Source organism: Salmo salar, chromosome ssa05 (genome assembly GCF_905237065.1).
Source record: "Salmo salar chromosome ssa05, Ssal_v3.1, whole genome shotgun sequence".
Lineage (NCBI taxonomy): Eukaryota > Metazoa > Chordata > Actinopteri > Salmoniformes > Salmonidae > Salmo > Salmo salar.
In genome coordinates, this window is record NC_059446.1 from 35,041,828 (window position 1) to 35,110,531 (window position 68,704).

Sequence of the window (68,704 nt, forward strand, 5' to 3'; positions counted from 1 at the left end):
AGAGGGACTTTGCAATTAATTGCAATTCATCTGATCACTCTTCATAACATTCTGGAGTATATGCAAATTGCCATCATACAAACTGAGGCAGCAGACTTTGTGAAAATTAATATTTGTGTCATTCTCAAAACTTTTGGCCACGACTGTACATTATAGGCTGCTTAATAAGTCCATGTCTGTTGCTTTTTTTGCAACTGTATCAGGGACTAAGAATTTTAAGAGCCTTTTGCAATTTGCATTTTTCAGCATCTCTTCGGCTCTAAATGACAGATGGCATTTGATATAGCCTCAGTCTATTCACATTTGATTCACTCCCCAACCCCAGTGCCAAGGTCTACTCCTGACATGAGAAACAAGTTAACAGTTTCACTTGGACTGTTTGCAGCTGGAGGACACAATGATCTTGACTTGAGGGCTTCAGAATGTTTCGTATGTGCTCTGCCAGTACCCATCTTCTCTCACCATCCTAAAAGCAGATTTGTCCAGTTGAGACATGTTACGTTTTTTTTGTGTAGTGCAGGGGCGCTAGGACCGTGAGGGAGATCGCCTCTAAATGTATTTTCAGTAACATTTTCAGACAGTTATTTGTAAGCGCGTTTGAGCCGGACAGCCGTTGAAGCGACTCACTCGGACGGACAGTCACTTTGATTAGGAATGAATATAAGCCAATAGTTGACTCTCATCAATAAACTTTGATTTGACCGAATTAATTAGGACACGTTATCAAAGTGGCGACTCGCTCTCTGCGGGACTGTGAAGAGAGAGATAGATAGATACCTGTCACACTGAAGCGATGGGAGAAATCTGGAGAATTGATATGCCCGATAGTTTTGAAGGGGGCGAAAACGTGAATTGGATTTAAACACAGACTAACTTTTTAACAAAAAGGTACAGTATGACATTTATTGTCATTCTAAGTAGCCTAATAATTTGTTAATCATTATTTTGAATATAGTTATAGCTGGTTTGTTACCAGGAGGCTACATTGTAACATAACTTTTTTTGCCTGGGAAATGTGTTGCAAAGTAACTAATATTGTTGCTCCACTACTGTAAGTGAACGTTTCATAGCTAATCATGAACTTTTGCCAAAGTCAACCCCCCGCATTTTTCAGTGAGTTGAGTATACTGCCTCCCAGCACTATTCCCCTGTATTGGTGCAACTCAATAGTGACTGGGCAAGGTAAACATCATCTGTTGTCTTTGGGGTCTAACAACAACCCAATGAGTGGACATGGCACAGTACTACATTCACTCATGATGAATGAGGTTGGTGAATGACAAAAGACCCAGTGAGGGGGTTTTCAGGACAAAGCTCTGGCCCTGGGAAGCAGGTTGTTCTCAGAATTCCAGAGCCTTCACTCAAGGGTCAGAGATGAGATGAAGAATGCCAACAACAGCTTTCAGGTGTACATATATCCATTATTCAAATGTTTATGTGCTTAGTAGCTTATATAGGTGCATTGCTGCGTGTTATCCTCTCAGGATCCCTCAGAGGGCTATTTGTATTTGTATTTGTATTTATTATGGACCCCCATTAGCTGCTGTCAAGGCAGAGCTACTCTTCCTGCGGCCCAGCAAAACTTTGTGACATCGGCTGATGTAAAATGGGCTTAATAAATACATTTGATTGACTGATTAAGGAAGTTATAAAAAAATGTAAACATTACAATACATTCACAACAGATTTCACAACACATGAAGTGTATGCCCTCAGACCACTACACTACCACCACCTATCTAAAACAGAAAATCCATGTGTACGTGTGTATAGTGTGTAAGTTATCGTGTGTGTAGGCATGTGTCTGTGCCTGTGTTTGTGTCTCTTCACTGTCCCTGCTGTTCCATAAGGTGTATTTTAATCTTGTTTTTTAAATCTAATTTTACTGCTTGTATGAGTTACTTGATGTGGAATAGAGTTCCGTGTAGTCATGGATTTATGTAGCACTAGTATAGTACCCTCTCAGAGGGCTATAATCATCAGCTTTGCTTGTCAGAAAAGGGATCTATGTGGAAATGGGGAAGGTCGTTCCATTCAAATTGCCAAATGAAATTGACTGGAATTGGAATGTATATGAAATGACTCTGATGTAAGGTGCTGACAGAGTTAGTGGAGGTCCAGTGCCTTAGAGAGGATTCAAAAAGGCTGTTAGGCTGTTTGGCTCTACAATCTGTTAGAGCTGGAAGATCTTTCTAATGTGGGGATCAGTTTACTGTTGTGTACTTTGGGACTTGGAGTTTCACCCAAACCAAACTCACTCTCCGCAGATTATTGGAAAATGGAATAAAGACTCACCGCGATATTTCTTGACATATATTATCCATTATTTTGGGTCCCTCATCAAATGCTTGCTGATTATAGGTTAGTGTGGTTAGATGTGTGATTCTACTTGATATTCTATCCATTTTCCCCAATCAAAGCTAATCTGTCTCAGACCATGGAAACTACAGTCTATACAGACTTTAATAGCCTTAGAAGTAGACACTCGTGTTAAGTCCTCTCTGGCATATGTTTGTAAAAATGTCCCCACAAATTGAAAGGAACCCAATAGAAGATGGCTAAATGTAGATGTTTGATGTGTAGGGGATAAGAGACCAGGGGTGTGGAGTGACTGCTGTTTTTGACGGCATAGCAGTGTAGGTCAGTAACCCCTAACATGGAGTCCCTAGGCTGCATCTATTCAAGACATGAAGCACCTTTGAGTAACTGTATCTTCTCTGTCGACACTATGATGATACAGTTGTGTGGTGGGAATTGCCTGTTTTCGCCTCCACCCTTCCCCTGCCTCTCTTTGTATGCCAATGCCTATTGTTCCACTTTGAAGCTGCACTAATACCTGGCACGAACATGGGAAGGGATCAGAGACCAGGGTGTGGTGACTGCTGTTTTTGACTGCATAGCCGTATAGGTCAGAGTGATGTTGTCCGTTTACACTTATAAGATCTGATGAAAATCAGTTCACAATGCGTCTTTAATCGTTTATGTGGGCACAATACAAATGTGGACATTATCTGGACACAGGATGCGTGTTAGCACCAGGTATAAACGGGCCTTGAGACACCTGCTCTCTTCTACGCCACTAGAGCCTGAGGATCCATAGTTTCCCCACCTATCGAGTTCTCCCTGGACCCTCTGAGCCTGCCTTCGACACTCATACAGAGAAAGGTAGTTCATGTTTGACGGCAGACACCACCTTGCCCCAGAGCCTTAACATAAATATAATTTGAGACGGCCTTCTCTTTCCGCAGAGCAAGCTGGAATACACGTCCCCTCCCCTTCAGTCCACCTATCCTCCCACTCATACACAACACGGAAGCCAAGATTCAAAATCTTATGATACGAGTTCATTTGCAGACAAATAATCTGTGCAACCATAAGCAGTGTCCTAACACAGCGACCGATATCCAACGTGTGCCCCAACAGCCACTTTCCTGATGTACTCTTATCTTGTGTACATAACCAGATGGCTTGTATAACAAACCTCTCTTTGAGCACTAAGACCACCAGCAGAACTGACATTTTAATGCTTGTCATACCCTTGTAGCGTGGTTTAAAATGACATTTTCTGAATAGCCCACAGTATAGACAGGAACAAGAGCTGCATTGTAACCTATTCAAAGAAGTGAACATTCAGACCTGCATTGCAACATGAGCCTGCATTAGCTGATCCCGCGTGTATGGGCTCTGAGCGAGGGCACTTGGAAGCCATGTGTCAGACTGAGAGTGGACTGGTTTTATGGGGGATTATGGGTTGAGAGTGTTTGTGAATGATGCACTTAAACTGGGGAGACAAGCCAGTAAAGCCAGTGTTCTCCACACCGTTGTGTTTCATTAGTGATGATCTGTTTTGAAGCATCTTTAATCAAACAAGGTTTCTGCAAAGTCCATGACATTCCTAGTTCATCTATACCCTACCGTTCCTCACGGATAAGTAGATTCCTTTTTTTTGTGTCTTTTGTGTATTGTTGTGGGGTGTACATTAAATGTTTTACATGTTTTTCATTTCAGTGTTTTGCTCAATGACCATGTATCCACATCCAAACTCTGGCCTGGCTCATCTCTCCCTCTTAGTCGTGCTCCTCTCACTCCTCCTCCCCCTCTCTCTGCCATCTCGAGCCCCCCCTCACCAACACCCCGTCCACCTCCACCTCCCTTCACTGGTGCCCCATGCACCCCTGCCCCTCTCCCGCTCTCGCTTCAGTTCCCAGACTCAACTCGACTTCACCACTCACTGCAATGCCAGCTGCTACCACAAAGGAGAGCAAGAGAGCAGGCGAGAGCACCTGACTGAGCAGCTGGCCTTCGAGACGCTCTATGCAGACGGTTCTCGTACCCTCACCACTGTGGATGTGGCGGATGAGGATGATTATGAGGGCACCATCAGTCCTGCCATTCAACCTCCACCAACAAGAGGACGTAGAGTTACCAGTAGGCACAGGCGTCAGAAAAGACAGATCTACGGGGCTGATGGGCGCTTCAACATACGCGGTGACCACTTCCTGTTGGACTACCCATTCTCCACAGCTGTGAGGATCTCCACCGGCTGCACTGGAGTCCTAGTGTCTCGACGCCATGTCCTGACCGCTGCCCACTGCGTGCATGATGGGAAGGACTACGTCAAGGGAGCCCGTAAACTGAGGGTAGGCTTCCTGACTCCTCCGTACATCAATGGCACCAAGCCCAGCCAGACCCCCACCAAGAAGCCCCTGGTGCGCTGGGTCCGGGTCAAACGCACCCGTGTCCCCAAGGGCTGGATCCAAGGCCCCCAGGAGGTCAGCATGGACTTTGACTACGCCCTCTTGGAGCTGCGCTGGCCCCACCGCCGGCCCTTCATGCGTCTGTCTGTGGCTCCCTCCTCTGATGACCTGGCAGGGAAACGCATCCACTTCTCTGGGTTTGACAGTGACAGGCCTGGGGAGCTGGTCTACCGCTTCTGTCCTGTGGAGGACGAGTCTAACGACCTGATCTACCAGCACTGTGATGCCCGGCCGGGGGCCAGCGGCTCGGGGGTGTACGGCCGCGTGTGGGACACGGCTCTGGAACGCTGGGAGAGAAAAGTCATCGGCATCTTCTCTGGACACCAGTGGCTGGAGATTGATGGGGAGAACCGCGACTACAACGTGGCTGTGAGATTCACCCCGCTGAAGTTTGCCCAGATATGTTACTGGGTGCATGGGAACCGAGTGGACTGTAGTCAGGACTGAGAGAGAAGGGGAGGGGGGGATGGCCTAGAAAAAAAAGAGGCTATGAAGTCCATGACAGATAACTATTTAAAGTAAGCACAAAATCCCTTAAAGGAGATGTGGAGAGGAAATAACTCCCCAACTCAGTCTATAAAAGGGTAAGAGTGAAACGGGATTTAATCCTAATAAAAATTAAACATCTACAATACTATCGAAGAAAACAGGACTGCTAAACCTTCATGCGCCGTAACAGGTTTCCCTTGGAGGTGTTAACCACTGTGACTAGGAGCCTTGCTGTTTTATAACTATGGTAGCAGCCATTAACTTTATACTTTGGAATAGTATTGAACAGCTTTAGCCAATGGAGCAACTACTGGACTTATTTTCTTTAGACACACTCCCATTGTTGTGTGTAATACTGTGGCTGCATGTTTTTCAACATTTAGGATCAAATGTGCGGGTGTGGAGTTGATTTTACAAAGGGATGTGGGGAGGGGGACGTCTTATTTGTTTAGGTAACGTCGCTTAAGGATGTGAATGATTTTGGAAAGTACAGGGACTTCTCATTCTGGGTTAGAAAGACACCTGTAAAATGTATACTCCGCCCCAATGGCCCGGAGGCATACCTAGCCACACTGACAAGATACGGCGCCTCAATACACCAAACATGTCAAAAAGGGTTGAAGGTATCAATGGTGAAATCAATGAACGTCAGATTCTGAAAACCTAAGGGAGCTTCTTACTCAGTGCTGGCAGCATAAACTGCTTGCTTTCAAGCGGGTTAGGGGGTGAAAATCAATGGTGATAATATTTTTTGTAAATGCCTATTTCAATAAACTAAGAGATTTATCATTAATGCTTGTGTCAGTTATGGAAACCAACAGGTATACAAAGAATGAGTTGCTACTGTAAAATGGAATCCACTTTTCAGAGGAGTTAGAGTGCCCTCATGTGGTCAGTATGTAAACATTTAGGATACATGATGCCATTGGTCTTTAAAACCACTAATTAATTGTTTCAATTTCTGACAAAGAACTAAATTCAATCAAGCGGCTGTTTAAAGGTACACATTGCAAAGAATACCAAGTTCACCAATTACAAATAAAAGCATCACTAACTGCCCAGTGTAAGCAGGTTCCTGGACCAACCAATCATTTAATAGTTCAACTAAGTGACATTTTATTCAGATATTACCCAGACACTTGACAGTCATTTACACAGGCAGCCCATTCCGATTTTTTGATCAAGTATTGGCAAAATATTTGCTCTCATTGGCCAAAAGATCAGAATTGGGCTGCCTGTGTAACAGCAGCCAATAGGACATCAATATTTTTGCCTAAAACACTCAGACATCCACATCTTCCATTCGGACAGGCTAAATGATCAACCTTATTAGCTTGGTCATTCCTCAAATCACACAAGCTAGACAAAAAAAAAGGCAGAGTACAAAGTTAGTTTAGTGCCTTTTTATTAGAGATAAGGAGACGATACAAAACATCCATTCAATACCAGTCTAAATTCTGAACACAGGCAGTTCAAATACATCGCCCCCGTCTTACCGTCACACTTCTAAACCCACCAGATCCTGTTGTATAAGGAATGTGTTCAATTTTTACATCAACGCCATGTTTTTTTTTTTAAACTCAGAACTGGAAATAAAAAATAACTGGACTCACTTAAAAGTTGTGTAATTTGTATGTTCAACCCCCCCCCCCCAAAATGAACCGTGCTTCCCAGGAGACCGTTGATGCGTCATGTGCAATCAATCAAGTGTTAATGGTCTTGTACTACACCTAGTCTCAACTACACACACTTAGAAAACTTAACTAGAAGTTTGGCAAAAAAAGGTAGTTGTATAATTAAGAACAGTATCTTGCTGGAGCCAAGTTGGAATTGTAACAGTTGTTGCCCTGTCCCTTTTCTATGCGATCGTCATTTTAGTGGAATCCAGACAGAACAAAACCCTGTCCTCAAACATTTACATATTTAGTCTTCATAATCATCATCCTTCATCAATTTTGTATTTTTTTTAAATTCATTTATCTTTTTATTGCTTTTTCTTAGTGTGTGTTTTGTTCGTGTTCATTATGTCGTGTGAACTGGAATGACAGGCTGCATTTGTGGAATTTGAAAACTGTCACTTTCACACACCCCCCCTCCCACAATACCCCTCCCAACAGTCCCACAAATGATCCTGCTTTGCCCCTCCTCCCAACCATATTGGAATGAACAGCCAACCCCTTCAGATGTCTGGCTTCAGTTGAAGCCTGGGGCTAAATTTATAGAGGGCTTCCTTCCAGGGTGATTACTGATGAGCCTCCAAGCTTGTCGGCAAGGGTGCGCCGGTCCTTGATGTCTTCCAAACCGTTCACTTGCCACTCGTGCTTGATACCTGAAATGGAGGCAAAAATGTAGCTTCACATAGGACACAAAGCTTATTAACCCCCCCCCCCCAAAAAAAAAAAATATGTATAATTCAATTACACAGAGCTATAGGGTTGAGCAAGGAGATTCCATTTAATTTGAAGAGAACCCAGAGCCCAAAAGGTCTATTACATCCACAACGGTCAGTGCTTCTCACCTGTGAACTTCTTCTTGATAGCATCCTTTGAGCTGGCGTAGATCATCTTGCTCTTCAGGGGAGCGCCATCTGGGGCCCTATGAGGGAGGGGTAATGGTTTAACCATTGTCCCGAGTGTAGAAGCCAAGCGATTGAACAGTCAAGTGACACCACAGCAGAAAATGTACGATGCCCCCCTCAGCCTACACCCAAGTCTAGCCGAGCCCCCCTCTCTCATTCCTCACCAGAAGATGAAGACCAGGTCCTCTTTCTTGGTCTCCTTGGTCTCGTAGGTGGCATCGTAGAGGGCGTAACGGCAGTCGTCTGGGGGCAGCATCTTAACGAAGTGCAGGTAGGGGTCCTGGACCGTGACACCCACATCTCCTGTCAGGATCTCTTGGCCCTCCTCCAGGATGATGTGCTTCTTGTCCTCGCTCAGACAGAACAGCACCGCCTTCTTCCTCTTCTTCTTCTCATCCTCGTTCGCCTGCGCCTTACGCACCTTCATCTCGTTGAAGACTGTGATAACGTCATCTGTCACTGTCACCCCGGAAGCCTGCGCAGAGAGGGACAGAGAGAGTAGTCATATGATTCTGCCTTGGACTTCTCACACTGCAGGAACACACCCTTCAAGGACTGCTGATAAAGGGAATCAATAGGGAGGTAGATGCACAATGACTAGCAGTTATGAACAAACGGCTATTAGTCCTATGGTTGGGGGGCACCATAAGCCAGAATGCAATCCTATGGTTTATGACCTGTACCCACATGATCAGTCAAGATAAATGGGGACTATATGAGTCCCCATCCATGGCATTGACCAGAAAAGCATGATGTACAGCAGGGCATGCATGATTCAGCAGGCGTGGCATTCAGAGAAAGGCACAGGGTTGAACCCTTTTTCCAAACTTGGACACAATCTGGAGAACCCACACCAACATCTCTGATGAGTAAGGGATACCTGTAGCTGTGAGGGGGACAGATGAATATTGGTCTGTCTGGTGTACCTTCGTAAATAAAGTAACATGCCAAAGGTGCATTGATAGATTGCCACTGCCTGATAAGGGCCAGTAACAGGTGTCTCTGAAAAGGGCAGATAAAACCAGGTTACACAATGAGGGTTTTCCCTCCTACTATAAACGTGTACAGTATGTGAGATAGCCAGCCATGCCACGTAAGTAACTGCTTTAAAAATAGCCATGGGAGTGAAGGTGGGGACAGAAATTAAGCCTTAGAATGTGTGGGTCGGTCACAGACAATGGATCCTCTGTGTGGGGAAAAAAATAAAAATAAATAGGCCACATCCGAGTAACAGCCCTATAAAACCTTGCTCGGGTATTCTGATTTCCATTAAGGCATTTTACCCAACAGGCATCACATCAACCCATGCAGGAATCAGCCAGAGGATGTTACCAAGTGTCAAAACATCCCTCCGTCTGGCAGGTTTTGGCCAATCCTTTCATCAGCCTTCTGCTAAATCATGTAGACTAGACACTCTTTTCACCAAGTAAAGCCACATCCATACAACAGAAGCAGCCTTCATTAAAAATGCACTTCTCGCCTGAGAGTGGCTTCATGCCTTCCAGAGCCCTGCCACTGTAGTGACCCACTTTGAAGTAATTTGTGTGTGAAGGGTGTGGGCCTGTTTGCTCTGGGCGTGAGGATGGCCAGGGCCTGTGAGAGACCACACTGGGCTCAGGACCTTATCACCTAGTGTTGAGTTTGAAGAGTTTAGATACAAACATCTGGATTAGCGACATCTTGAACAGGAGTGAAAAGACTTTGCAAGAGTATTTAAAGTGCTGCCGGGGAAGACTTCCATTTCCAGGGCAATCGTTTTTTCTAGGAAGAGCAAGGCACCCCTACCAAGGGCGAAGAGGCCAGAGTGTTTGAACAGCAGCCAACTGCCATGCAGCTCCACTTAATCCCGCCGATGTTCCAAAACAATGAGCACTCCTGTTACTATTCTGAGAGCTCTTCAGACAATGCATGTTTCTTCACACTGCAGCAAGCCACAGACTAAAGTGCTGACTGGGGATACCGGTATGAAAAGACAAATACCCAGAAGCCAGTGGAGATGATACCCTTTAGTCCCTCCATGCAGAAAGCATGTTCTTTTCAGAGCAATAGAGATCCCTTGCTTCCTGCCATAAAATACCACAGAATGTTGCCAAAAGTTAAGGTTCAAGTAACAGCACATAAGAAAGACAATGTCAGGTTCGTGACTACAAAGGTAGTTCTCCAGACTGAGTCAGTTAAGGTGGTGAAAAAGGACAATACATTTTATTCCAATTCACTTGAAATCAAGTGTGACAAATCTAAAAATAATCCTTCACCAAGTAGCTGTAATCAACAAGAAATTATTTAACCCAATCATTTTACTTCGCTTGTCCTGCGTCTGTCCAACTGCACCCATAATAGGGCACTAAATACTGTGGGCTCCTCCGGAATAGCTGGGACGGACCCAGCCAGCTCACTACTCGGCAGGAACACGGGCCAATCGTGTCCAACAGTGACCATTCATTCATCATATACACAATTGAACCAAAGCATTGATGTCACGTTGCAATACATTATTCACATGAACAACGGTACATAACGGCCTCACAAATGAACAGCAGGTGGGAAAATATGATCTGTAATTAGTCGACTAAATTGAAAGTAATCAAGATCCCCGTCCACAGTCAGGCAGATTCACCAAAATAAGATCATTTAATATCACGCGGAACGCATGACAATAGAAACTAGAATTTGCGCTTTTGAACAAACATGTTGATAATTCGACAAGTTTATTCAGGGTTAAGCCACGTACGTTGAGTGAGACCCAGGTGCGTGCCACAAACATTTATGACGAATTGTTTATTGCGTATGCTACAGTAGATTTGGTCGTTCACAAGCATCCCAATACTTCGTTCCGACGCACCACTTGCCAAAAGTTGATGCGTAAAAACCTGGAAGAACGTCGTGGGAAACGCTTGCTAACGACAAAAGGACCGCTTGCAAAACATTTAACGTTAGCTCGTGGAATAACGGTGACACCCCAGACAAGTTCTCACCTTCGCCTGACTGTTATAGCGTTGCCCATCACTAAATAAAGTTACTCCGGATAGACATTTAATATTTAACGTTAGTTGCCTACTGTTTACAATAGAGAAAAGGTTCAAAAATGTTCTTTGCACCAAAAACCAGGGTGGGGCCATGAATGCAGTGATGGCACATGTGCACTATATAAGGCAAAACGATGTCGAGAAAATACCAGACCGCTAACGCGATTATTTTCACACGTTGCAAACAGAAGCTCCATCTATAATTAAAGCTAACGTTAAATCAATTGTCATGGCACCTACGCAAGTTAGTTTGCTAGTTAATAAAAACAAAGGGGCTCGTGCGACTGGCGGAGACAAAGGAGGTGGAAATCAAATTAGCTAGTTAGCTACATGTTAGCTTGCTAAATGGCTAGTTAGCTATGTGTAGGCACAGAAAATGCACTCCGTTAGCCATGCTAAACGAGCCTTTAGTACCGGCAAATACAAGGCCAGATAGTGCTAGATAGCTGGCAAATTCGAGGGGGGTGAGTAGTACTGGGCTGTAGCTAGGTAGTTAAACTAGATAGTCATTTATCACCGAATATGCTGCTACTTGCAACTTAGTGCTAGACTGGGCATTAGGCCTTTAGTGAAGGGAGATTGGGTGATGGAGGAAATGGCGCCAGGCAGTTTTTGGGTCGTTTTCTTTCCATACAAACACGTCCTATGCTAGGCGATTATAACGTCAAGAGACGAGCAAGCATCTGCATAAAACATGCTTTTGTGAGTTAGGGACATTCACCTGAATGATTCAAAAACCCTTTGAAACAAATTTACTACCATCCAAGATTCAATATTCAACTAGGAAACGTTCCAGAAGACAGCACGGCAGTCACAGCTGACCCGACAATCTGATGATGCTGTCGGCTTCATCTCAAAATGAACTCGCTGTTCACTAGCTAAAATACATTACATCAACAAAGAAAGCGAAAACACAATAATGATACTTGTGTGTGTATATATATATATTTGTTTCCAATGATATACCACATAGCTAGTTGATAAATGTAAACGTACCATAGCTGTCTGAATTGGTCGGCGTCTGGTGAGAAATTGAATGAGCTGTGATGCAGTGTCGATCTCGCACACACTTGATACAGCACGTGGACGCGCTTAGCGGCGCGTGCTTGATGGCGGGTGAGAAGCGCGAGCATCTCCAGGAAAGAGTGCTCGTTAGCTTTAACATGGAGTATGGTGGGATTAGAAATTCTAAATTTTTGACAAACGTTTAATGTTTGTCCAAATAAAAAATAACATGTGAACAAATAAACAACATTTATATAAAATAGAAGTCTATTTTCATTTTTTATGAAATTAGAATTGCACGGATGCGAGGATGAGTATCCCTTAATTCTCAAAAGATGCTGCATGCTGTTGCTTTTATGCCTGAGGCCGGACACTGACATTCACTTGAAAACATATTTGGGGGAAACATTCGCCCTGCATCACATTGATTCTGAGTACAATATAAGACTACGGACACGTATGCTATTCAGATACGAGAATAATTATTTATCATAGTGTAGGATCCATAATAACTCAGTATTCGGTCTCATTTGCTCTTTCTCGCCTCACCACACCCCCTCTACAAGGATTGTTGAACTCACTTCCAAATATGGAAGCGAATGGTGGCGGCGGCAGTGCACGCGCCTCGGTTCAACAAGGCAGCCCGCGACGCCGATCACCATATAAGGAAACAAGGACATGATTTTCGCTATAGCAAATTTCACTGCGCAGTACGAACTGGTGGGAGCAGCATTGTGGAACATAGAAAGGAGTGACAGCAAGAGTGGGGGGAGAAGGAGGGACAAAGACAAAATAAAAAAGAGCAAACGGCTCCGCCACTGGAGTATGAATGGATAATAACCTCTTTTCATTCGGTTACAACGAAGCAGTGTACAACACAAAAACCTGTCCGTTGGCACGCCCACCCTATGAATTAATTCAATAACCCTGCTTGATGCCAACTAACAGTAAGGGGTGATTGATTCATCATCATTAAAAGACTGCAATAAGATTGCTATCTTCATAATATCAATAATGTCAACAATCTTCTGTAGGCCTATATCCATTCCATACTGACCCTCTCAGTAAAAGGAACACCAGAATCGTTTAATGAAAAACGTTTTTGGCTTGACATAGGTGTATATATATATCCAATTTATAGTGAAATAGGTATATGAACTAGTCAAGAACTCAACCAAACTTACAGGTCTTTTGCATTTTATTTGGCTTAAGCAATACTTATTCTAAAAATGTAAATAAAAACATAGTTACCAAGGCCACAAAACAATATTGCAAAAGATAATGAAAAAAAGCAATGAATTTCATGCATCTACTGTAATGTATATTTTTATTTGTTGAATGAGTTTAAAAAAAGTAACAGTACAGAGAGGAGGGAGAGTGCAATAGTAAATGCGGAAAACGCCTCCAATTGTTTGCCTCAACAATGGAATGGAACATAGACATGGAATGTGCAAAAAGAATGTCAGAGACAATACAACTTTTAGAACTATGTATAATTATCTGGATTCTGAGGACAAGCAAGGTCTCTTGCCTTTCATCGTACCCCTATGCTTATGGGTAATTCTTTGGCTGACAGGTGACCAAGGGCCTCATATTACCCATCACTTGTTTACACACAAACCAGTTAACCTAATCCAGATTTTTTTTGTTAAATTCTCAAAAGATCACAATCTAATTTCAAGTGATCCTCTGTATAGTGAAATATTACATATAACATCTTTGGAGCATTCATTCCTCAAGTAAGTGCCACTTAACTAACGTTTCTCAACCAACCATTCAATTTCAGAAGTAACGCAATACATATTTGGTCAACTTACAAGGGAGAACAGTGGTGCATCTAAAGTGGGCTTATAAAAACATAAAATGAGAGATATTACAGTAGGATTCCAAGCCTGGAATAAAACACAAAAGCAAAAACAGTACAACAACAAGGAATCCCTGACATGGATAAGGGGAAGCAAATAAGGAGCATGCTGCAAAACTGGGAATGGGATGGAATGTGCACAAGGCCACAGAGCGGTACAAAGAGACCAGCATAAAGTCAAGAAGATCTGGCTACATGTATACCCCATTACAGCAGAGCATAGTTAAATTCCATCAGGAGGATAAACTGCTCAAGTCTAATTTGACTTAAAAGCCTCCATGCAAGCCTCTTAGTAATAAGCATTGGTCACAAAGGATACATAGATTATGATGCATTGAAATCCATGGCATGTCCAATAACAATGCATTACTTGGGTCTAGGGTGTCTAAGTAAACATCACTGGGTTGTCTTTACAGACAAGGAGGAGTGTGCGAATGGCAGTGTCAGTCAGTGTTAAAAACAGGTCCAGAGGATTAAACAGCCCCATGGGTATGAGATAATGCACCTTTGCCCCAGATACTCCGTAAGACTATGGTCTCATCTTGATGTAGATGAGTGATGTAGTGTAAAATTGTGCGATTGAAAAGATGCTGGTGTATGTGCATTATGTTGACCTCCCACTGCCATTGTAATCATGTGTTGGTGTTGTAACTGCACCTTGCCAGTGCTATATGTCGGTTCCATGTGATAGCATGGTAAGGCTTTAGTGCTGGGATGTGTGCATGTTGTATTGCAATGAGATAAAGAGGCCATCTAGCTGGATTTCTTCATCTTAGCCACCGCTGGCCTCGACTTATTCAACACCACAGTGGCCTGAAAGAAAAGAAGGACATAATTAAATTGCATTGAATGAAACATTTAAATAAGGGTACTTGAATTACTTCTAAAGGACATTTTGATTCTTACCAAAAGTTTACAAACAACAACGCTTAGCTTTTCTTTTTTAACAGTCCAACTGCATACTCTGTGCACCAACTGTAGTGGGCCTTGTCTCATGTCCCACCCAAACCTACAATTCAAAAGATGTTCTCACCTGCTGCAGTATGACACCTGCCGTCTGGTCGATGGCTCCCCCCAGCCCCCGGTATTTTCCCGAATAGCGTATGAAGGCCCAGGTGAGCATGGCGACCATGGCTAGGCCCAAGACACAGTCACATGCAAAAGCAATGGTAGCCAGGCCGATGAAGAGCAATAGCCCTGACAGCACGTACAGGAAGCACACAAGGACAAACAGCACTGCAGGTGTCCGGAATGCAGTGAAGACATTCTTTGACTTTCAAAGAGAAATAAAATAAAATATTAATCAAAAGGTTTATCTGTAAACTTAACTTCAATAATTCTACCTTTTATGTATCCACAGTAAATTTAAAATGGAAAATAAAATGTTTACTGACAAAAATGGATCTGGTGCCAAGTGATACCCCTGGGTTGTGAATCAGTCTCTCTTACCTCATTGTGCTTTCTGAAAGACTGCCACAGCTCTACCAACTCGGCCTCAAGCTGGTCTTGGTAGCGGTCACAGAACTCCTGTCCTCCCATCTTCTTGGTGGAGGAGAAGACATGGAGGGACTCCTGGAGGAAGAAGTGGTGCTTCTCCTCCAGAGAGGCAGGAGCCACATAAGGAAGGTCTCCCCCACAGACCTTTAGGACGATAGAGAGATTAATACAGAATGCAAGGCCTTAAGTGTTGAGGAATTTTTCTTTCAGATAAAAAAAATGCACATAGCTTTCTTTGCCAAGAACACAAACCCACCTTCTCCATGTTCTTGTAATACTGGTCTTTGGCTGCCGCCACAGCAGCCAGGTTGTTGGCCTCTGCTGTGGCCTTGTGTGAGAGAGATGCAATGTACATTTACTGGTAGTGGACTAGTAACATTCAACAAAAACTCAATAACCTCAAATATGAACATGTCTGTTGGAAGAGCAATACAGCATTTACATTACATCTCTCAAAGATGTGTAATCCTGAAATCTAAGTGATAAATGGGTGTGTACCAGCAGCATGGACTTTGGGTGTGGTAGGTCTTCACCCTGGTAGATCTTGATGTACGCCTGAAATCAAACATTACACCGTCAAACACAACATAATGATACAAACCTGGCAGTCAGGAACCTCAGAGGGCTAAAAACACAGTCTCACCTTGAAGAACTCCAGCAGGCCCCTGCAGGTGACCTTGTTGCCGTTGATCTCTTTCTCAGCCAGGTTGTCTGGCTGCAGCAGTGTGGGGATGAGGTTGCGTAGCTCCTCTTTAAACTCTGGAGCCACATCTGATACACAGGTTTGAAACCGATTAAGTTCCTTCCTCAGACACTCAGGTGGTTATCATTAGATGGATTAACAAGATGGACAAGGAGCAACCATACCACTAAGCTGGCCCTTGAAAGCAGGGCTGGTGGCCACCTTCAACCCAGGATGTGGTAGCAGGAAACAGTTGATGGAGGTGAAGCAGGAATGAATGTGTTCCCTCACTGTCTGTAGTTCCTCATGCTGGGTCTCTTTCACCTGCACAACATCACAAATACTGGTTACTATCACCAATGCACACTTAAACCTGGCAAAATGTACCCTCTCATCTTACACAGTGCAGCACCAACAACATCAAATTGTACCCTAAAAAGGGTCTAGTACCTGTAGACGTTTATCAAGGAACTCACTGCCTCCCTTCAGACCATATTTATATTCATAGGGAAAGCTCCAATCCCTGATTAGGAACATCAGAGACTGAGAAAATGGGAGAATGGAGCGACCAATATATATTAAAAACAAGGCACATATAATAATGCACTTTTAGTTAGCAAATATTATACCTTAAGCAGAGTCAAAAGGAACTTAAAGATGATTGGTCTAGATTCTAAATAACCAATTGCTTTGTGTTTATAAGACTTTTGCTTCTCATACCTGAAATGGCTTCAGGAAGATTTCATCCATAGCGAGGCGTCCATACTCTGTGAACAGCTGGAAGAAGACAGAACATAAATAATGTCATTCATTATGCAGAGGAAATCAAATAAATGACAAAAATGTACTTTAGGTACATTCAAATTCTCTGATTTTGAATGAGCACATTGATATCCAAAACCCGTGACAGGTTTTTCAATTCCTTGATATTTCCATGCCCCTTGGGGAGCAATGCTCTCAGGTTGTGGAACATGTTAGTCTGTCTGACACCAGACCACGCGCACAATGTGAGCTGTGTACACACTGTTGGGTCTGAACACTCTGTTTATTTTTTAACTCTTATTGAGTCCAATGTTTACAGTAGTTTTAGAGCTGTTTTGAGCAATCAAGCTGATTGAGTCCTCTTGCTGCTTGGATTTGAAAAACGAATAGTTGCAACGCAAGGTGGTGGGGCTGGAGGGCTGTGTGTGTTTCAGTGAGAGAGACCCAGAGAACCAACCACTGCAAGAGCACCGCCCCTTTCATTATCGGAAAATTACAGTGCCTCCCGAGAATCGAGTCAGAAAGAGTCTGCCGTTTCAGCCAGGCAAACATGTTACTGCTGAGGAAGACAGACCTGCAGCTGCTGCAGATCATCTTCCTGAATGTTCTGTGAGAGGTTGTAGATCTGCAAGAGAGAAACAATCACAACCATATTACATAAATGTTTTTAAAATGTAACACCAATTATAACAAATTACATGAGTGCATAGCAGACCACCTGTATTGAGCTGGTCATGGTACTGAGGGCAAAGATTGTGGCACAATCTTTCACGGTGGACTGGTTGTCAAATGCACCCTGGGTGTCCATCAGTAATACTGCCACCTATAGAGGGCAGATATCAATCCATCAATCAAATGCATAACACCAACACAAACATTACAATTTGCATACTTTTGTGTTCCAATGCCCATATCATTTTTTTGCACAATCATTCCAAGGAGCATAGTTTTGAATGTTGGAGTCAGTACCTCCGTCCCATCACGTTTCTCTACCAGGAAGACCTCACTCCACAGCTGGATGCCGGTGGTCTCTGGCTCTGAGCCCCCCCTCCATTTGAACCCAGTCAGGGGCTCATCCTCCTGACCCAGCCACTCCTCACCATGCTTCTGGAGGAATACAGACATCCCTACACATTACTGACTGGCCAGCAGCCCTGGGATTAAGTCTGATATCAGGAAACAATTCACTTCACAGGTAGCGATGGTATGTGATATAGAACGAATGACACACTGAACTTTGAACCAAGTGTGGGTGTACATGTTCCATTTTCAGAAACACTGACCTTCCTGTACATGTAGCGGAGCATGAAGTCCAGAATGAAGCTCTTGCCTTTCCGGAAGGCCCCGGCCACCGAGAGCACCACCACATGTTTATCCCGAACCTCCGGTGCAAGCAGAACCCGTCCTAAAGCCTCTGTGTCCAAGGCAAAGGAGTGATCCTTCTTGCACACTGTCACAATCTGGACTGGCCCTGGCTCACTCCCCATCGCTCCCTGTGGGTGACGGGACAGACATCCACATTTTGACTTATATGTAGGTACTTATCTGAGGCGTGAATTGTTTCATGTTAGTGTCGGTTAGATGTAGGCCTGTCTCACATCAAGCTGATATCAACGCTGATGATACTGTATAACTACTGGGTGTTACAACTCTGGTAACTTGTTATGCCATTATATTTGGACATGTCATCTCACTCCTTGTATAAACAATTCAAGCTCAAACTGAGGCCATGAAAGACAGTAACATATAATTTTTATTCTTTTTTTCCCCATAAGGAAAACCCAATGAGAAATGACTCATACACAGATACTCTTTAGATCATTAGACAATGTTGGTCTATGTGCAGGACTGTGTCTAAATAATGTGTGATACATCAACCCTGCTGCGAGCTAATGCATGCTCCACGCGGAGATTCCTTTAGCCCTCTCAATGAGGCTCTTTGTTGCAGTGCTAGTAGCCACCCTTGCTGAAAGGATGGCTTAGATCAGAATAAAATGAATGTGCTCACACACTATTACATTCCTCCTGTCATAGACAAGATAGCCAATTAGCAATTATGACCGGTGCTCTGAAGGTGTGGCACCATGACTGTCTGACAGGCTGTGTACAGAGTAACAAAGGCATATGCATGACTGAAGCAGGCTTCGCTTATCTGTGTAACTAGCTAACAGTACATAGAAAGGCCCAAACAATTGCACACTCCTTTTATACTACTACCAGTCTAGACAATAGTTTATGCCTACTCTAAACCAATAGCAATTTGATACATTGAGGGCATTAGTTGGCAAGTGAAATTATTGAGCAATCTAGCTAGTTGACACGGCACAGTACAATATTTTAGCTAAGTAGCTAACGTTACTGACCGCACGCTCAAATTAGCGAGGCTTTTTTTCTGCGAGCTAAAAGCAACTAGCTAACAAAAACATTCTCACAATTGTTAAGGATAGTTTACTGTTCATGAACAGTCGTGATTAATTAACTGAAACACTGTTTTACCTTTGGTATCCCAAATGAGCGAATTTCACAGGAACAAGCTAGATAGCTATGAGTCAGAAAAATAACAACACTGCAACCATGAAACTTTCCAACTACGAATTGTCACTTCCGCGTCCGATCACCTTGTAGTTTTAGTGTCGATTAATGGCGTAATCCCGGGAAGTAGTTAAACTACATTTACAAAGATTCTCCAGACAATAATCCTTACGCTAAGGATGATGGTAAATGTAGTTTTACCGAAGTGCTACGAACGCGGAATATAAAGTGTGGTTATGCCATCAACACCACACCCAAAATCGACTTTCCTACATAGCTATGATTTTTTCAACATGTTAATCTTGCGCTTTGGCTCTTGACATAATACCTAGACGGTCACAAATAAAAATGTGCATTTATTTCGGTTACTTGTTATTTCCAGTCAGATCCAGTCAGTCTGCACATTGAATCCAAGGAACGTAAAGATCTTTAGAAATATAAAATAAAATATAGAAATATTTGATTCCTTGATAGATTCCCATGAAGTATTTGAAAAAGGTTTACATTATAAAATGGTTTGGACACTGCATTCGTACAAAAAAAATATGAACACTTCCTATAAGAGTTTGGTGCTTTATTGTTAATACAATTATGAAATGAAAAAGAGATGAATGAATGACAAATGTTTCTTTCTAAACACATACATAGCCTATAAAATAAATTCTGCACAATAATAAGTGTTCAATAAAAGATGCACCTGGTAAAGAGATTATTATAAAATCAGATTCAGAATTGAACATAACTTTCTTTGTCCCCTGAATCTGAGAGTGGATTAATAGGCAGTAGATTTCTCATGTTATCATTCATCTGTAGTATTCCAGCAAAATATAGAGGTATTGATTCTTATCACTACATCGTCAATATTTTCCCTCTTCAATTTATACCAAAAGCATATGCCAATGTCTGGTATATGTCAATGCATGTGGCGAGTGGCTTAAAGTTCACATGCATCAGGTAGGGTGGCTTGGATGTGCAATCATAGTAGCTACAGTATATCACTTTATGACAGCAAATAAAATCTCAGGCAGTGTCAAAATGTCAGCACACAGCAACGTATTGCCAATTAATATTACTCAGGTTGCACATAATCTCCTTACATCACAGTGTAGTTCAGTCTATTGGTCAATTTGTTTAGACCACACTGCATGTCCTTATCTGTAGATCAGTCTAATGTCCACCCCCTGCCAGGTCCAGAAGTGACCCAGCAGCCTCTTGGGCCTCAGCATCCAGCTGCAGGATCTCTACGGTCTCCAGATCCAGTTCAGTGTCCCCGGGCAGGACCAGAAACTGGTACTGGTGATACTGGTAGTAGTGTAACTCTATGTAGCCACTGTCTGACAGGGGGTCTTTCTCCATCTCCTCACCAACCTCTTCCTCATATTCCATTGCCTCCATGTTGACCACCACCTGGTCAGGGGTCAGAGGGCAAGGTGGATTTGAGGAGAGAGGTGGGTTGTCTAAGGTCAAGGCTGGGGTAGAGGGGGAGGAGAAGAGGAGAGTTTGACAAAGGGAATCTGTGTGAGAGAGACTCAAAATAGTTTTTATACTGTACATTGAAAAATATGGCACATCAACATCCATGTGGTTGATGTGCAATTGTTTATAATAGTATCCTATACAGTAGAACAATTGAACAGTTTAAAGAGATTACAGTAGGTCTGGGTATTGCTAGGGACCTCACGATACATTATCATGATACTAAGGTAATGATAGAATTGCGATTTTTACAATCCTATATGTATTGTGATTCAATTCTGCATTTTATTGCAATTTAATGTTCCAAACATGTTCCTCACAAAACAGTGCATTCGGATAGTATTCAGACCCCTTGAATTTTTCCACATTTTGTTACGTTACAGCCTTATTCTGTAATTAGATAGCCTTATTCTCCAGAAATGTTCGATCGGGTTCAAGTCAGGGCTCTGGCTCGGCCACTCAAGGACATTCAGAGAATTATCCCGAAGCCACTCATGCGTTGTTTTGGCTTTGTGCTTAGGGTTGTTGTCCGATTGGAAGGTGAACCTTCGCCCCAGTCTGAGGTCCTGAGTGCTCTGGAGCAGGTTTTCATCAAGGATCTCTGTACTTTGCTCTGTTCATTGTTCCCTCGATCCTGACTAGTCTCCCAGTCCCTGCCACTGAAAAACATCCCCATAGCATAATTCTGCCACTGCCATGATTCACCGTAGGGATGGTACCAGGTTTCCTCTAGACGTGACACTTGGCATTCAGGCCAAGGAGTTCAATCTTGGTTCCATCAGACCAGAGAATCTTATTGCTCATGGTCTAAGAGTCCTTTAGGGGGCTTTCGGCAAAATCCAAATTGGTCTATCGTGCCTTTTACTGAGGAGTGGCTTCCGTCTGGCCATTCTACCATAAAGGCCTGATTGGTGGAGTGCTGCAGAGATGGTTGTCCTTCTAGAGGGTTCTCCCATCTCCACAGATGAACTATGGAGCTCTATCAGACTGACCCTTGGGTTCTTGGTCACCTCCCTGACCAAGGCCCTTCTCCCCCGATTGCTCAGTTTGGCCGGGCGGCCAGCTCTAGGAAGAGTCTTCGTGGTTCCAAACTTCTTCCATTTAAGAATGGTGGAGGCCACTGTGTTCTTGGCGACCTTCAATGCTGCAGAAATGTTTGGTTACCCTTCCCCAGATCTGTGTCTTGACACAATCCTGTCTCTGAGCTTTGAGGAGAATTCATTCGACCTGATGGCTTGGATTTTGCTCTGACATGCACTGCCAACTGTGGGGCCTTATATAGAGAGCTGTGTGCCTTTCCAAATCATGTCCAATCAATTGAATTTACCACAAGTGGACTCCAAACCAAGTTGTAGAAACATCTCAAGAATGATAAATGGTAACAGGGTGCACCTAAGCTCAATTCCGAGTCTCATAGCAAAGGGTCTGAATACTTATGTAAATAAGATGCTGAGGCCCAAGAGGCTGCTGGGTCACTTCTGGACCTGGCAGGGGCTGGACATTAGACTGATCTACAGATTTAGAAAGAAACATACCTGTCTATATAAGGTCCCACAGTTGACAGCGTTTGTCAGAGCAGAAACTACACCATGAAGTCCAAGGAACTTTCCGTAGATCACTGAGATAGAATTGTGATGAGCCATCCATCTGGGGAAAGGTATAAAACAATTTCTAGAGTGTTGAAGGTTTCCAAGAGCTCAGTGGTCTCCATCATTCGGAAATGGAAAACAATATTGAACTACACAGACTCTGCTTAGAGCTGGCCATCCAACCAAGGAACCGGGAAAGAAGAACTACAGAGTTAATTGGCTGAGAAGGGAGAACCTGCAAAAAGGACAACAGTCTCTACAGCACTTCACCAATCTGGGCTTTTTGGGAGGATAGAGGGAACAATGAATAGAGCCTAATACAGGCAAATCCTTGATGAGAACCTGCTTCAGAGTGCAAATGACCTTGGAACTTAAATCTTCGCCCCAGTCTAACAGGACAATGACCCCAAGCTTACAGCCAAAGCAATGCTGGAATAGCTTCAGAACAAGAATGTTAAAGTCCTTGAGTGGTCCAGCCAAATCCCAGACTTGAATCCTATTGAAAATCTATGGAAAGACTTGAAGATTGCTGTTCACCACCACTCCCCATCTAACTTAAGAGCATGAGAAACTCTGAAAGGAAGAATGGGATAAAATCCCCAAATCCAGCTGTGCAAAGCTGATACAAACATACCCAAGACGACTCAAAGCTGTAATCGCCTCAAAGTATGATGCAGGGGTGTGATTACTTATGGAAATAAGATATTGCTGTATTTCCTTCTCAATCAATTTGCCTAATTTAAAAAAAACACGTTTTCACTTTGTCATTATGGGGTATTGTGCTTAGATAGGTGAGATATACAGTACCAGTCAAAAGTTTGGACACACCTACTCATTCAAGGGTTTTTCTTTATTTTTACTATTTTCTACATTGTAGAATAATATTGAAGACACAAAACTATGAAATAACACATGTAGGAACCAAAATCAAGGTAAAAAAAAAATACATATATACATACATACACAATATATATATATACACATACATACATACATACATACATACATACATACATACATACATACATATATATATATATATTTTAGTTTCTTCAAAGTAGCCACCCTTTGCCTTGACAGCTTTGCACACTCTTGGCATTCTCTCAACCAGCACCTTGAGGTAGTCACTAGGAATGCTTTTCCAACAGTTTGAAGGAGTTCCCACATATCCTGAGCACTTGTTGCCTGCTTTTCCTTCACTCTGTGGTCCAACTCATCCCAAATCATCTTAATTGGGTTGAGGTCGGGTGATTGTGGAGGCCAGGTCATCTGATGCAGCACTCCATCACTCTCCGACTTGGTCAAATAGCCCTTACACAGCCTGGAGGTGTGTTGGGTCATTGTCCTGTTGGGAAACAAATGATAGTCCCACTAAGCACAACCCAGATGGGATGGCGTAACGCTGCAGAATTCTGTGGTAGCCATTCTGGTTAAGTGGGACTTAAATTCTAAATACATCACTGACAGTGTCACCAGCAAAGCACCCTCACACCATCACACCTCCTCCTCCTCAATGCTTCACGGCGGGAACCACACATGCGGAGATCATCTGTCCACCTAATCTGCGTCTCACATAGACACAGCGGTTGGAAGCAAAAATCAAAAATTCGGACTCATCAGACCAAAGGACAGATTTCCACCGGTCTATTGCTCGTGTTTCTTGGCCCAAGCAAGTCTCGTCTTCTTATTGGTGTCCTTTAGTAGTGGTTTCTTTGCAGCAATTCAACCATGAAGGGCTGATTCCCACAGTCTCCTATGAACAGTTGATGTTGAGATGTGTCTGTTACTTGAAATCTGTGAAGCATTTATTTTGGCTCCCATTTCTGAGGCTGGTAACTCTAATGAACTTATCCTCTGCAGCAGAGGTAACTCTGGGTCTTCCAATCCTGTGGCGGTCCCCATGAGAGCCAGTTTCATCATAGCTCTTTATGGTTTTTGTAACTGCACTTGAAGAAACTTTTCCAGATTGACTGACCTTCATGTCTTAAAGTAATGATGGACTGTCGTTTCTTCTTCGCTTATTTGAGCTGTTCTTGCCATAATATATGGACTTAATCTTTTACCAAATAGGCCTATCTTCTGTATACCACCCCTACCATGTCACAACAAAACTGATTGGTTCAAATGTATTAAGGAAAGAAATTCCACAAATTAATAAGGCACACCTGTTAATTGAAATGCATTCCAGGTGACTACCTCATGAAGCTGGTTGAGAGAATGCCAAGAGTGTGCATAGCTGTCATCAAGGCAAAGGGTGGCTACTTTGAAGAATCTAAAATCTAAAATATATTTTGATTTGTTTAACACTTTTTTGGTTACTACATGATTCCACTTGTTTTATTTCATAGTTTTGATCTCTTTACTATTATTCTACAATGTAGAAAATAGTAAAATTAAAGAAAAACCCTGGAATGAGTAGGTGTCTTCCAACTTGACTGGTATTATATATATATATATATATATATATATATATAATATTTTACAAATCAATACTTGGAGTCAAAGTATCGATATAATATCATCCAAAATAACATCGCAATATGTAACTATCAATTTTTTCCACCCATCACTACATTACAGTGTATACCCTGTAGACAATCTAAGTGGAACGTAGGGAGTTACTGGCCTTGGCCAAAACCAGTTTTACATAAGCACTGCACTAAAAGAGAGTGACATAAAGAACTGAGCCAGCGTGTTGCTATGGCTATAGGTTGCCAAGGTAATAGAAGGTTGTTGTCAAGACAACAGCACACAAACTCACCAACCATGCAACATGCAGAGAAAGGGTTAGAAAAAAAAAGATATTTTTTTTTCAGCAGACGAGTTAAGGCGTAATAGATAGATCAATTGTTCCTCAATTGAAAATAAGTATTTAGATTAAACTATGAATGAAAAATTAAGAGGAAACTGACATCTTAAAAAAAACATTTGTAAGAGGCCCTACAATACTGTCAGGGGCTGTAGTTTACCCCAAAGTTCAGCATGGTTATCAAGATCTATGAGGCTGACATGCTTAGTGATGGAGGAGGGCTAACCTGAGATCTCCACAGTGTCACACACCATAGATACTTCGTAATCAGCTCCCTCCAACCTGCTCCACGGACACACAGGACAGAGAGGGATGACAAATACAGTTAGTTGGACTACTGGTAAGGGTCTGACTGGGCTGTGATAAGTCTACTACTGTCAGACAAATCATTAACTGACATTCATTAACCAACAAGTCTTTGGGTAAATTGGTCATGTTAAGTCACGGTTAGAAGGCTTTTTGATATTTAACACTGAACTAAACTGCAAATGTGTTTGTTCATACTCACAATGCAGGGTTGTTTAGTAAGTTACTGTTGGTGCCGTGGTAATAACGCGCTTTCCTGAGCACCTCCAGAAGAGCATGTCGATATTCTGGACACACACACCACTGTGAGCCCTTCCCCACCAACTGAAAAATAAATCATACACAATCTTCAATATCACTAAACACCATAATTTCAAACCAAAAACTAGACCATGCAAACTGACACAGTGAAGACCAGTGAACACATCTCACCTGGCTCTTGTCCCTGTGAATCCGACGGAAGCTCTTACTCAGAGACAGGTTGTGTCGAACAGAGTTTCTCCATCCCCCAGGTGCTGCTCTGTAGTAGGGGAAGCTGTTCACTATCCACTCATAGATACCCTTTACTGGGAGCCTCTTGTCTGGCGAGTCCTCTATCGCCATGAAGATTAGACTGCTAAAGGAGTAAGGGGGCTTGGAAGGGGAGGGAGGAAGGTGTGGGGTAGGTATGGGATCCTGGGGCTCCAGCTGAGGCAGTGGTGTTGTTTTGGGCAGGGGCTGCAGGGGAAGCAAGTTGCCTCTTTGATGCAGCCAGTTGAGGCAGGTCAAGTCATCTTCGTCAGATGTGGTTAGAGAGTTTAGGCAGTGCGAGTTTTGTCCATCAAGGAACAAAGGTGGGGACAAGGTGTGTAAAAGAGGGGAGAGAGGTTCAGTCTTGAGGTGAATTGAAGCTGGGGATGTGGGACAAAGTGAAGTAGGGGATGGTGGGATCGATAGAGGAGACAGAGGGAGTGAAACATGAACAGTGGAAGAAGTTTGCAAAAGAGAGGAAGAGAAAGGCAGGCAGTGGTAGAGAGTGGCGGGATAAGGAAGAGATATAGGGAGGAGTGGCAGTGTGTGAGAGTCACTCTCCATCTCTCTACCAGCAGCAGACTTCTTATACACTCATTCAATAGTTGATCTGTTGGGCAGAGCAGACAAACATTATTTCAATGGCATGGTGACAAATTCAGCACAAGTTGATGGCAATGCATTTACACAATTAGAAAAATGTAGACAAACCCAATTTATAATAGCCTTAGTAGATCAGATGGTAGACCAGATCAGTCTACTGGTTCCCAACCTGGAGTACATGTACCCCATTGTACCGAGTGGCACAGCGGTCTTAGGCACTGCATCAGTGCTTGAGGAGTCACTACAGACCCGGGTTTGACCCCAGGCTGTGTCACCGCTGGCCGTGACTGGGAGACCCATGAGGCGGCGCACAATTGGCCCAGCGTCGCCCTGTGGTGGGCCGGGCGCATGCACGTTGTCACGGTCGCCAGGTGTACGATGTTTTCTCCGACACATTGGTGCGGCTGGCTTCCAGGTTAAGCGTGTATTGTGTCAAGAACCAGTGCGGCGTGGCTGGGTCGTGTTTCGGAGGACGCACGGCTCTCCCAAGTCCGTACGGGAGTTGTAGCAATGGGACAAGACCAATTGGATACCACGAAATTGTGGAGAAAAAAGCTATATATGTATTTTTTTGATGTATTGCGGGACAGATTGAAGTGCCGGGCGGGCCGTACTTTGCCTCCCCTTGCCATAGGGGGTACTTGGGAAGACTCAAAAGACCTACTGGTAAAATGCACACGAGGAAGTACTTTGTGGGTTCTCCGGACTGAGCAAAATGTGATTCGGGGTATAGTAACCAAAAAAGGTTGGGAATCACCTTTTGAATTTAAAAATAAAATAAACAATCGCTCTTTAAAAGCTTCACTGTGCACTCCCTGCAAAAAGAACCTTCACTTGGTAAGAATAAAAAAATACATTAGCTAACAAGTTATAGATTAAGACAAAAGTCTGAACAAAGTCCTCCCCGTTTCACTTCTGTAACGGATAAATGATTTAGCTATAACCAAGTTACTCGCATTCAGACAGCTAGCAAATAGGCATTGGACAGGTGCATGCATAAAATCCTTTTGACTGGAAAACAACTTATTTTCACAAGGGTAAATGGAACATTCTGCCCATAAAGCCTCATGGTGCTCAACAAAGCTGGTCAATGTGCTCATACTTCGGAAAATGGCGGTAGAATATAAAGTTACATTTGGCACAATCAGTCAAGCAGTCTTTTGTCAAATACCCCTCTGGAGCTGACAAATACTTCGGAATAAAAAAAAGACAATGCATGTCTTACCTATAAAGCAATGTAAATAGTTGTCAGGGGATATTAGTAAAAGTCTTGAGTCATGCTAAATCTCCCATTCAACGGTTTAAAATATTGTCCGAGAACCATACAAAGAATCTAAATCTAATTCCCGACTTTCTGCGACCTCTTCCAGGGTTCCCTTGGAAACCAAAAGGACGCTTTGCCGTTTGCACGCCGCCTGCGCGTTCCCGCCTTAAAGATACAGTTCTGTCTTTTCCCAACCAGTTCTTTATTTTACTAGGCAAGTCAGTTAAGAACAAAATGTTTATTTACAATGGACGGCCTACCCCAGCCAAACCCTAACGACGCTGGGCCAATTGTGCGCTGCCCTATGGGACTCCCAATCACAGCCGGTTGTGATACAGCCTGGAATCAAACCAGGGTCTGTAGTGACACCTCTAGCACTGTGATGCAGTGCCTTAGACCGCTGCGTCACTCGGGAGCCCCTAAGTTCAGGATGATCCAACTGAGCGACAGACATTTTTTCCTTTTCATCATTACATTCAGTTAAAATGACAGAGACATGGTTAAAATTCTATTTTATTTTTACAACAAAAAATATATATATTTTTGAATTGTTCATGCTCGACAAAGTTTAGATAAATAATAAAAAGGAGGGATTACCAGAGAAGGCTAAAATGCAGAAGAGGGCACTGTTAGCACATCCTCCAAGTAACCCCTCCTCTCCCCTGTTACTATTCCCCAGGTCAATGCTGTAAATTTGTGTGTTCTCAGTCAACTTACCTCGTAAAATAAAAAAGTAGCTCAATCATTTTCCATTTAACCACATTGCAACATTTCTGGTAAGCCCAAATGGACAACATACACAGGAAACTTTAGAGGAAGAACTGGAGTGTGACATCAAAGGTTTATCATAACCATAATTTCATGAATACAAAGCCCTTCTTTATAAATAAGGTAGCCAAAAATTACTGTCTGTAAAACACTCATTGTGACAAGTGATGTCTTGCATACAAAAGTCTCACCTACAGAAGTAAAAAATAAAATGTTATTTTTAAGCTTTAACCCACAAGCTGAACACAAGATACAGCTCGATATCCATCATCCTGTTTTCCCTGGCAGATGAGCTGGTATGTAGGTAAATGACACTCGCAAGAGCCACGTTTGTAGAAAGCATCAAAATGTTTTAGTTTTTTTAAAGTTCAATACCAATGGCCCTCAGGGTCAGACCCCGTACCAGGTCACCTGACCAGATGTGAGGTGAGCCAGTAGATAATGATTGGCTGAAAGGTTGCGGTGGCCACGGTGATGTACAGACGGAGTCTTGGTTTGGCTGTCGCCCCAGCCCCCATGGAGTCATGGGAGAGAGACGACAGAATCTTCATTTTGAGAGAGCGGACCTGATGGGGTGATGAAAATGCTGTTTACTCTTAAAGTTTAAAGTAAAATAAACGAATTAAACCATGTCAACTTGCCTACTATCTTGCATTAAGCATGCATTACTAGGTAAGACAATATCTGAAACAGTTCGAGTTCTGAAGTACTTACAATGAAAAACATAAGAGCACAAGATGACCAGGTGAGAGCCACGAAGTACCCATCACTGCCAAACAGCAGACCACCCAGCACTGTGAAAATCATCCTAAAACAAAGAATCATCATGCTAAAAAAACAGAGGTATCGCAGTAATGTGTGAATAAATGTAACAACGTGAGGTAAAAAAATATATATCTTACAGAATGTAGATCTATTGGAGCCCTTACCCAACATATTTGTATCCACTGTAGGCAAAGAGGTCAAAAATGGATAGGTCAGAGTGAACAGAGAGAATGTAGAGACACAGCAACATGACCAAGACCTCTATGACTACCCACACCAAAGCAGTGCTGGCACACAGACCAAGGACCTCTGGACTGAACCTGCCATTGAAGAAGAGACAATAATAATGAGGGAAGAACTTCAGTTTGTTGATTCATTTACAAATAGAGACAAATACTGTGTTAATGAAATGAATACATTGCATCTGTAACATTACAGAAATCATATATTTGCTTGGCCATGTCTGTACAGTTGTAAAGAAAAAGTAGTTGAAGTAACCTCTTTTGAATGCCAAGGGCCATCCCAGCTAGCAAAATGTAGGTGATGAAAGCCATTGCTGAAAAACAATACAGTAATAATAAACAAAACAATTCAAAGTGTGTATTCCAATTCAAAAGATTCCGTCATGAAGGATGAATGATATTAAACATCTTTCTGATATCATAAAATTAACTTACAAGGTATGTAAAGGTCGGGTGCATTCACATCATGCCTGGGTGTGAGAGGAGTGTCTCTGTGGTAACGAACTTCCCAGTCCTATTGACATTACAATATGTGCAATAAATTTACACCTCATAGAAAAGCCATATAGTTTTTGCTGAACCTAACATTTAAAATCAGGTCGCAGAATGTCTAACAATTTCTCTAAATCTGAGTATGGAACATGTGTGGAAACTGATCAGGCTTGTTAATATAAAACATTGATGAAACACAAATGCAGCGGTCCTTTTTACATCTGTAATCTTCTGTGTGACATCAACATCAAAACACACAAGTGCTAGCCGAGTGATTATCTTGTTTGGAGGCCTGACTATTTGATCGGCGCAAGAGAACATGAGACGAGACGAAGGTGGAACGCCGAGACTTTCTCCATGACCTTGACACACCAGTGTGTGCTACAGTGCTGTTGGGTATCATACTCTGTGGAACATCAAGTGTAAGGACGTGATATGGTGTGTTTGGTGTAATAAAACGACTTCATTACCTGATGTGTGTACGGGAACATGAGGAGCAGTAGTTTCTTCATTACATACTTGGAATCGACGGCAAAGAAGTACTTCAGCTTGTTCACAGACACGTACCTGCTGATCTGAAGAGAGAGATTGCGCAAATTAATTTCTCTGTCAAGAGCATCAAGAGACGGACAGAGAAATGTTTCATAATGCTAAGGAACAAATCAACAGTGGGCTCCATCAGGCACAAACTGAGCCAAAGTAACAGATGCAGGCCAGCTCTAGAACTCATGTGGCTACCTCATGCACGGCTAACCCTAACAATCCTATCTTTATCCATATCTGGCTGAAGCATTTTCCTAAAACCTCATCCCGAGTTGATCTGAAAGGATCCTTCGGAAAGTATTTCAGACCCCTTGACTTTTTCCACATTTTGTTAGGTGACAGCGTTATTCTAAAATTGATTTAAAAAAATAAAAAAAGTTTCTCCCTCAATCAATCTACACACAATACCCCATATTGACAAAGCAAAAACTGTTTAGAAATTTCCGCTAATTTATTAAAAATAAAAAAGGTAAATATCACATTTACATAATTATTCAGACCCTTTACTCAGTACTTTGTCGAAGCACCTTTGGCAGCGATTTCAACCGCGAGTCTTCTTGGGTATGACGCTACAAGCTTGGCAAACATCCATTTGTGAATTCTCTCTCATTCTTCTCTGCAGATCCTCTCAAGTTCTGTCAGGTTGGATGGGGAGCGTTGGTGCACAGCTATTTTCAGGTCTCTCCTAAGATGTTCGATCAGGTTCAAGTCCAGGCTCTGGCTGGGTGACTCAAGGACACTTAGAGAGACTTGTCCCGAAGCCACTCCTTCGATGTCTTGGCTGTGTGCTTAGGGTTATTGTCCTGTTGGAAGGTGAACCTTAACCTGCTCAGGGCCTCAGACTGGGGTGTTCATCAACGATCTCTGTACTTTGTATATTTGCCTCGATCCTGACTAGTCTCCCAGTCCCTGCCACTGAAAAACATTCCCACAGCATGATACTGCCACCATGCTTCATCGTAGGGACGGTGCCAGGTTTCCTCCTTATGTGATGCTTGGCATTCAGGCCAAGGAGTTCAATCTTGGTTTAATCAGACCAGAGAATCTTGTTTCTCATGGCCAGAGTCCTTTAGATGCCTTTTGGCAAACTCCTAGCAGGCGGTCATGTACCTTTTACTGAGGAGTGGCTTCCATCTGGCCACTCTACCAAAAAAGCCTGACTGGTGGAGTGCAGCAGAGATGGTTGTCTTTCTGGAAGGTTCTCCCATCTCCAGAGGAACTCTGGAGCTCTGTCAGAGGGACCATCGGGTTCTTGGTCACCTCCCTGACCAAGGCCCTTGTCCCCCGATTGCTCAGTTTGGATGGGTGGCCAGCTCTAGGAAGAGTCTTGGTGGTTCCAAACTTCTTCCATTTAAGAATGATGGAGGCCACTGTGTTCTTGGGGATCTTCAATGCTGCAGACATTGGTTGCATACTTCCCCAGATCTGTGCCTCGACACATTCCTGTCTCAGAGATTTAGGGACAATTCCTTCGATCTCACGGCTTGGTTTTTGCTCTGACATGCACTGTCAACTGTGGGACCTTATATAGACAGATGTGTGCCTTTCCAAATCATGTCCAATCAATTGAATTTATCACAGGTGGACACCAATGAAGTTGTAGAAACATCAAGGATGATCAATGGAAACAGGATACACCTGAGCTCAATTTCGAGTCCCATAGCAAAGGGTCTGAATACTTATGAAAATAAGGTATATGTTTTTTTTTTTTTATAAATTAGCAAAACATTTGTTTTCACTTTGTCATTATGGGGTATTGTGTGTAGATTGCTGAGGAAATTGTTTCATTTCATCCATTTTAGAATATGGGTGTAAGGTAACAAAATGTGGGAAAAGTGGTCTGAATACTTTCCGAAGGCACTGTACGTGCAGCAACTCTAGTGCATTCAGCTGCTAGTTTTTTGGAATGTAGCCATCGTCCTAATGAAAATGAGACCAGCCTCTGATTCTCTCACCTCCTTGTTAACAATATCCTTTCCCTGGTTGGCCAGGGAAGAGCCATACATCATGGCTGCACTGGCCATTGGGTCAGCAAACAGGTTGTTGACCCCAGCATCCCCTGGTCCTCCAACTGGAGCCCCTCCCATGTTGTATCCAGGAGTGTAATAACCCTGATTGTTCATTGGTGGCGCTGCAGAACTGGTATCTTCAAAAAGGAGAGGGTCCCTGGTGTGGGGACCTGCACGAGCTCTTGGCTTTACTACAGAGGGATGAAATGAGATGGAGATTTGTCCCTCTGTAGTATTGTATGACGTCATATCAGAAATATTTTGTATTGATAATGTGAAAAATGACTTCATACACTATCTGTCAAAGGTTTGGACACATACTCATTCAAGGGTTTTTCTTTATTTTTTTACCATGTTCTACATTGTAGAATAATAGTGAAGACATCAAAACTATGAAATAACACATATGGAATCATGTAACCAAAAAAAAAGTGTTATAAAATGTATTTTGATTTGTTTATTTGAGATTCTTCAAAGTAGCCACCCTTTGCCTTGACAGCTATGCACATGCTTGGCATTCTCTCATCCAGCTTCGTGAGGTAGTCACCTGGAATGCATTTCAATTAACAGGTGTGCCTTGTTAATTTGTGGAATTTCTTTCCTTAATGTGTTTGAGCCAATCAGTTGTGTTGTGACAAGGTAGGGGTGGTATACAGAAGATAGCCCTATTTGGTAAAAGACAAAGTCCAGATTATGGCAAGAACAGCTCAAATAAGCAAAGAGAAATGACAGTCCATCATTACTTCGAGACATGAAGGTCAGTCAATCCGGAATATTTCAAGAACTTTGAAAGTTTCTTCAAGTGTAGTCACAAAGACGATCAAGCAGTATGATGAAAGTTCATTAGAGTTACCAGGCACAGAAACTGCAGCCCAAATAAATGTGTCAGAGCTCAAGTAACAGACACATCTCAACATCAACTGTTCATAGACTTTGTGAATCAGGCCTTTATGGTAAAATTGCTGCAAATTAACCACTACTAAAGGACACCAATAAGAAGAAGAGACTTGCTTGGGCCAAGAAACATGAGCAATGGACATTAGACCAGTGGAAATGTGTCCTTTGGTCTGGATTCCAAATTTGAGATTTTTGGATCCAAAATGTCTTTAAGACGCGGTGTGGGTGAACGGATGATCTCCGCATGTGTATTTCCCACCGTAAAGCATGGAGGAGGTGGTGTTATGGTGTGTGGGTGCTTTGCTGGTGACACTGTCTGATTTACTTAGCCATCTGGTTAAGTGTGCCTTGAATTCTAACACAGAATTCTGCAGCGATACGCCATACCATCTGGTTTGCGCTCAGTGGGACTATAATTTGTTTTTCAACAGAACAATAACCCAACACACCTCCAGGCTGTGTAAGGGCTATTTGACCAAGAAGGAGAGTGATGGAGTGCTGCATCCGATGACCTGGCCTCCACAATCCCCCGACCTCAACCATATTGAGATGGTTTGGGATGAGTCGGACTGCAGTGTGACGGAAAAGCAGCCAACGAGTGCTCAGCATATGTGTGAACTCCTTCAAGAGTGTTGGAAAAGCGTTCCAGGTGAAGCTGGTTGAGAGAATGCCAAGAGTGTGCAAAGCTGTCATCAAGGCAAAGGGTGGCTATTTGATTTGTTTAACACTTTTTTGGTTTCTACATGATTCCATGTGTTATTTCATAGTCGATGTCTTCACTATTATTCCACAATGTATAAACGTTCTCTTATATGGAGGCGGAGTTGACTTTTGATGACTGGTTTCTGGATCTGTTAGCAACAACATTTTGTCACCATAAATCGATTCTTATAAAGACGTACATTTTGAACACGCTTACCTGTAATTATGTTTGTCCTGTACAACTGCGGTCCTTCCGCGAGGTGCTGAAATTCATACTTTTAACTTTCTGCGAATACAACCGACATTTTCCTCGTTGCTCATACTACCTAAACAGAGATTAAATTGTTTCAGTGCAATCCGGGATCATTGGGACGTCAACGGAAAAAAAGAAAATCGGTGGTTGTATTCGCTACAAGTTTGTATTTTAAGTATTAATTTCGGCACCCCGCGGAAGGAATGCACGTGTACAGAACAAACAGATACCGTTAAGCGTTTTCAGAATCGACTGATGGTGACTCAATGTTGTTGCTAGCAAATTCCGCGACCAGTCATGAAAACCCAACTCAGCATCCATATAAGACAATGGAGTTGAGCCGGGGTTCCTCAACTATGGTGGAGCACGACAATACTGAGTCCCAAAGCAATTATGAGATTCAAAAAGAGTGACAATAATGAGTATTCAACCTGTAGCATGATGCAATGACAGCCTTGCTTGCCTAACTCTAGCTAGTTCCAGAGAACATTTTAGCTGTAACTAACGTTACTTACCACTTGCTCTGTAACCATGATGTGGAAGGTCCATTGTAAACAGCTGTTCAAAAATAGAAACACAATATTCTGGTTTGATAACGACCTGCAACGCTCCTTCATACGTTGCTGGATCTTCACATCCAGTAACGTTAATTAACTAGCTATTTTCAATGCTGTACACTAATGTCACTAGCTAGCAAGCTATAGCTGTTTTCTCTTGCTAATGTGTGCTAGCTAACTGAGAGATGGTTCGTTTTTGCCACCATTTCTGTGAGAACAATCGACAGTTAATTAACGTAGAATAACATATTTCAACGTACACAATTATATTTAAAAATATATATATAATAACACTATGACCTAGTTACTCATGGAATAAAATATAAACTATATAAAAAGTCCAATCTTACACCTACCTACGTAGGCTGGTGCTTCGTGGAACCCGCCCCTTTTACTTTACCTTAACCTATTATTGGTTTCCTTCTCTGCCTGCGTGGCAGCGTGGATAACCATTTGGCTAATTGGAATCCTTGGGACGTCCCAACTCTGACGTTAACCCTTGTTGAAGTTAACATCTAAAATACTTAGGGTAAAATATAATTATTTATTTCAGAAATTCTGACATTGATAAAGTTTAAGTATATTTCATTCAACTGCTAATAATATTAGGTCAATGTCATATTCGCAAATGCAAATTGATCATTCAAAACCTAATTTGTGATGAATTTGAATTTCAACAACATGGCACTACTTTAACTAAAATTAAAAACAAAAAGGCAATTAAAACTTGTTGTATTATTAATGAATATTATTTGTTTGTTTAGGATTCCTGGCAATATAAATAGTTTGCATGTATGTTTGTTTTCATGTGACTATTCCTCTTTTGTTTGATATTTGTTTGTTAATATAAAATAAAATGAATAAATAAATAAAAACATACAAATAAAAAATGGTTACGGTAAGGGTTCAAGTTAGGTAGGGTTAAGGTTAGAATCCATGGTAGGGACGTTTTAAGGATTCCTGATAGCACTAACTATTAGCAAAATACTTATATCAAAGAGTTGTATTGTTCTATTTGCGTTTATATTGGCATAAATAAAGATGGGTTCTGACTAGAGAGTGTACAGCTACGACCGGAATTGACTTTTTCGTAACAGGTTACAAGAATTTAAAGGCGTTACATGGTCAATCTGACATCTGCATTGCAGGTTTGAAGAATTTAAAGGCGTTACATGGTCAATCTGAAATCTGCATTGGCCGTGCAGCATTTACGGTTATAGGGCCTCTGCAGAAATCCGAGCATTCATACATCTTGCGCTTTGCAGCACAGCTCAGAGCTGTTGTGATGGATGTTGTCAAGGAAGTGAGCTTGTGTTTACACAGGACCTCCCGCCCCCACCTACCATCAAACAATCATGTCAACGCGGAGCTATACAGAGCCCTCTGCATTGTTACAAAATTTGGGAGGCCCACAGCCATGCGGTACTGAGCTCCGAAGTCCCCGCGATTGCGTCACCTCCATACGGAGTCTCCGACAACATTTTCGGAGCAAGTATAAGTTGGCTTTTACGCATCAGGTGATGAGACTGAGGTTAAGGTTAGAGTTAAGGTATGCTAAATTGCTCTCCTGACCTGCTACCAAAAGTATCTTCCGGTCGTAGCTGTACTCCCTCTAATCACAACCATAAAGATGGTTGTTACCACAGACACAAAGTCAAAAATGTCTCAGCCTCCAGTATTTATGCTGCAGTAGTTTATGTGTCGGGGGGCTAGGGTCAGTCTGTTACATCTGGAGTATTTCTCTTGTCTTATCCGGTGTCCTGTGTGTATTTAAATATGCTCTCTCTAATTCTCTCTTTCTGTCTTTCTCTCGGAGGACCTGAGCCCTAGGACCATGCCTCAGGACTACCTGGTATGATGACTCCTTGCTGTCCCCAGTCCACCTGGCCGTGCTGCTGCTCCAGTTTCAACTGTTCTGCCTGCGGCTATGGAACCCTGACCTGTTCACCGGACGTGCTTGTTGCACCCTCGACAACTACTATGATTATTATTATTTGACCATGCTGGTCATTTATGAACATTTTTAACATTTTAACATTTTGACCATGTTCTGTTATAATATCCACCCTGCACAGCCAGAAGAGGACTGGCCACCCCTCATAGCCTGGTTCCTCTCTAGGTTTCTTCCTAGGTTTTTGGCCTTTCTAGGGAGTTTTTCCTAGGGAGTTTTTCCTAGCCACCGTGCTTCTTTCACATGCTTTGCTTGCTGTTTGGGGTTTTAGGCTGGGTTTCTGTACAGCACTTTGAGAATATCAGCTGATGTACGAAGGGCTATATAAAAATAAATTTGATTTGATTTTGATTTGATTTGATATATTTCTTAAAAAGTAATGGAAACAAAAATTTGCTTTTTTTGTCTTAATTTAAGGTTAGGCATAAAGTTAGCAGTGTGGTTAAGGTCAGTTGTAAGAAGATCAAATGTAGAAATTGGCGGGGTTTCGCCATAATGACTTTGTGGCTGTGGTAACTTGTGACGACCAATAAAGATTCAGCCTGTGCACTGATTGGTTTTCCGGGATATCTGTCGTGGTGAATCGGGAAACGTTGATATTCATCAGCTCCTTCAACCTTGGCTAGAGTAAAAAGCATTGCTGTGTAGTCTTTACCATGTCAAACATTTAGAATATTATGACATGAATACATATGTATTCTAAATCAAATCAAATTTTATTGGTTACATACACATATTTAGCAGATGTTATTGCGGGTGTAGTGAAATGCTTGTGTTCCTTGCTCCAACAGTGCAGTAATATCTAACAATTCACAACAATACACACAAATCTAAAAGTAAAATAATGGAATTAGGTTGAGCAATGTCGGGGTGGCATTGACTGGTCACTATAATAATGGAACACTAGTCTCTTGAATAATGTTTACATACTGCTTTACTCATTTCATATGTATATACTGTATTCTATTCTACTGTATTTTAGTGTGTATGACGTGTGTATATGCTATACAGAGCCACGTAGACTGCGTTTACACAGGCAACTCAATTCTGATCTTTTTTCCACTAAGTAATTGGTACTTTGACCTATCACATCAGGTCATTTTAAATCAAGATCTTTTTCAGAGCTGATCTGATTGGACCAATTAGTGAAAAAAAAAAGATCTGAATAGGCTATGTATAGCACAGGGCTGCCCAACCCTCTTCCTGGAGATCTGCTGTCCTGTAGGTTTTCAGTCGAACCCTAATTTAGCGTATCTGATTCAGCTAGTTAAGGTCTTTTTGAGCAACTATTTAGTAGAATCAGGTGTGTTAAATTAGGGTTGGACTGAAAACCCACAGGACTGTAGATCTCGAGAAAGAGGATTGGGCAGCCCTGGTAGCATATATATATATATATTTATATAACTATGGCCAAGATCAAGCAGAATCAGCTACCTCCTGAGTGTCTATGGTACTAGCAGAACCTTATCTCCTTGAAGAGGTGGATTGTCATCTAGAGTTTGGATACAGAAACAATTTATGCTCAAAGAATGCACTCAAACTACACATTTATCAAGAATTGTAGGCAGCTTGTGCCAAAAGTCAAAACTGTTGAACAGAGGAACATAACTTCAGTTTGACACTGCTTGCTTCAATTAGTTGGCTATTTTCTGCTTCTATGCTTATGCGTCACCTAAGAAATGTAACAAAAGAAAAGAAAAGAAAAGAAACAGTGACTCATAATGACTAATTAAATACACTTGGTAATTGTAAAAGTTATTACTTGTAATCTGATACATAGTCAAATGAACAGCATATCAACAAAACATTATTTATCAAAGATACACCAAAAAGACAGGGAAATTACTCATCCATATTAGATGTTAGTGTGTATAGTAGGAGATTGCGTGTGTGTGTGTGTGTGTGTGTTATGGGGGATTGGATGAGTAGGTGTGATGTGGCATACGAAAAAAACATGAAGATTTTGAAAATGCATCTGGGTGTGTAATGTGCATGGTTGTACGATGTGTACCACTGTAGCTACCTCTGCATGTATATGTAGTCTACGTCTGTGATGCATCAATGATGCATGTCTGAGTCAATTGGTGTGAAAAAAAAGCCCCGGCCGGCCAGCCAGCATGTTGTGGCATGTCATATAGAAACAGAAACGGTGTGTCATCACGGCATTCCAGAAGCATAAAGTCATCTTCAACTTCCCCTATATTCTCATTCAACACTCTGATGAGGTGTCCTTCATATAGTATGCCACAGAGAGAGAAGTGCACGTGTCTCCCCACAAAAATAAATAATACAGGCAAAGTACACCTGAAAAGAAGGAAGTGAAAGTAGTATTAGGTCATTGTGATGCATAAGACAAAAATGCGATGCTTTAGAAATCTGTCGTTCTGCTCCTGAACAAGGCAGTTAACCCACTGTTGCTAGGCCGTCATTGTAAATAAGAATTTGTTCTTAACTGACTTGCCTAGGTAAACAAAGGTTAAATAAAAATAAAATGTTTTTCACTTTCACGCATTGTGATGTTGGTGAGTGCCAAAAACAAAAGTAAGAGCAAAATGGCTCAAATGATAAAGAGGATGATAAAACAGTCATGATTCACTGTATCTTCAATACATATCAATTTATCATAATGCATGCGGCTAAGTTTTAGCCTTATTCTATATCCTAAGAGACAAGCTGGTATAAATTGCAACTGAATCCCACAGTAAGCTATGTATTGGCTTCGATTATACTCGCTAGTTATTCACAAAACATGAGTCAACCATGGCGGGAACTCGTCCCCTATAGAGCAATAAGGGAGAGCAGGGACTGCAGCGGTTCAGTGATATCGCCACTACTAGTGAAACGGAGGCAGTCGCTGCACATTTAGGATTTAAGTATTTTTCTGGAAGCTTTTGGCAGTAGGCTACATAGAAAACCGCCAGCTACTGACACTGCCAAAGACAGTTGAAACAGATGGAGAAATAATTCACATTCAGCGTTCACACAGGCAAACCAAATTCTGATATTTTTGCCATTAATTGGCATTTTGACCAATCACATCACAGCTTTTCCAGAGCTGATCTGATTGGTCAAAAAAACAATTAGTGAAAACGCCTGTCTAACCGCAGCCAAAGTGTCATTCCGCTGACTGACCTCCTTCAGGCAGCGTTCCCTAGATTTATGTGGTCAAGAAAAAGAAAGTGGATGCAAAGTATGGGGCAGAAACTTGTAGATTTCAAAGAGAGCGTGCCTTCCGCTTCTGTTATGGGTTAGCTGACAACATCACCAAAACGATACAAACGCTTCAGTGGGGCAGATGTCCGTGAGTTGTTGTGATTCTGGATGGCCAGATAGCTACCAACAATGACAAGCAACTGCCATGTGGGGAATCGTACGTGAGTCATTTAAACTAGTTTAAGCTTGTTCTTGATTTGTTTTGACTGATTTAATGTCTACTAATATGGCTAAAATTCGCTAACTAGCTAACCAACAACTAACGATGTATTTGAGACAAGTGGTCATTGTGCAAACGTCTTTATGTTTTCAATAAACATTGGAGACGAAATATATAGTTTACATATTGTCACAAATCTAAGCCAACCCCACCTGGTTTGCCCCATAGTTTTGTAGGTTCAGGAGCTGAAGAAATTCGTATTGGCCCCAAAGACCCTCACAAACCTTTACAGATGCACAATTTAGAGCGTCCTGTCCATAGTACGGCAACTGCACCGCCCGCAACCGCAGGGCTCTCCAGGGGGTGGCGCGGTCTGCCCAACTCATCACCGGGGGACACATAAAGCACCCGATGCCACAGGAAGGCCAAAAATATCATGAAGGACATCAACCAACCGAGCCACGGCCTGTTCACCCCTCTATAGTCCTGAAGGTGAGGTCAGTACAGGTGCGTGAAAGCTGGGACCGAGACTGAAAAACAGCTTCTACTGTATTTTAGCCAATGCCACTCCGACATTGCTCATGCTAATATTTATATATTTCTTAATTCCATTCTCTTACTTTTAGATTTGTGTGAATTGTTAGATACTACTGCACTGTTGGAGCTAGGAACACAAGTCTTAAGCAACACCCGCAATAACATCTGCTATATATGTGTATGTGACCAATACAATTTTGATTTGATTTAAACAAACAAAACTGATAATGAGGATTCCCGGGAACACTTGCTGGAGGAAACTCACCATATATGGCCAAATACGTAATTCGCACGTGGTCAGTTACACGCCGAAAACCAGACAACACCATTTCCAGTAATTTGGGAGGGGCGTGGAAAACTATAGTATTGGTTTGGGCGTGTATAATTCTACGATCACTCTATATTTTTCAGTCCAACTGGAATGATCAATGTAAGTAAGGAGTAATTTAAATTTATTTGAGAGAATTTGGTCATACACAAGAACAAGCTTTTCATTACAGTTTCCTTTTCCCCTTTCAGGATTCATATTTTCGGATCCTACCAACTTCCCGCAATAAGGAGGGTTTCCCCAACGTTTGAATAGTGAACGTGAAACTGCTCGAACACTTCATTCACCTCACCGCTTGCTCTTCATAAAACTCCTCTGGATTACTTTACACTCATCGGGATTGCAGTTTACAATCAAAGATGTACCGGAACTTTGGGGACATGGGCCGCGGAGGCAGCTCTACGTACCCCAACAGCGACTCTGGTTCCCCACACACCGGATCGAGCGCTGTATCCCAGGACACCAGCACCTCAACCACTCAACAACATCAGGTAGGCGGCACACATGGGCTATGTTGATGAACTTTAATAAGAGTAATACATTATCATTTTTGTTTAAAGTCTCTCCCCCCCCCCCCATAATTATATTGCTTAATAGTATTAATTGCAGAATATATTAATAATAGAGTAGTAATGGAATAATAATGCCATAAGAAATGTAGTAGGCTAATAATTGTATTATAGCCATGGTGTAAGTCTGATTGTGGGCTTATGTTGAATTTATACACGTGATGGATGTATTTAACCATTAATTCCGTCTATCGAAATTGTTGCCTTTATGTCCTGATACATGCGTATGTCCATGTCAAATATCTGGTTCAAAATAATAGTTTTGTTTTTTAAATCCTTCTGCTTGTCCATAATCTCTTTATGCTAATCTCGGTCTCTCTTTTGCTCTCGCTCTCTTCAGAAGTTCACTGTGGCAGGAGGCAGTCAGTTTGTTCCCAGTCTCAACGACATCACTTCCAACCAAGATCTCCAGTGGTTGGTCGAGCCCTCCTTCATCGGTCCAGCTGGCCCCTCGCGGCCTCCACGTCCTCCTTACCCACCTGCAGCAGGAATGAGGTCCTTCAACCCCTCACCTTCTCAACCATACCTTTACAGACCAGGGGTCATAAGGGCCGCGGCAAGTTCCGGAAGCACGACCAGACGCAGGAACGATGAACATGTAAGAATATGTTTCGTCTTTAGCCAGAAGAGTGTAAAACTCTTATTTCAAAAGGTAGGTAGGCATTGTGCCAGAATGTCGGTGGATATTTGACCAAAATGCAGATGAATCGTAAGGTCACTTATCACAACATGCATTTCGAAGAGGTGGTTGTCTTTGAAGAGGTATAGTTTAGTAGGCCCTAGTGCTGAGTGATTAGTGCTTTTTGAAGTCAGTTCGATTTATAAAAAAATTGTGTGGGCTGAATGCTTTAACACTGAATAAACCAGTTAATAAAAGTCCCATGATGGTTGTGACTTATCACTTATTAATCATAATTTATTCACCTAACTTTACTTTAAAATATTTGTTTTATTTGAAGACTTAATTATTTCATTCCGAGTCATCTCATCTCTGTAGAGCTTTGCTGCCTATGCTGTCTGACAAAATCACTATTTTAATAGTTCTTCAAAATAAATAAGGCATACTTTGACTGCTGAATACCAACTATCAATCACTTAGATCAGGGTTTCCCAAACTCGGGCCCTGACTTAGATCATGTATTTTCAAGCTCGCGAAGCAACTGCTTTCTAGCCCTCTCGATCGCACATTCTCTCTTCTGTCTCCATGTCTGCTCTGCTCAGACCAGACTAGTTTAAGCAGGAGCATAATGGATTATGGTCAAAGTAGTTAATAATTACAACATTTTCTGAGCTAAACTGTAGAATATTGGACTGGTGGAAACTACACCTCCCTAATACATCGGACAGTTCATGCTTCACCTGATTTATCTCTACAGAAGCCGCACATCCAGCTCACAGAAAAAAAAACGAACAAAATGGAATTCAAATAATTGAACCGATTAGTTCCTTAAAAAAAATGGCCATTTTGGTTAATCGCTCTGCACTAGTAGACCCTTTTCCGTGTAGTTGTCTTATTAATAGTGCTACACTGGATACAGATAGAGGCTTAGAATTCCAGCGCTTCGTTGGGACTGAGAGGGGCATGGAAAATGGCAACTAGAGACTTCACAGAGGTGTAGAGACGGATGGCTGAGTCGTCGTCAGTAGTGAGTAATATCCTGTAGTGTCTGTGACTGACTTATACTCCTGACATGGCAGTGAGACATTACCCCACACCCATTCTGTCTGATAGGATGAAAACAAAATTACATAAACAAATATTCTTGAGAGCTCTCTTTTGAATGGGCTAGATTTTTCTGGGGTGAAAATTTGGAAATTCCAGATGATGCAGAGGTTGACCATATCTGTTTTGGTTGACACCTAGGCCTATGTACTTGGGAACAGCTATGCAAACTGACCTGCTTTATAATTGTTTGAGATACGCCACTCATTTGACATTAGTGACTTAATAGGCTAAGTGCTAGAAAATATGAGAGCTTTTATCAGCATGTTTTGATTTTGAGACAAAATATATCTGACGTGCGGGTTCACGAAATGTAAGACGGCAACACATCAAGTAATTATCTAATTGCTTAACTACTAGTAGTAGTACGTTTTTGTTTTCCTTGAGGGTATATGCTTTTTATACCCCTTGGCTATCAGTTACACTTCCAGAATGTGTGGTTGATTGAGCTTGACGGGATGGGAAATGGGCTGTCATGTGACTCAACGCGGCAAGTCATATGACTCATACCTGAGTCACAATGGGGGTCTGAGTGACTCATAACACAGGGGCGGGAAAAAATTGGATGAACAGAAACAAAGAACTGGACAAAATGTTAAATTAAATTGGAGAAAGGGTGTGACAAAAGGCTCATATGTTACAAAATGCCATTGTAAAAGTTTGAATGTAGCGACTCAGTTTATGCACAAGGTGGTAGTATTTCACAACTAAACACATTTTAGTCATCTGCTATTTAGTGCAGTCCCCTTCAATTGAGTTTAGCTAGATGTCTTTCAAGTTGTAGTACATTTTTGTCAAACTTATTTGATGACTATGAAAAAAGTACCAATGTATTTCTCTCACTTTAGTTGTCCCCAGAGGAGTTGGCAAGACGCAGAATTAGGAGGGAGAGGAACAAACAGGCAGCTGCCAAGTGTCGTAACCGCCGACGTGAGCTGACAGACACGCTGCAAAGCGTAAGTTGAATTTAATTTGAAGAGGCTTAGTAACATATTTTTTTTGTTTTAAATCATATCACCCGTTTATAAGACACTCACATTTAATGTTTTAACTACTGTGTTTTTGTGCCAATTGAAGAAAAAAAAATAGATTGACCTTTTCTCTTTCGTTTTCCCTCTCTTAGGAGACAGACGAGTTGGAAGTTAAAAAGTCCCATCTGCAGAAGGAGATTGCTCAACTACAGAAGGAGAAAGAAAAGCTAGAGTTGGTCATAGAGGCCCACCGTCCCATTTGCAAGATCCAGGACTCTGACTCGGATTCTGACCCGAGCTCAGGGCTTCCCTCATTAGGAATTAAAATCGAGCCTGAGGACCTACCACGGTCCTCAGTAAAGAGCCAATCAAAGATTAAGAAGCCCAAACCCCAAATTATTATCCCTGCTCGTCCTGTGACATCCTTTACCGTCCCCACAGAATCTGAGTCCCTTCACACCCCAATTCTTATATCTACTCCATCTCTTACTCCTTTCATGGCTAGTCTGGTCTTCAGTTATCCCTCTGGATCTCAAGACTCCAGTTCCACTATTTCATCCCAGGCTCTGCCATCTTCCTCTCAACAGGATGTGGTCCAGCAGTCTCGAAACCCCCAGCCCTGTAGTATAGCACATCGCCGTAGCAGCAGCAGTGGGGACCAATCAGATCACTCCCTAAACTCCCCTACCATCTTCACACTGTGATTTAACGGGCTTCCATGTTGGGAAAGACTGAGTGACAACACTGACGGTTATGAAGATGACGACGATTATGACAACGACATGGGTGACATACAAAAGCTAACACACTGACACTCACAAAGCATTATGGTGACGCAAACGACTCATATTTAAAGGATTGTATTGTTTATCTATTTTTGTTTTGTTTTCCCTGATGCATTTAACATCTGACTAACTATGTGTTATGCTCAAAACCCAAAAGGTAGAATTGTGCAAATGTTCAAACAAAAATGCATCAACTTTGTGCACTTTGGTAATGGTGATATTTCTGCATTTGAAATGTAGGAACCACATCAATTTACTGAAGCCTTACATGTTCTGTATGAACACTGGCCTTTATTACCTGTAACAACATGGTTGGTTTGGTTTTAGGATGATCATACCTGCATGCCAAGTTGTAATCTTTCATGTATTTTATCTTTATATAAAAAAAATGTATACATATTGTAGTTTAATACAATATAAATTTTAATTTATGCAAAACCGCATTATTCTGGGAACATTTTCAAGACAACTAAGGCAGGACCATGGGAGTAAATATAGACATGTATTGAGTGTGTAGTGTCTCTTTTGACTGTGGGTTTAGTGGGCAGTGCCTTCATTTTGATGTGATCTTACAAAGCTGTACAATAAAAGACTATAAAGACAGTTACGGATGTTGATTTGGTGGTGAAGTGTGTTTGATAACATACTGACGCAAATATCACATTGTCAAGTCCAAACAAATTCTATGCTTTAAAATAGTACAAAAGGGTTAAAGAATATTCATTAGTGTTAAACCAATTAGTTAGTAGTTCCATTTTGAATAGATCCTGTTTCCTGATTGATGTTGCTGCCTAGCAACCTTACAGAAGGGCGTAATGGATGCTGGGGAGGAAAGGGAGTGGAAAACTGGCCATTCCTCTCTGGTTGTCCTTGTAAAATGCAAAGAACTGGATCACTGGCACATGAAAAGAACACAAATTAACATTTCAGATGGGCCGAGTATAAAAGATAATGAGCAAGAAGAGAATGAGGTCACAATGAAACATCTTGGTTTGATTTGAATGGGAAAGCATGTTTACAGTAAGAGGGAGTCCAGGAAAGTAGAGGAGTAGATCATAATGAGAGTCTAGTAAATGGTGATCTGTTTACCATGACCCTGATTCCTCAACATAGGAGTTCTCTTGTTACTGTACTTCTCGCAAATGAAGTGAGTCACTCACTCACACATGGCCCAGAGAGCATATAAATATCGGGGTTAGAAGAGAGGGCCTATGTGTATTCCTCGCTGTCAAAGGAGCTCTCTGTGTTTTGCTAAGTTGATGAAAGTGTTACTGTCCACTCCAGATCTCCTCGCTGTGCAAACAGGTCCAACATCAATGTCAGGCTGTATGACATGGACAGGAACATCAATCAACTGCAGTCTGGAACAAACAGATTGCGAAGATCAATCACTCACGTTACACCGTGTAAAATGGTCTTCCTGCACACACAAAGGTCACAACACGATTGAGTGTTTCAGCCAGTGTATTTAAATGTCTTCAATGCACTACGAGCAGCCCACCAATTAAAGCCCCCCCCCCCCCAAAAAAAAAAATCTTATCCAATCCAGGAGCATGTTCTATATGCACAAAACAGAAATGTGTCATTAATGAAGTAATACTGATAGGTCAAGTTAATGAAGACAATGAGAGAGTAGCTCTACAGAATTACCACAAAACATGAGTTATATTCGGATCCTGACTACTGGCAACTTAAACAGAAAATGTGAAGCAGTTATAATAATAACAATAATAAAGAAATAAAAAGTGTTTATTAGTCGCCAGCATCTATAAATCCATCATCTTGTAAACTCCAGTCTAGACCTACCAGTTTGATACAAAAGTGGCTGGTTGAGAACTGCCTGGGCAGTTCAGTTCTGAGTGAGTTCAGTTCATAGGTGCAGGTGTAAGACACAAACCAGCGGTGCCATGTTTACTGTATTGTACAGCCTAAATTACTGTCTCTCGTGCAATTTCAGTGTGAAACTGAAGGGCAGACAAGACAACGCTGATAATACACAATTTCATTGTTAGTTTGTGATTTCATACACACAGCACTCCAATCCTGACCTGAGGGACTGAATGCATAATCTACATGATTTAAACGTTATTTAAAGGTCTCTCACAAAAAACTCATCCTTCAAATTTTTCACTGCTTTTGGATATCCATGTACTAGTATGGCTCAAATCTGTATTGAGATATGAATCTACAGGGATCCATGGTAGCTTTGTCCAGTGCAATACAGTGAAAAGTAGTCCACTGCCAGGACAGTCCAGTGCATGAGATAACATCCTATCTCAACCTCCTTCCAACAACACCTTCTAATGTTAACCATATACAGTCTCAATCACTGAAAAGAGGAAAACCTCCGACAAGATTGGTCGAAAAAAAATACAAATTGAGAAATTATAATTCCAAAAAAGCTTGATCTTTAGTGTCTAATGTCTCTGTAGGGCTGTCATCTTTCCAGGAAAAAAAAAAACATTTTTATTTTCTCTTCAGGATTCTTTTTCAAGTTTTCGTTAAGACAGCAGCAGGTGGTGAAGGCACACCTGACTGGCTGCCATTCTGGAGATGTTGCTGTATTTAGTGTAATATGCTATCTTCTTAAAAGAATCCCAACAAAGTTTGTGTTCTAGCAATGAATGCTGTTAACAATTATATTCCTACCATGTCAACATATTTCCTCGACCCATATTTCACTGTATCGTGCTTTTTCACTAATCAGTGAAAGTATCCAGCTCTGTTCCATCTTCAGTCATCAGGTGAGCAAACCAGGTGGAGCTGGTCCGGACTACCGACGCTCCCAGTGCTTGAACTTCCATCCCCCAGGTCTCGGGACACCATGCACGGCAGGTTGAGCTCAGTGGATCCACCGGGACTGGAGTCACTCCTGCTGACACACTCCTCCTCCAGGACCAGACAGAGCTCTTTCAGGTCCAGATTCTCCTTCACTAATCCGTCTTGCATGAGCTCTAGGTCGGACAGTTTTTTCAAGTAGCCGCCCAGATCCTCACGCATCACTTTGGCTGCGTGGTGACCGAACAGCTGCCATTCCCGGGCCAGTTTATTCACCTTTAGTCGGTCATCATCAAGAAAACAGCACAAGTCGCGCAGTTCTGTGTTTTCTTCCTGGAGACGCTGGTTGATGGTTTTCAGCTCCCTGATCTCAAGCAGGTGGCCTTGTAATTGTTTGTTGACTTCTTTTATCAGCCGTCCACGCTGGATAAGAGCAGAGATCTTTTCAGACTCCTCTTTACGCAGTCGCCTCACCAGCTCTTCTTTAGAGCAGGCGAGTAAATCCTCGTCAGACATCTTTGACAACTCTCTGTTGTAAATCTCACTGTCACTCCCCATATTGTTTTAGCTGATTGTAATACAATAACCTGAGAAAGAAATGCCTTTCCTGAACTGTAGCCTTCAATTCCTGGGATGCCCTGCAATGGGGCATGTATAGAAAGCTTTTTAGTCTGCCCTGAATTGTGACTATCAACTGTCTCTTTCCCACCGTTGAAGCAAATGTACCGTTGAAGCAAATGTAGGCCAATAGTAATTCTTGTCTTTGCCTATGGATAATGGGAACAGTGCACATGCTTCACATGATCAAATTGACGTTTTTCTATGAGCTATAAAAGGCCCTGAACAAGGTCGCTATTGCTATAACAAAACCAAGCAACAATGGGAATATTTGTTCTATCAAATGTCAATCAATCACTCTCAAATCTCACATGATAATCTGTGATTAGAGGCCTTTATGAAACAAGTGTCCATTACTGTCTGTCCGGTTTCCCCTTTCTTTTCCTTGGTTACCGTCGGCAGGGTGAGGTTTTCATGCTGCTTCAATCCGTTATTTCGTTTTTATTGTAGCTGGCTCGTAATTCTATATCGCAAAACCTTGGACAAAGATATGGCAATGTTCTTTCACTGAGATCTTCACGTTTTATCAGAAAAGACGTGCTGAAGAGCATCTGCGTTCGTTGTCCGAGTAAATGTTGTATTCCCTCTGTTTGGAGGATTTGTTCATGGCATAACATTCATTCCTTTTGATTATGAACCTATGAGAGGCCGTCATTTGAAATTCCCCACAGAAAAACAAACAAACCATAAGGCTTTGAAGTCACTCAAAAAAAATGAATCCAGACTCATGCCTTATTGCGTGGATAACAATGTCCGCCTTCTTCACTGTCACTTATCAAACGGATGTCCCTCTCTCTCAAACTCGGTTTTTCTCTCCACTCTGTGAATTTCTGAAAATGACGCCCATTTAAAAATAATGGGATTGTCCTATTTACTCTCCCCTCACATTAAAAGTAATAGAAGTGTCAAATCATCATCCACAGGCGAGGCTTATCAAAACAACATGGATTAACCCAATAAAAATGTACGAAATCGATACAGACCACTTCTTTGGAAGATATGCTCGGTTTAACATTGAATATAAAAATATACAGTACATTCAAGTAAAAAAACGCGGACTATTATCCTACAGTATGTCTTTATGAGCATTCAAATCTGGTTGAATGATTGCGGTTGTGAAAGAGGCGCTGTAGGAATGCCCCCTCTTCCGAAGCCGTCTCCCCCTCTCCCTTTCCGTTTGGTTTTCCTTTACGGTAAAATAATAGTTTACGTATTGTGTCCAGTGGAAAGAAATTACATCACACATGCAATTTGAGTGCATGTGTTTATAGGCATACTAATTTTCTTTAGTCTGTAGCCTATAACATTTGTGTTCAAATCTATGTATAGACCTAATCTATAAAATACACACAAAAAAATAGGCTATATATCATTGTATCTTTTTAGTCTATCGTTTTTTTAATATTCATTTTTTAAAGACCTCCCGCAGTCTGCACCCCCCAAGCTTTGGCCCTCACACACACACACACACACACACACACACACACACACACACACACACACACACACACACACACACACACACACACACACACACACACACACACACACACACACACACACACACACACACACGCACACACACACACACAGCAGAATATGACACAAAGGCATCAGCATCACACTTTGACGCATAACAAGAAGTGTAGCACAGTTACAGTGTACACAATTTCATATACACAGACAGAAAGTGTGACAAATGGCTTTTCTATGGTTTAAGCTGCGGCATTCGGCTATATCCTTCCGCCCTCCACTTCCTACTCTATTGTTTCAGTGAGGCCTTAACAATATAGGGTGTTAGCCAGGACTGGGGATCGCTTGGGACAGAATCAGGGCACTGTGAGGTTAGCTAACAGAAGGGCTGTAACTGAGAGAGGGAGGGGTTTGGCTGGTTTGCAGTGACTGGTGTAAAACAAAAAGACAGTTGACTATGTAGTTTTTCTCTTTTGTAATTTTGAAAGGACACAGACAGATACAGCAAAAGGAGGATGGGAGGGGTGAGGAGAGGGATTTGGTGAGATTTAGTCAGATTAATCTCTGTGGGGGAAGTGCGTAATGCGCACACACACACCACAATTCCTCATAGTAGCTCTTTACTCTTTACTATTTTATTTGTGTTTATTATTGGAAAATAACTGTTCTGATTTTCCTTTTTAAATAATTTCATTGAGTAATGCGGCGTTCCTAACCAATTGGGAAGACTCTAAATGGATAAAACCCATTTTGGCATGGACATTGCCATTGAGGGCTACCACCATTTTAAAGTAGTCAACTGAGTGTGCAGTCCTGTGGGTGAAGGAAGGATTACATGATTCTATCCGGGTCATCAGGAGGAATCAGTCAATTAATTATTCTTGTGAGCAAACATTCCATAACTGTAGGTGGCAGTAAATCACCAACCGTGGCTTTATACCCATTCAAACAACACACTCTAGATGGCAGTATGCACCCTTTCAGTTTGTTTGCCAACTCATAAAGTAGTAGGAAAAGAAAATGTACTACTTCAAAATGGAGATGGTCTCAATGGCACTGCCCGTGCACCCACAGACATCATAATGGGACATACATCAAGATGATATCGCTACAAACTACAAAACATTATTGTTTAAAAGCAATCTATTAATATGGTTTTTGAACAATATTATTTGTTTAGAAGCATGATAGCTGTACTTTTAGTTTATGGTTGACACAACTTTGTTGGCCATTAGCCAATCGGGCGTTTCCCATCGAGATCCAAGCATGTGAATGCATCCAACTGGTATTTACAACTTCACAATTCCCACCTCCTACTTGGAGCTCAAGGATGATAGATGAGTTACCCACTAGTAATTACCAGTTGGAGGGTGGTTGGTATGAGGTTCTTACCTTGGAATGCAGTGTTTGGTTTTCGCCAGACATAATGGGAACCATCTCAACCAAAAAGTTGACTGAAGTTTGCCAAAAAACACCTGGAAGCACCTGGATGATCATCTAGCCTCTTGGAAGAATGTTCTTTGGACAGATGACACTGCATTCCACAGTAAGAACCTCATACCAACGGTCAAGCATGGTGGTGGTAGTGTGATGATTTGGGGATGCTTTGCGGCCTCAGGACCTGGATGATTTGCCTTAATAAAAGGAACCATGAATTCTGCTCTGTACCAGATAATTCTACAGGAGAATGTCAGGCCATCCGTCTGTGAACTGAAGCTGAAGCGCAGCTGGGTCATGCAGCAAGACAATGATCCAAAACACACAATCAAGCCTACGTGAAAATAGTTAAAAAGCAGAAATTTGACATTGTGGAATGGCCTAGTCAAAGTCCAGAACTAATCCCAATTGAGATGTTGCGACAGGACTTGAAATGAGCAGTTCATTCTTGAAAACCCACAAATATTGCTGAGATAAAGCAGTTCTGCATGCAAGATTGGGACAAAATTACTACAGGAAGCATTTGGTTCCAGTCATTGCAACTAAAGGTGGCACAAGCAGTTATTGAGTGTAAGGGGTGAATTACTTTTTCACATAGGAGCATTGGGTGTTGCATAACTTTGTTAATTAAACAAATAAAATAAGTATACTTATTTTTTGTTATTTGTAAACTCAGATTCCCTTTATCTAATATTAGGTTTTGGTTGAAGATATATATATATATATATATATATATATATATATATATATAGAGAGAGAGAGAGAGAGAGAGAGAGAGAGAGAGAGAGAGAGAGAGAGAGAGAGAGAGAGAGTACCAGTCAAAAGTTTGGACACACCTATTAATTCCAGGGTTTTTCTTTATTTTTTTACTATTTTCTACATTGTAGAATAATAGTGAAGAGATCAAAACGATGAAATAACACATATGGAATCATGTAGTAACCAAAAAAGTGTTAAACAAATCAAAACATATTATGTATATTGTTATCAAAATATTTGATTTTTGATTTTTCAAAGTAGCCACCCTTTGCCTTGATGACAGCTTTGCACACTCTTGGCATTCTCTCAACCAGCTTCATGAGGAATACTTTTCCAACAGTCTTGAAGGAGTTCCCACATATTATATGCTGAGCAGTTGTTGGCTGCTTTTCCATTACTCTGCAGTCCAACTCATCCCAAACCATCTCAATTGGGTTGAAGTCTGCAGTACTCCATCATTCTCCTTCTTGGTCAAATAGCCCTTACACAACCTGGAGGTGTGTTTTAGGTCATTGTCCTGTTGAAAAACAATTGATAGTCCCACTAAACGCAAACCAGATAGGGTGGCGTATCGCTGCAGAATGCTGTGGCAGCCATGCTGGTTAAGTGTGCCTTGAATTCTAAATAAATCACTGACAGTGTCACCAAAAAAGCAACCCCACACCATCACACCTCCTCCTCCATGCTTCACGGTGGGAACCACACATGCAGAGATCATCCGTTCAACTACTCTGCGTTTCACAAAGACAGCGGTTGGAACCAAAAATCTCAAATTTGGACTTTCCACCAGTCTAATGTCAATTGCTCGTGTTTCTTGGACCAAGCAAGTCTCTTCTTATCGGTGTCCTTTAGTAGTGGTTTCTTTACAGCAATTTGACCATGAAGGCCTGATTCATGCAGTCTCCTCTGAACAGTTGATGTTGAGATGTGTCTGTTACTTGAACTCCGGGAAGCATTTATTTTGGGTGCAATCTGAGGTGCAGTTAATTGCTGATTTCTGAGGCTGGTAACTCTAATGAACTTATCCTCTGCAGCAGAGGTAACTCTGGGTCTTCCTTTCCTGTGGCGGTCCTCATGACAGCCAGTTTCATCATAGCTCTTTATGATTTTTGCGACTGCATTTGAAGAAACTTTCAAAGTTCTTGAAATGTTCTGGATTGACTGACCTTCATGTCTTAAAGTAATGATGGACTGTCGTTTCTCTTTGCTTATTTGACCTGTTCTTGCCATAATATGGACTTTGTCTTTTACCAAATAGGGCTATCTTCTGTATACCACCCCTACCTTGTCAGAACACAACTGATTGGCTCAAACGCATTAAGGAAAGAAATTCCACAAATTAACTTTTAACAAGTCACACCTGTTAATTGAAATGCTTTCCAGGTGACTACCTCATGAAGCTGGTTGAGAAAATGCCAAGAGTGTGCAAAGCTGTTATCAAGGCAAAGTGTGGCTACGTTGAAGATTCTAAAATATAAAATATATTTTTATTTGTTTAACACTTTTTTGGTTACTACATGATTCCATATTCATAGTTTTGATCTCTTCACTATTATTCTACAATGTAGAAAAACCCTTGAATGAGTAGGTGTGTCCAAACTTTTGACTGGTACTGTGTATACTCTACCGTTCAAAAGTTTGGGGTCACTTAGAAATGTCCTTATTTTTGAAAGAAAAGCAAATTTTTTGTCCATTAAAATAACATAAAATTCATCAGAAATACAGTGTAGATATTGTTAAAGTGTGTAAATTACTATTGTAGCTTGAAACGGCTGATTTTGAATGGAATATCTACATAGGCGTACAGAGTCCTAGTGAAGAGGTGACTCTGGGATGCTGGCATTCTAGGCAGAGTTGCAAAGAAAAAGCCATATCTCAGACTGGACAGAGGCACTCTGCCTAGAAGGCCAGCATCCTGTAACAGTAAAGCTTCCGTCCCTCTCCTCGCCCCTATCTGGGCTTGAACCAGGGACCCTCAGCACACATTGACAACAGCCACCCTCGAAGCCTCGTTACTCATTGCTCCACAAAAGTCACGGGCCTACAAGCCCTCAGTCCAGCCTCTCTCAGCCTATTGCGGACAGTCTGAGCACTGATGGAGGGATTGTGCGTTCCTGGTGTAACAGGGCAGTTGTTGTTGCCATCCTGTACCTGTGCGGACGATCAGCTGCAGAGCAAGGGGAACAACTACTTCAAGGTCTCAGAGCGAGTGACGTCACCGATTGAAATGCTATTAGCGCGCACCACCGCTAACTAGCTAGCCATTTCACATCGGTTACACTCACCCCCCTTTTGACCTCCTCCTTTTCCGCAGCAACCAGTGATCTGGGTCACGGCACCAATGTAACAGTATAGCTTCTGTCCCTCTCCTCGCCCCTACCTGGGCTTGAACCAGGGACCCTCTGCAGACATCGGCAACAGCCACACTCGAAGCATCATTACCCATCGCTCCACAAAAGCCGCAGCCCTTGCAGAGCAAGGGGAACAACTACTTCAAGGTCTCAGAGCGAGTGATGTCACCGATTGAAACGCTATTAGTGCACACCACCGCTAACTAGCTAGCCATTTCACATCGGGTACACCTCTTTACTGTTGACGTTGAGACTGGTGTTTTGCGGGTAATATTTATTGAAGCTGCCAGTTGAAGACTTTTCAGGACCCTATCTTTCACAGATAATTTGTAAAAATCCAAATAACTTCACAGATCTTCATTGTACAGGGATTAAACACCGTTTCCCATGCTTGTTCAATGAACCATAAACAATTAATGAACATGCACCTGTGGAACGGTCATTAAGACACTAACAGCTTACAGACGGTAGGCAATTAAGGTCACAGTTATGAAAACTTAGGACACTAAAGAGGCCTTTCTACTGACTCTGAAAAACACCAAAAGAAAGACGCCCAGGGTCCCTGCTCATCTGCGTGAACGTGCCTTAGGCATGCTGCAAGGAGGCATGAGGACTGCAGATGTGGCCAGGGCAATACATTTCAATATCAGTACTGTGAGACTCCTAAGACAGCAGGAAGACAGGACGGACAGCTGATCGTCCTCACAGGTACAGGATAGCAACAACAACTGCCCTGTTACACCAGGAACGCACAATCCCTCCATCAGTGCTCAGACTGTCCGCAATAGGCTGAGAGAGGCTGGACTGAGGCCTTGTAGGCCTGTTGTAAGGCAGGTCCTCACTAGACATCACCGGCAACAATGTCGCCTATGGGCACAAACCCACCATCGCTGGACCAGACAGGACTGGCAAAAAGTGCTCTTCACTGACGAGTCGCGGTCTTGTCTCACCAGGGGTGATGGTCGGATTTGCGTTTATCGTCGAAGGAATGAGCGTTACACCGAGGCCTGCACTCTGGGGCGGGATCGATTTGGAAGTGGATGGTCCGTCATGGTCTGGGGCGGTGTGTCACAGCATCATTGGACTGAGCTTGTTGTCATTGCAGGCAATCTCAACGTTGTGCATTACAGGGAAGACATCCTCTTCCCTCATGTTGTACCCTTCCTGCAGGCTCATCCTGACATGACCCTCCAGCATGACAATGCCACCAGCCATACTACTCGTTCTGTGTGTGATTTTCTGCAAGACAGGAATGTCAGTGTTCTTCCATGACCAGCGAAGAGGCCGGATCTTAATCCCATTGAGCACGTCTGGGACCTGTTGGATCGGAGGTTGAGGGCTAGGGCCATTCCCCCCAGAAATGTACGGGAACTGGCAGGTGCCTTGGTGGAAGGGTGGGGTAACATCTCACAGCAAGATTTGGCAAATCTGGTGAAGTCCATGAGGAGGAGATGGACTGCAGTACTTAATGCAGCTGGTGGCCACACCAGATACTGACTGTTACTTTTGATTATTCCATTTCTGCAGTCACATGTCTGTGGAACTTGTTCAGTTTATGTCTCAGTTGTTGAATCTTGTTATGTTCACACAAATATTTACACATGTTAAGTTTGCTGAAAATAAACGCAGTTGACAGTGAGAGGACGTTTCTTTTTTTGCTGAGTTTATATATATGTGGACACCTGCTCATCGAACATCTCATTCTAAAATCATTGGCATTAATATGGAATTGGTCCCCCCTTTGCTGCTGTAACTGCCTCCACTCTTCTGGGAAGGCTTTCCACTAGATGTTGGAACATTGCTGTGGGGACTTGCTTCCATTCAGCCACAAGAGCATAAGTGAGGTTGGGCACTGATTTTGGGCAATTAGGCCTGGCTCACAGTCGGCGTTCCAATTCCTCCCAAAGGTGTTCGACAGGGTTGAAGTCACGGCTCTGTGCAGGCCAGTCAAGTTCTCCCACACTGATCTCGATAAACCATTTCCGTATGGACCTCATGTTGTGCATGGGGGCATTGTCATGCTGAAACAGGAAAGGGTCTTCCCCAAACTGTTCCCACAAAGTTGGATGCACAGGATCGTCTAGAATGTCATTGTATGTTGTAGCGTTAAGATTTCCCTTACTGACACGGTGCCAGCACCAAACCATGAAAAACAGCCCCAGATCATTATTCCTCCTCCACCAAACTTTACAGTTGGCACTATGTTTAGCCTGGACTGATGGTTTCCCATGTGAACAGCATCCAAACTTATCATGTAGGACAATTTTGAAAGACAGAATGAAATTATGAAAGAGGGCATTTTAATGTAAGATATTCATCTTACAACGTTCAGCCCAAACCGAATGGCATTTGGAGTATACAGAAGGTGCTTTAGGTCTTGACTTGGAGGTGTGTCATGTTATCATCATGACTAAACCAGTTGGACATTACAAGCATCTAGCCTAATCTGAATCCTAAAGAAACCCACCCCTCCTCACAGACCCCTTTTTTCTACACGTGACGTTTCTGAGAATACAATGTACCAATTCTAGCTTGGCATGGCAACAGGACCATAATGAAAGCCAGAAAGAAATAATGCAAGGGGCCTTTTTACTGTGCAATATTTCTTGCATTTCCATGACTGATCAAAAAGGATTTTCTCATGGCTCTCTTGTCTCACTGCAGCAGACATATAGTGAGCAATATGTTTAGAACATTGAATCGCAGAAACGCAATAGGCCATATATGGAATAGTGAGAATTGCAATGCATCACGTGTAGGCACCTAAGTATCGTGATATCGTATTGTGAGGTCCCTGGTGATATTCACCCTTTTTTTCATGGTTTGTCACAAACTGTATTCCCACATATACATTTTTAGAAACAACTGCTGTAAAAGACGGGCCTTGTTGTGTTTGTGTCTGTGTATATTCCCTCTGAACTTAAAGGATATTAAAGAACTAAAGAAAAGTGAGAACAGTCTTCTTCAAACAGTATTTTTAACAGCCGGATGTCTAGAGCTCCACGAGGGCTCGGATATCATCTACGCATGAAGTCTTCCTCTCTCTGAAGAAGCCAAAAGCCTTCTCCACCAGATCCTGCTTCTGACTCTTGATGCTGTTCTCCTCACTGTGCAGTCTGAGCAGGCTAGACATTACAGCCTCCACCTTGGAGCTGCTCCTCCAGTTCTCTGAGAGGTTGCTCTCCTCCTCCTCCTCTTCTTCCTGAGGAAACTCCACCAACTCATTGGCATTGATCTGGCCTCTGCGCAGAGGGCGCAGTCTGCTCCTGCTCGGTATGTATGACCTCTGCGCTGCAGAGTCTGCAGTAGACCTGTGTGCACAGTGTGTGGTGACGGGCAAAAGGACAGTCCAGACACACAGCACACTCCTCATCAGAGCCACTGCCCAGCACCAGCCTCGGCATCTCTATCAGATGCCCTCTCAACTCTGCAGGAGTCACAGCTACCACACCTGTGTGTTTAGTGGTCTTGCCCAGTAGGTGTAGCATCAGAACTGTCTCAGCATGACCAGAATAACCAGAACATCCGCATAGTTCCTGAGGAAGGACCCCTCCACCGCGTGCCTGCGGATGGTGGTGCGTCCCTCTTTGCATGCCATCTCCACCTCTTCTATACTGATGCTCCTTTCCGGCAGAGAGAACAGAGGCTGCCCACACACATTGCTGGTCTTTGTACAACGCAGCATGATACACTTCATCAGATCCTGCAGGTTCTGTAGGCCGGTCCTGTCCCCCTATTGTGACAGGTCTCTCTATATGACTCTGTTTTACCATTCTCTCACGTCGAATGGTTTCAGACGCAGAGACGCCACCAGCATCCACAAATCCCTCTGAAATGACAAAAACTTAAACACTAAGTGTTAGTGGAAGGGGATGCAAACAGCCTGGCTAGTCTATGTTAAACAAGGTTATCATGTGATGACAGGGGATGACCTAGTCCAATTAATGGTAGGCTTTATGTGGCTAGAAGGCCTATGTGTAGCTATCTGCAATATTATTACCCCCCCTTTTTTACGCTGCTCCCCTACTGGGAAATCTGAATTTTCCGATTTGATTTTTTAAATATTTTGGCGCAATTACTGTAGCTATATGTGCTTACCTCTATGCGGCACAGACTTCAATCTGTGAGAGTCAATGTGTGCTCACATAGTCTCCGGGCATGATATGGGAGGGGGCAGATGGGACAACGATACAATTGGCATTCTAGCACTGGGATAAAATAATAAAACTATGCAGCTATCAGCAGCTTTAAAAACTGTGATATGCTGTCAAACACAAGCATAAATTACAAATAGTTTGATCAACTGTTCAGCAGTCTTATGGCTTGGGGGTAGAAGCTGTTAAGGAGCCTTTTTGACCTAGATTGGCGCTCCGGTACCGCTTGCTGTGCGGTAGCAGAGAGAACAGTCTATGAATAGGGTGGCTGGAGTCTTTGGACATTTTTAAGGCCTTCCTCTGACACAGGAATCAGGAGGATATAATTATGGTCAGATTTGCCAAATGGAGGGCGAGGGAGAGCTTTGTATGAATCTCTGTGTGTGGAAAAAAGGTGGTCCCTCTGGTTGCACATGTGACATGCTGGTAGAAATGAGGTAAAACTAATTTAAGTTTGCCTGCATTAAGATCCCTGGCCACTAGCAGCGCCGCCTCTGGATAAGCATTTTCTTGTTTGCTTATGGCCTTATACAGCTCGTTGAGTGCCGTCTTAGTGCCAGCATCGGTTTGTGGTGGTAATAGACAGCTACGAAAAATCTTTAAAATCTTTTAAAATAGTTTGGTCTACAGCTTACTCTACCTCAGGCGAGCAAAACCTTAAGACTTCTTTAATATTAGATTTTGCCTACCAGCTGTTATTGACAAATAGACACAGACCACCACCCATTGTCTTACCGGAGGTAGCTGTTCTGTCTTGCCGATGCAAGGAAAACCCAGCCAACTGTATATTATCTATGTCGTCGTTCAGCCACGGCTCAGTAAAACATAAGATATTACTGTTTTTAATGTCCCGTTGGTAGGATAGTCTTTTGTATCACAAAGTGTAATAGATGCAATGTTCCCTCTAAGCTGTGCGTGTGCATTCAGGACTGCCGTGCAGAGCACAGAAGAACTATCAGCCCACAGAGAGAAGCATAAGATTGAACTTCACTCAACTTTCTAGAGTTTTCCCTGTTAGGTAGTTAACACTATCAACATTTCCCTTTACTGTGGCAATTGTGATCGATTAAATGCAATATTAGCCACTTTCAATGCAACATACCGAAAACAAAACTAACTATGTAATAGATTTTCTTGTAGGCAGAACGCATCAGAGTAGGATTCTACTGCTCATGACAGTCTGTAGTCTAGATAGACCAATGCTGCATAACCAATCAGAGCTACAGTAGGCCTATATGCAAATAGACCATTGCCATAAATTAATCTGTGCCATTTACCTAGAACTGGACTGTGTTAACAGCTGTGGTCTTTAGTAATGTGCTTGTTTTGAGATCAAAGCAAAAGCTGCATGTAGGCACCTGTGCACATTTTGTTCATATCCTTTGCTAGTTAGTGACTTATTAGCCCAGTTATAGATCATTTGTAGTCAGAAATAGGGGAGTGATTGCTTCCTACATGAGCACAGAACATGTACATTTCTGTCTTAAAGGGGCAGTGTTGTATTCTGTAACTTAAAGTGGGTACAGCCTCAGGGTTCACAGTAAACGTGCGCTGGAAATTGCACAGAATTTTCACAACGTTCAAGTTTGCTCTCAGCAGACCTAACATTTGCTCAGTGACGTTTTTTTTTTAGGAACATTGAAGGGATGTACACTATAGTTCCTTTGGGGGCGGCAATGCACATATTGGATGCCAACCTATGTTAAACTCCACCGAAGAAGAAGAAGAACCTACGACTCCATCCGCGTGACAAACACGGAAGTGCTCAGCTGCATGGAAGCAAGTCTGTTGTTGACAGGTCTTTTCTGTCGTGTATTTTTTTTTTTAAAGGGCATCACTACAACATTAGCAACGGATGGAAATGTCTCCTGTAGTAAATATATATTTTATAGGAGGTTATTATCCGATATGTTTTTAGATACTAATTCATATTTCACCTGTTTTATCTTGGGTGATAATCGCTGGTCAACTAGCTAGCCACATTAACCAACGTTAATTTACCAATTCTGGACAGGCTATGGATTATTACTCCTAGTTAAAAAACTTGCAGTATAACAATATAGAATATTGGAACTATCATTTAAAAGGGTAAGTATATTCTTGTTTAGTCAGATAATGTATGTAACTTTAATATAATAAGTAGCTAGCTACCTTGACATGATAACTTAGTACAGTAGTTTGGTTAATGCTATTCCACAGGTATTGTGACAAGTTAAATGAAAACTTTGAAGCATATTAAAACAATTTTTCTTGTTTCTGCGTAGATGTCAGTTGAACTTGATGTGTTTGTGGTTAACACCACCATTATGGATGAGGAAGTCTATCAGTTATGGCTGGATGGTTACACAGGTTTGGGCCACAACATTAACCAACTCACACACACAGATATACTAGACACAGTCATCCATCAAAGTTATTTAATCAAATTCTCTATGATGTAAACCGTGAATCTTGTTACTTTTCTGCCCCATCCTCAGTGAATGATGCTGTGAAGGTTCGTATGGAGGGAGGGGTATTGGAGGGGTGTGAGGCCAGTGCTGAGGTTCTGCACAGTGACACCATGGACCAGTACAGAACCTTCCAGATGTGTGAGCGCCTCCTACACAGCCCTATCAAGCTGGCCAATCAGTTGTTGTTCCAGATCCCACCTCATCGCCAGGCCATGCTCATAGAGAGGTGCTCCACCAACTCCTGATACACATCTTTATATCTTATCTTCCTCTGCCTTAAACGTCACCTAATCTGTCTGTCTCTCCTCTGTGTAAAGGTACTATGCGTTCGATAGCGTGTTTGTGCGTGAGGTCCTTGGGAAGAAACTCTCAAAGGGGACCAAGAAGGACCTTGATGACGTCAGTGCAAAGACTGGTGTCACACTGAAGAGCTGCAGGCGGCAGGTAGCAAAAACCTAAGACGGACTCTCCCAATAACAATGACTATATCTCTGACCTGTAACATTAGTGAAACTGACCTGCCTGTACAGATTCTATGAGCTACAGAGCTCTAGACATTGCAATTTTAAGGCCAAATGTACCTGTTTTTCTACCTGTGGACTTTTCTGAATTATCACCTTTTTCCTCCTAGTTTGATAACTTCAAGCGTGTATTCAAAGTTGTGGAGGAACTGAAGGGACCCCTGGTGGAGAACATTCGTCAGCACTTCCTTCTCTCTGAGAAGCTGGCCAGGTAAGAGTAGAAAATAGTGGAATTTAAATCTTGTATCCATTTCTTGAATTTTTATAAAACTCCCCTGTGTCTCTTCTCAGGGATTACGCTGCCATCGTTTTCTTTGCCAACAATCGCTTTGAGACAGGGAAGAAGAAGCTGCACTATCTTACATTCCAGGACTTTGCCTTCTGTGCAGGGCAGCTCATCAGCAACTGGACTGTGGGAGCATTGGGTGAGTCCCTGCTCTATCAGATCTGCAGTTGTGCAGTGCAATCAGTCCTGGTTCCTTATGAGACCCGCATTATAATTTGAAGTTCTGCAAACAATTATACGATCCCAGCACTGTAATATAATATGGCAGAATCAGAGGTCTGAAGTAGTTTTGTCTTCTCAGATAACATGGTGGAAGACATGGATGTGGATCTTGAGAAGGAGTTCTTACAAGATCTAAAAGAACTGAAGATTTTAATCACTGACAGGGATCTGCTGGACCAGCACAAGAGGCATGAGAGTGTGGTTGATTTGTTATTGATCGCCTGATGTGTATGTTATTGATTGGTTTTCTTCAAGTTCCTGTCAAGAATTCACAAAGATGTTTATTTCTCTCCATATTATGCGTGTTCTATTATTATGAATGATAATATTTGGTAAGATCCCTCATGCCCTTGCTCCTGATTTCCCTCGTCCCCTCTGCTCCACTCAGTTTGGTGTGCACGGCTCTCCGGGGGAAGACCAAAGCATTTAATGAGATGGAAGCCAACTTCAAGGTGAGTGACAACACATGCTGGTGTTTACCCAACATGGCTGCTATAGCTAAAACAGACCACCCAGTTTCGTAGGGGATGTCCAGCCTACTACAACAATCTGTAAATCAGTCAATAGTAAGTGTGGTAACCATGGTTATATGGGGTGAAATGTGCATGTACATTGTCTAATTCAATCAGTTCACTTGAGTTGAATTATTTCTAAACTGCAGTATCAATTATTTCTAAACTGCAGTATCAAAAAGCTTTTCATTGTTTGATAATTACTTGAAACAAACTCTTCTCTCTATTTTCGCCATAGAATCTCTCCAGAGGCCTTGTCAACATTGCTGCCAAACTAACCAACACAAAAGAAGTCAGAGACTTCTTCATTGATCTGGTGGAAAAGGTACATTTATAGATCATTAGTAGTGTAGTAGTACATCCTTCGTCTCTATATTCAACACTGGCTCTGGGTTATGAGGCCAATACGGTCTACAGACATTTGTGCTACCCATGAGACTGTGATGTCATCTTTCTCCCTCCCTCCCTCCCTCCCTCCCTCCCTCCCTGCCAGTTTATTGAGCCGTGTCGGTCAGACAAATGGACAGCAGGAGACATGAGGCTCTACCTCACTCACTACACTAACTCTGCACACATACTCGACACATTCAAGTGAGTATAATATAATTGTTATACATATTGTGCTGTCTGGCACTCATCAAGGTCACATAGGCTGTTTTTATGTTTTTCTTCATATTCACATCCCAGTTGTCACCAGTGGGTGTCACTGCATCTCCCTCCACGTTTCTTTAAACTATAGTTACCTTGTTTCTCGCGCAGCCATTCTGGAATGTAGTTAACGGTTTACACAACCCTGCACCACGACACACTCAGCAAAGACATATTCATCGGACAACCATGATTAAACATAGGCCTCTCCTTAAAGTGAATGAACAAATATCGCTCCATATTATGAACCTTGGCCAGTTCTCATAATGAGAATTTGTCTTGAGCCTTCTCTCTTCCTCCTCTCTCTCAGACACCAGGTAGTGTGGGACAGGTACATGGGAGTGATAAAAAGCTGCATCCTCAAAATGTACCATGACTGAGACGTAGACCTCGCTCAACTGTCCACTCGGAACTTTCTGTCCTCTTTTATATCGGAGTCATGTCTTCTTTCTGTCTGCAGTCATCATGTAAATCCTCCTCTCTGTCTGTCAGATGCCTTCCTCCTCTAATGCCAGTGCCCACATTTCTCCGTCCTTCATGCCGTTATGCAGAATTTACTCCCCCTCTGTCTCTTCTGATGACCTACTTTGCAATGTCATCATGTATATCACCTCATTTGTATTGTAAATAAAGTCAACTAGTTTTATACCGACGGTGTCTCTGTGCTGATTGTATTGCAGATCTGTGAAGGAGATAAGGTGTGTATTTGGGAATATGTTGTGAGTGCTTGTTTGTGTTACAATGTCAGATGGAAAGTACTACGATTTAAAAAACTGACTCTCACACACCCCAGTATGGATGAATGAATATGGGTAATGACTATATTGGGAATGCATCTGCACAGTAAAATTAAGCCAAAGCGAATTAGAGTGGATTATGAAATGAGAAGACCGTAGTGAATTGTGTCTGTGTGTGGCCACTGGGGGTTGGGAAGCAGCAACGGGAGGTGGCGCAATTTGTCAGCTGGGGGAGGGTTGGGGATTTATGACAGTGATGTCTCCTGCGATGACAGCTTTCACCCCCCACACACAAGCAACCCATGATTAGGTGTGTGTAATGACAATAATGACACTGCTCATTTCCATGTCAACTAGGAATTTGAAATTATAACTAACAATTTAGACACTTAGATAATAATATTGTAAAAAGGATTAACATATTTCTCTATCTGTATACAGTAGTAGAGCTGTCCTGGAGTACACAGCTTTCATGTAATTGTTAGAAGAGATAATGTGTTGCCAAAGTAGTAGTACTGTAGTTATAACAAAACCGCTTGAAGAAATGGATGATTACTTCAGAGTCACTCTTTCCATGCTTTTACATATAAACATGTCTGTCTCTGTATATCGTCCAGAAAGGACCTCCAGTTTAAATATTTATTGGTAGTTAGAAAAGCTAACCACTTTTCCAAGAGGGCTTGTCTCTTTCCCTCTCTCCTTCGCAAATTTTTTTTGGTCCACATTCCACCGACTTCTCTCCCAAGCTATAAATATCTGTCTGTGTCAGATTGGACGGGAGTGAAGGAAACTAAGTGGCTGTACAGAAAGAGAGAAAAAGATGGGGGAGGTAAGGATAGATAGATGGGGGGTGAGTGGGGGAGTGAGCTGTGGAGGGTGATTTGAAATGAAACCAGGTGCGTTGCGTGACCAGTGAGTGGGGGCACAGGGGGGAGGGGGAGTGTGTGTGTGAATCTATGCAAGTTGTTGTTCCGCCTGTGATTTGGACAGATTTGGAATTTTGGAATTTGGGCCGCAGACCAGGAATTTGCATCCTGGGGGGTCAGGGAGGGGGGTCGGTGGGAGGGTGGAGGATGGCAGTGCAGGGGGCCAGAGTGGGGGTAGAAATGGGCTGTCCTTCTCTCCTCTCTCCCTCTCTCTTTTTCTCTCTCCCTCCCCTGCATGCATTCAGCTGCTCCAGCTGTCGATCTCCCCACTCACTCTCAGGGCCATCGAGGCAGGAGCAGGACAGACAGAAGGACCACTTCAGCTCTCCACGCTCACAACACACCAGGGACTACTACCGCCAGCAGACTAGAACAGCACATCGACCACAGAGCAACAGGGACACAAACTAGGGACCTGAAGATAGCAAGAAGAAGAAGAAGATTTCACACAGGAAAGAAGACTTGTCTGTGAGTTCACCATGTTTTACAATGACAGTGTGTGCAGGTTTGAAAGAGCGAGGGGGGGGGGGGGGGGGGTTGTGTGTGTCTACGAGAGTGTTTGCGAGTGAGTAACCAAGTGTGTGTGTCACAAAGAAAAGGAAAAAAAGTGTGTAATGCCTCTTACCCTCTGTTTGCTCCTGGAGGGGGTGGACACGTCACAGTTAAACCATTCTCTCCTCTCAACCTCCACAGCTGCAGTTGAATCCTTACAAGAGCTGAGGTGGCAAGGCCCTGCGCTTGTGTGTGTGTGTTAGAGAGGGAGTGGGAGGGAGGGAGGGAGAGAGAGCATGTGTAAGATAGTAGGTGTATTTGTAAATGGAAATGTATTACAAAACTCTCCTACAGATCCAACTACTATTTCACAACTATTTCATGTCACAATCGCAAAGTCTATTAATATCCCCTGCGGACCTTTTGCATGACAAATCCTGCCAGACACATGGTCAGTTAAGAGAGAACCTTAAGTTCAAGATTTGTTTGTCGGAAAGTCTTGCTTTAGTGTGAGGAAGAGCAGCCAGGCCTTCTTTAACCATATGGTCACACCAAGACATCCACATCAAACTAGAGAGACAGGTGCACTAAACACACCCTGTATACACCCTCACTCCTATATACACACACCATCACAGTGCAGGATACTGCCTTCCCATTCCGTTACATACGTACCACTTCTGTGCAGAGTAGGGCCCCATTTTATCGCTGTGTTTATATACTCTTAATAACTAACATTTGACAGAAAGAATGATCCGTTCATAGGCCTACATAAGGCTGGAATGACTACAGTGATTCAGGGGAAAGCGCAGAAGCATGCCAAGGAGGGTCAGAGAGTTGCACCCCAGAGGACCAAACTACCCCCTTTGACCCTCCCTGTGTCCATTGTCTCCTGCCCTCGGCACGCCTCACCTCATCCATTTGCTACAGCAATGTACTCACCAGCAGACTGCAGCCCTGTGCTAATGACCCAACAGGCTAACTCCATGGGGAACTGGCTAACTCCAACAGGCTAACTCCATGGGGAACTGGCTAACTCCAACAGGCTAACTCCATGGGGAACTGGCTAACTCCAACAGGCTAACTCCATGGGGAACTGGCTAACTCCAACAGGCTAACTCCATGGGGAACTGGCTAACTCCAACAGGCTAATTCCATGGGGAACTGGCTAACTCCAACAGGCTAACTCCATGGGGAACTGGCTAACTCCAACAGGCTAACTCCATGGGGAACTGGCTAACTCCAACAGGCTAACTCCATGGGGAACTGTTATGTGTTTTTCTGCAGAGCTAATGTCCGACAATGTGAGAGAAATCTCCTGTCACAGGAGTTCAGTGGTATCACATGTAAGAAGTTCTGGCCTTTGGGTGGCAGGTTCAGTGCAGCGAGGGGAGCAGAGCACAACTTGAGCCCACCGGGCCACCATGTTAGAGAGAGAGCAGATCCATGTGCTACTGAGCAGAACGGAACAAAGCTGGCTATGTACAGTATGCACATCTCAAGACAGGACCATCTCTGGTTGGCTCTCCCACCGGTGTGTGTGTGTAAATGTAGTTGTATGTGTGTATAACTGTGTGTGTGGTCTCGCTGTGTGCTTTGCCTAGTCCCCATGAGGTCATTTCTTTTTGACCCTGCGGATATTTTGCTTAGTCATTCTGCTGATGGTGTGGATTCAGGGAGAGTGATGCTTCCTGTTGCACGAGTTAACATACTACTGATGCCAGTAACATAAGTAAGCACCTGGGCCAATTAAAGACATCACATTGTCCCCCAAGAGTAGCTGAATTCCCTGTTCTAACCAAGTAAAGACAAGGCCGTATACAGTGCCTTCTGAAAGTTTCCAGACCCCTTGACTTTTTCCACACATTTTTTACATTACTGTCTTATTCTAAAATGTATTAAATACCAAAAAATCCTCAGCAAGCTACACACAATAACTCATAATGACAAAGCGAAAACAGGTTTAAACAGAAATATCTTATTTACATAAGAATTCAGACCCTTTGCTATGAGACTCGAAATTGATGTTTCTACAACTTGATTGTAGTCAACCTGTGGTAAATTCAATTAATTTGACATGATTTGGAAAGGCACACATCTGTCTATATAAGGTCCCACAGTTGACAGTGCATGTCAGAGCATAAACCAAGCCTTGAGGTCGAAGGAATTGTCCGTAGAGCTCCGAAACAGGATTGTGTCGAGGCACAGATCTGGTGAAGGGTACCAAGAAATGTCTGCAGCATTGAAGGTCCCCAAGAACACAGTGGCCTCCGTCATTCTTAAATGGAAGAAGTTTGGAACCACCAAGACTCTTCCTAGAGCTGGCCACCCGGCCAAACTGAGCAATCGGGGGAGAAGGGCCTTGGTCAGGGAGGTGCCAAGAACCCGATGGTCACTCTGACAAAGCTCTAGAGTTCCTCTGTGCAGATGGGATAACCTTCTAGAAGGACAACCATCTCTGCAGCACTGAACTAATTAGGCCTTTATGATAGAGTGGCCAGACGGAAGCCACTCCTAGTAAAAGGCACATGACAGCCTGCTTGGAGTTTGCCAAAAGGCAAATAAAGACTCTCAGACTATGAGAAACAACATTCTCTAGTCTGATGAAACCAAGATTGAACTATTTGGCCTGAATGCCAAGCGCAACGTCTGGAGGAACCTGGCACCATCCCTACGGTGGAGCATGGTGGTTGAAGAATCATGCTGTGGGGATGTTTTTCAGTGGCAGGTGCAATGGACAGTGGAAGGCGCAAAGTACAGAGAGATCCTTGATGAAAACCTGCTCCAGAGCGCTCAGGACCTCAGACTGGGGTGAAGGTTCACCTACAACAGGACAACAACCCTAAGCACACAGCCAAAACAACGCAGGAGTGGGTTCGGAACCCGTCTCTGAATGTCCTTGAGTGGCCCAGCCAGAGCCCGGAGTTAAACCTGATTGAACATCTCTGGAGAGACCTGAAAATAGCTGTGCAACAATGCTCCCCATCCAACCTGACAGAGCTTGAGAGGATCTGTAGAGAAGAATGGGAGAAACTCCCCAAATACAGGTGTGCCAAGCTTGTAGCGTCATACCCAAGAAGACTCGAGGCTGTAATTACTGCCAAAGATGCTTCAACAAAGTACTGA

The 68,704-nt window shown here is 42.6% G+C and overlaps 9 protein-coding genes across 14 annotated transcripts in view; 4 read left to right on the plus strand and 5 right to left on the minus strand.

Moving 5' to 3' along the window:
- Positions 1 to 376: 376 nt before the first annotated feature.
- Positions 377 to 6,897, plus strand: LOC106604707 (serine protease 23). Of its 2 annotated transcripts, none has more exons than XM_014199638.2 (2): positions 377 to 888; positions 4,009 to 6,897. In XM_014199638.2, exon 2 carries the CDS (start codon positions 4,020 to 4,022, stop codon positions 5,202 to 5,204), a length of 1,185 nt encoding a protein of 394 aa, XP_014055113.1. In that variant the 5' UTR covers positions 377 to 888; positions 4,009 to 4,019; the 3' UTR covers positions 5,205 to 6,897. The 2 variants fall into 2 exon arrangements, with proteins under 2 accessions (XP_014055113.1, XP_014055114.1); XM_014199639.2 differs by lacking the exon at positions 377 to 888 and adding an exon at positions 904 to 1,406.
- cfl1 (cofilin 1) lies at positions 6,635 to 11,999 on the minus strand. Its single transcript, XM_014199640.2, has 4 exons — positions 11,847 to 11,999; positions 7,989 to 8,299; positions 7,765 to 7,841; positions 6,635 to 7,575 (listed from the first exon to the last, which is right to left on the minus strand). Exons 1-4 carry the CDS (start codon positions 11,847 to 11,849, stop codon positions 7,463 to 7,465), a joined length of 504 nt encoding a protein of 167 aa, XP_014055115.1. The 5' UTR covers positions 11,850 to 11,999; the 3' UTR covers positions 6,635 to 7,462.
- A 1,036-nt stretch (positions 12,000 to 13,035) lies between these two features.
- LOC106604709 (atlastin-3-like) lies at positions 13,036 to 19,296 on the minus strand. Its single transcript, XM_014199641.2, has 14 exons — positions 19,157 to 19,296; positions 17,944 to 18,153; positions 17,630 to 17,767; positions 17,379 to 17,483; positions 17,235 to 17,285; positions 16,619 to 16,675; positions 16,349 to 16,441; positions 16,084 to 16,222; positions 15,860 to 15,987; positions 15,715 to 15,771; positions 15,473 to 15,544; positions 15,169 to 15,360; positions 14,753 to 14,992; positions 13,036 to 14,532 (listed from the first exon to the last, which is right to left on the minus strand). Exons 2-14 carry the CDS (start codon positions 18,145 to 18,147, stop codon positions 14,473 to 14,475), a joined length of 1,536 nt encoding a protein of 511 aa, XP_014055116.1. The 5' UTR covers positions 18,148 to 18,153; positions 19,157 to 19,296; the 3' UTR covers positions 13,036 to 14,472.
- Positions 19,297 to 19,749: 453 nt separating this feature from the next.
- si:ch211-145o7.3 (forkhead box protein N2) lies at positions 19,750 to 27,904 on the minus strand. 2 transcript variants are annotated; one of them, XM_014199642.2, is made up of 5 exons: positions 27,711 to 27,904; positions 25,805 to 26,492; positions 25,575 to 25,696; positions 25,293 to 25,348; positions 19,750 to 20,706 (listed from the first exon to the last, which is right to left on the minus strand). In XM_014199642.2, the coding sequence occupies exons 2-5, from the start codon at positions 26,444 to 26,446 to the stop codon at positions 20,360 to 20,362; spliced, it is 1,167 nt and encodes a 388-aa protein (XP_014055117.2). In that variant the 5' UTR covers positions 26,447 to 26,492; positions 27,711 to 27,904; the 3' UTR covers positions 19,750 to 20,359. The 2 variants fall into 2 exon arrangements, with proteins under 2 accessions (XP_014055117.2, XP_014055119.2); XM_014199644.2 differs by having other exon boundaries at positions 19,750 to 20,661; positions 27,711 to 27,896.
- Positions 27,905 to 28,244: 340 nt separating this feature from the next.
- LOC106604711 (protein YIF1A) lies at positions 28,245 to 35,394 on the minus strand. 4 transcript variants are annotated; one of them, XM_014199648.2, is made up of 10 exons: positions 35,334 to 35,377; positions 34,936 to 34,978; positions 34,385 to 34,493; positions 32,515 to 32,759; positions 30,487 to 30,591; positions 29,960 to 30,038; positions 29,781 to 29,838; positions 29,447 to 29,602; positions 29,232 to 29,325; positions 28,245 to 29,083 (listed from the first exon to the last, which is right to left on the minus strand). In XM_014199648.2, exons 4-10 carry the CDS (start codon positions 32,680 to 32,682, stop codon positions 28,925 to 28,927), a joined length of 819 nt encoding a protein of 272 aa, XP_014055123.1. In that variant the 5' UTR covers positions 32,683 to 32,759; positions 34,385 to 34,493; positions 34,936 to 34,978; positions 35,334 to 35,377; the 3' UTR covers positions 28,245 to 28,924. The 4 variants fall into 4 exon arrangements, with proteins under 4 accessions (XP_014055123.1, XP_014055121.1, XP_014055124.1 ...); XM_014199646.2 differs by lacking the exon at positions 34,385 to 34,493 and having other exon boundaries at positions 35,334 to 35,394; XM_014199649.2 differs by lacking the exon at positions 35,334 to 35,377 and having other exon boundaries at positions 34,936 to 35,281.
- Positions 35,395 to 41,175: 5,781 nt separating this feature from the next.
- Positions 41,176 to 45,817, plus strand: LOC106604712 (fos-related antigen 1). Its single transcript, XM_014199652.2, has 5 exons — positions 41,176 to 41,268; positions 41,358 to 41,657; positions 42,076 to 42,333; positions 44,307 to 44,414; positions 44,582 to 45,817. Exons 2-5 carry the CDS (start codon positions 41,526 to 41,528, stop codon positions 45,131 to 45,133), a joined length of 1,050 nt encoding a protein of 349 aa, XP_014055127.1. The 5' UTR covers positions 41,176 to 41,268; positions 41,358 to 41,525; the 3' UTR covers positions 45,134 to 45,817.
- Positions 45,818 to 46,945: 1,128 nt separating this feature from the next.
- On the minus strand, positions 46,946 to 49,786 carry LOC106604713 (coiled-coil domain-containing protein 85B-like). The gene has a single exon (XM_014199654.2). It carries the CDS (start codon positions 48,548 to 48,550, stop codon positions 47,948 to 47,950), a length of 603 nt encoding a protein of 200 aa, XP_014055129.1. The 5' UTR covers positions 48,551 to 49,786; the 3' UTR covers positions 46,946 to 47,947.
- A 10,750-nt stretch (positions 49,787 to 60,536) lies between these two features.
- LOC106604715 (acidic fibroblast growth factor intracellular-binding protein B) lies at positions 60,537 to 64,075 on the plus strand. The gene is made up of 11 exons (XM_014199655.2): positions 60,537 to 60,872; positions 61,049 to 61,133; positions 61,262 to 61,460; positions 61,552 to 61,678; positions 61,866 to 61,966; positions 62,047 to 62,180; positions 62,343 to 62,451; positions 62,652 to 62,715; positions 63,014 to 63,100; positions 63,269 to 63,366; positions 63,734 to 64,075. The coding sequence occupies exons 2-11, from the start codon at positions 61,049 to 61,051 to the stop codon at positions 63,801 to 63,803; spliced, it is 1,074 nt and encodes a 357-aa protein (XP_014055130.1). The 5' UTR covers positions 60,537 to 60,872; the 3' UTR covers positions 63,804 to 64,075.
- Positions 64,076 to 65,286: 1,211 nt separating this feature from the next.
- Positions 65,287 to 68,704, plus strand: part of LOC106604716 (EGF-containing fibulin-like extracellular matrix protein 2) — a 16,401-nt gene continuing 12,983 nt past the window's right edge. Inside the window, exon 1 of the mRNA XM_014199656.2 lies at positions 65,287 to 65,554. The gene's annotated coding sequence lies outside the window, so the exon portion shown is untranslated. The remainder of the gene's footprint in view (positions 65,555 to 68,704) is intronic.

Excerpts from the sequence above, each read along its gene's own strand:
- LOC106604709 (XM_014199641.2), bottom strand. The coding sequence starts at position 18,147 with ATGGGGAGTGAGCCAGGGCCAGTCCAGATTGTGACAGTGTGCAAGAAG. Across the intron at positions 17,286-17,378 it reads CCATGACCAGCTCAATACAG|ATCTACAACCTCTCACAGAA; the intron begins GTGGTCTGCTAT and ends TCTCTCTTGCAG. Across the intron at positions 15,988-16,083 it reads TTTCAAGGGCCAGCTTAGTG|ATGTGGCTCCAGAGTTTAAA; the intron begins GTATGGTTGCTC and ends CCTGTGTATCAG.
- LOC106604712 (XM_014199652.2), top strand. The coding sequence starts at position 41,526 with ATGTACCGGAACTTTGGGGACATGGGCCGCGGAGGCAGCTCTACGTAC. Across the intron at positions 41,658-42,075 it reads CAACCACTCAACAACATCAG|AAGTTCACTGTGGCAGGAGG; the intron begins GTAGGCGGCACA and ends CGCTCTCTTCAG. Across the intron at positions 42,334-44,306 it reads GACGCAGGAACGATGAACAT|TTGTCCCCAGAGGAGTTGGC; the intron begins GTAAGAATATGT and ends CTCTCACTTTAG.
- LOC106604711 (XM_014199646.2), bottom strand. The coding sequence starts at position 34,969 with ATGGACCTTCCACATCATGGTTACAGAGCAAGTG. Across the intron at positions 32,760-34,935 it reads TCATGGTTACAGAGCAAGTG|TAAAGCCAAGAGCTCGTGCA; the intron begins GTAAGTAACGTT and ends ATCCCTCTGTAG. Across the intron at positions 30,592-32,514 it reads AGGATATTGTTAACAAGGAG|ATCAGCAGGTACGTGTCTGT; the intron begins GTGAGAGAATCA and ends CTCTCTCTTCAG.
- LOC106604713 (XM_014199654.2), bottom strand. The coding sequence starts at position 48,550 with ATGGGGAGTGACAGTGAGATTTACAACAGAGAGTTGTCAAAGATGTCT.
- LOC106604707 (XM_014199638.2), top strand. The coding sequence starts at position 4,020 with ATGACCATGTATCCACATCCAAACTCTGGCCTGGCTCATCTCTCCCTC.
- cfl1 (XM_014199640.2), bottom strand. Across the intron at positions 7,842-7,988 it reads GACCTGGTCTTCATCTTCTG|GGCCCCAGATGGCGCTCCCC; the intron begins GTGAGGAATGAG and ends CCTCCCTCATAG. Across the intron at positions 7,576-7,764 it reads TATCAAGAAGAAGTTCACAG|GTATCAAGCACGAGTGGCAA; the intron begins GTGAGAAGCACT and ends CCTCCATTTCAG.
- si:ch211-145o7.3 (XM_014199642.2), bottom strand. The coding sequence starts at position 26,446 with ATGGAGAGTGACTCTCACACACTGCCACTCCTCCCTATATCTCTTCCT. Across the intron at positions 25,697-25,804 it reads TTCACAGGGACAAGAGCCAG|TTGGTGGGGAAGGGCTCACA; the intron begins GTGAGATGTGTT and ends TTTATTTTTCAG. Across the intron at positions 25,349-25,574 it reads TTACTAAACAACCCTGCATT|GTTGGAGGGAGCTGATTACG; the intron begins GTGAGTATGAAC and ends TCCGTGGAGCAG.
- LOC106604715 (XM_014199655.2), top strand. The coding sequence starts at position 61,049 with ATGTCAGTTGAACTTGATGTGTTTGTGGTTAACACCACCATTATGGAT. Across the intron at positions 61,679-61,865 it reads TGAAGAGCTGCAGGCGGCAG|TTTGATAACTTCAAGCGTGT; the intron begins GTAGCAAAAACC and ends TTTTCCTCCTAG. Across the intron at positions 62,452-62,651 it reads CTGCTGGACCAGCACAAGAG|TTTGGTGTGCACGGCTCTCC; the intron begins GCATGAGAGTGT and ends TGCTCCACTCAG.